Below are 71,897 nucleotides of genomic sequence, written 5' to 3' on the forward strand. Positions count from 1 at the left end.
TTCTTGAACTCCTCGGAATCAAAGTTGGAGCCGTTGTCTGTGACGATGCTGTGGGGCATACCAAATCGACAAGTTATTCCCTTGAAGAATTGAACCGCTATTTCAGCTTTTTGGTTTCGCACAGGTACTGCCTCGATCCACTTAGTGAATTTGTCGACTGCGACCAATAAGTACGTGTGTCCTCCGGGTGACGATCTTGGCAGCGGTCCAACTTGATCGAGTCCCCATTGAGCGAAAGGCCATGCCAAGGGTATTGTCATTAAGTCCGTTGCAGGAGCGTGTGGTTTTGATGAAAAACGTTGGCAGGGATCGCACTTCATGACTAGGTCCCTAGCATCCGACGCTGCCGTTGGCCAGTAAAATCTTGCCCTAAAGGCTTTGGCCACAAGGGCCCTGCTCCCTGCATGATGCCCGCAGGTTCCTTCGTGTATCTCACGCAACAGTGCTTTTCCATCGTCAATGGCGATGCACCTTTGGAAGATCCCCGAGATGCTACGTTTGTAAAGCTCACCATTTATCACGGTGAAAGCTTTTGAACGTCTGACGATTCGCCTAGTTTCTACAGAGTCCTCTGGTAGCTCTTGTTTTGTCAGATATGCTAGGAACGGTTTGGTCCATAGTGGCTCGAGGAGGAAGACTTGTTCGGCAGGAAGGGCTGGAGATTCTTCAGCCGAAGGAGTTTGCTGTGAGCTTGCCTCTAATTCATCAGCCGATGATTTTGGAGGTGCCGACATCTTTTCTTTTATTGATCGTTGAGCGATCACTTCGTAAAACACTCCGTCTGGGATGGGGGAGCATGTAGACCCGATGTTTGCTAAAGTGTCGGCTTCCTCATTACTGGCTCTGCCGATATGTTTGAGCTCGCATCCTTCGAATTTAGCCTCCATATTCTGATACAGCTGCCGATAAGCGATCATGTTGTCACTAACTGCGTCGCACAGGTTCATCGACTGCTGCACCACCAAGTTCGAGTCTCCATAAATTTCTAGGCGAGTAGCACCACACGCTTTTGCCATTTTCATTCCGTGCAACAGCGCTTCGTATTCTGCTTCGTTGTTTGTTGGCAGAGAGAAATTCATGCGTAGTATATACTTCATCTTATCTCCTTGCGGTGATATCAGCACCACTCCTACTCCTGCACCTGTACTCCGTTTCGACCCATCGAAGTACATTATCCACGACCCTGACATGTCGGGTGTTGCCGGTGTCTGTGACTGGATCCAATCTGCCACAAAATCTGGAAGGATTTGGGATTTTATCGCCGTTCGATTAACGTAAGTTATGTCGTGTGGCGCTAGTTTGATAGCCCATTGGGACACCCGACCTGTGGCCTCCGGATTGGTCATTATGCTCTTCAGGGGTGCTTCACTTACAACTTTAATCGGGTGCTCCGTGAAGTAGTGCCGCAACTTGCGAGCTGACCTCCATACTGCATATGCCAGTTTCTGGTGATGGGGATACCTCTGCCTTGCAGGCGTGAGCACTTCACTGATATAATAAACGGGCCTCTGCACACCATGGACTCTTCCTGCTTCCTCTCGTTCGACGACTAGAACGCTGCTGAAGACTTGTGCCGTTGCAGCTATGTACATGAGCAACGTCTCCTTCTCGCGTGGAGTCACAAGTACTGGGGAGGTTGATAAGATTTTCTTCAAGTTGTCGAAGGATTCCTGTGCCTCCTTTGTCCACTCGAACTTTTCCGATTTTTTCATCAAGTTGTAGAAGGGCAAGGCTTTCTCCCCCAGCTTTGCAATGAACCTGCTGAGCGCTGCTAGTCGTCCCGCCAGCTGCTGCACTTGGTGCAGATTCTTTGGCGGCTCCATATCGAGAATGGCTTTGATCTTTAAGGGATTGGCTTCGATTCCCCTGGCTGATATGAAGTACCCGAGTACTTGTCCTCCTGGCACTCCGAAGAAGCACTTTTTGGGATTCAACTTGATTTTGTATCTGTCCAGATTGTCGAAGGTTTCCCGCAAGTCATCGATGAGTGTGGCTGCGTGCTTCGTTTTCACCACAATGTCGTCGATGTAAACTTCGATGTTTCTTCCAATCTGCTCCGCAAGGCACGCTTGCATGCAGCGTTGGTAAGTAGCTCCTGCATTTTTCAACCCGAAGGTCATGACGTTGTAACAGAAAACGCCGTGTGGGGTGATGAACACGGTTAGCTCCTGGTCTTCTTTCTTCAGTTTAATCTGATTGTACCCGGAGTATGCATCGAGAAAAGAGAGACGGTCGCATCCGGCTGTGGAATCGACTATTTGGTCTATTCGAGGCAGCGGGAAATGATCCTTCGGGCAATGCTTGTTAAGGCTGGTGTAGTCGATGCACATGCGGAGGGCGGTTGTGTCCTTCTTTGGCACCATGACAGGATTGGCCACCCACTCAGATTCCTTAAGCTCTCGAATAAATCCTGCCTTGCGGAGCCGATTAACTTCTTCGCCAATTGCCCTTCTCTTTGGTTCAGGAAATCGTCACATTGATTGCTGTACTGGTTTGGCCGTTGGGTCAACATTCAGGGCGTACTCAGCAAGTTCCCTGGGGATACCTGGCATGTCGGATGGTTCCCATGCAAATATCTCCCAGCGCTCACGGAGGAACTCGATGAGCGCGCCTTCCTATGCGATAGTGAGATCAGCCGAGGTATTGACCGTCTTCTTCGGGTCAGTAGGGTGCACCTGCAGCTTCTTAGTTTCCTTCGTAGTGTCGAACTCATCGGATCTTACGTTTCGATTGTCGGCTGGTGGTTGTGTATGGTCTGTAACGGTATCGATCGTGTTGAGTTCTTCCTTGGCTCCAAACTTTGAGGCGATCTTCTGGAACTCCCTGTCGCAGTTGTCTGATCGAGCGAAGCTGCCATGAACGGTTATTGGGGTCCCGTTGTTGCCTGGCATCTTCAGTTTCAGGTATGCGTAATGAGGCACGGCCATGAATTTAGCGAACGCAGGCCTGCCGAGGATGGCGTGGTACTAAGATTCCCAGTCGACTACCTCGAACTCGATCTTTTCTTTCCTGAAATTACTGGGTGTGCCGAAGACTACGTCCAATGACGTTTTGCCTAGCGAGTAAGCGGGTCGAGTCAGTATAATTCCGTGGAACCCTGTGTCAGATTCTTTTAGCATGTCGACTGTCAAACCCATTGCTCTCATTGTGCTGGCGAATAGCAAGTTCAAGCCACTTCCTCCATCCATGAATACTTTCCCCATATTGTACCCTCCAATCTGCGCTTCAAGGACAAGGGCCGCGTGACCGGGCCTTGGGACAGCTTTCGGGTGATCCGCCCTGCAGAAGGTGATGCTTTGCTCTGACCAGTTGATGAAATCCGGCGTATCAACCATGGCGACTTCCGCATATTTTACTTCTCGAGAGAACTTCTTGATTTCTCTCTTCGAAAAGCTGGTTTTATGGATCATGTTGATTTGTCCACGTAGCGCTGGGAATACTTCGGCTGGTACATATTCATCTTTTTCCATTGGCTCATATGGTACCGGTACATATGGTTCTGGCGGATGGTCGTAGGACCTTGCTTTCTCCTCCATCATATGAACTCTTGATACAGCTTCGGCTCTAAAATCGTCACAGAACTATCGAATCTCTAGGAAGTGTCGGCAGTTCCTCAACGGATGACTGGACTTCTCCCGACCATCTTTTGGATCATAGTAGGAGTGGAGGTAACATGGCGCCTCAAGTTGCTCCGTGGCCGAGAGGTATGGAGAACGAGTGCGACCCCTGATTGTCGATGTGTCGTGGCATCCTTGCTCGAACTGCCGAGGATGAATTACTGTTCTGCCTTCCTCCTCACGATGTGAACTTCTTCGCCTCTTTCTTTGCCCAGCCGCGGTGTCGAGATTCCCTCGGTCGATCTTCTGCGTGCTTCTGGGCGAAATTTTTGGGGGTGTCGCTGAAGGGACACCCTTCGGGGGTACGGCCTTTGAGTCGGATGTGCCGGCCCTAGGGAGGCGGAGGAAGCCTCCGGAATCGATGACAAAGTGGACGCCACCGAAAACATCCTCCGCGTCGTGAGATGACGCCATAGAGTTTGGATGAAGTGTTTCGCGGCGCGGCACGAACTCGAAGGACCCACAGCGGACCGGATCTCTTGACTCCGCCGGCGTCAGTGATTCGAGTAAAAACGCCGCGGACGTGACTGGTGGTGCCGATGCCTTGCCTTGTGCCGACAGATTTCCCACAGACGGCGCCAATTGTTGAGGGTACTCCTCGCCAATGCCCTCTGATAGGGGCTTAGGGTTGATGGAATCCTGCAAGCTGACACGAGACATCGGTTCACAGACAAGCGGGGAGAGCGATTTACCCAGGTTCGGGGCCCTCGATGAGGTAAAACCCTTACGTCCTGCCTGTCTGTTCTTGATTATGATGACAATGGGTTACAATGGGGTGCCGAATAGTTCGGCTGAGATCTCGGCGAGATTGCTATCGCTAGGGTTACCTAGCTCTAAGCTTTTGCTGGCTATGATCGCTAAGATTATTCGTGTCCCCCGGCAGCCCCTCTCCTGGCCTTTATATAGGAGGCCAGGTCTCAAGGGTCCTCACCGAGTACGACTAGGTTTACAGTACTTTTAAATCTAATCTTTCCTTGTTGGCTGCTTCCTTGTCTTGCCCGCCAAGGTTTCCTCCGGTGCGCTGCCCAGGTGGCCCATCTAGCCTTCGGGTGTCTTCATGGGCCTCCAATTAGTCAATACAGGATAGGGCAACATTGGTTACTCGAAGGGTAGTGCCCACGTCACCGCTGGTAAGATAAGTGCTGACTGCCCTGGTCAAGGAACTTGCTGCGGGTGATCCGCTATTGTAAAGACAATGTCATGTCCCGACCAATTTAGGTACTCAATCGTTGGTGGAGGCATCTTCTCTGCCATGAACACTTGACGCGAGATTATTTTCTGAGCCCTGTTAGACGGCCTAGCATTCTGAATCATCGAGACCGCGTCGTTGGCATTGGTGTCGATATATGGAGGTGGATGTGGTGCTGCCGCTATTGTGAGTTGGTGCCGATTTTCATCCGTAATTGCGGGAGGAGGTGGCAGGTGGATCTCACTCCTAGGCCCCTGGGGATTTCTATTTGTTGCTTGAGCATTGGCTTGCCCTGCAAACCTCAACATTGCTTGAAAATTTCGACAGTCCTTCTGCAGATGTCCTGACTGCCTCTTCCCATTATTGTCGAGATAGAAATGCATCTGACATGGCCCGTTCATCGTATCCTCGGGAGATACATATGGTCTCTGGAACCTTGGTCCACTATTTTGCCTATTATTCCGGGAGTCATCCCTATTGTCGCCTCACTGCTCGCTACTCCTTTGATATTCATCTCTATTGTTTCCTCCGGTGCTTCCTTGAAAACCAGCCGATATTTGGCCAGGAGCATCATATCTCGAGAACTGCCGAGGAAATTGCTTGTACGCGTACAGCACACGTCCGTTGGGAACCCCAAGAGGAAGGTATGATGCGTGCAGCGGCAAGTTTTCCCTCAGTAAGAAACCAAGGTTATCGAACCAGTAGGAGTCAAGGAGCACGTGAAGGTTGATGGTGGCGGAGTGTAGTGCGGCGCAACACCAGGGATTCCGGCGCCAACGTGGAACCTGCACAACACAATCAAAGTACTTTGCCCCAACGTAACAGTGAGGTTGTCAATCTCACCGGCTTGCTGTAACAAAGGATTAGATGTATAGTGTGGAAGATGATGTTTGCGAAGAACAGTAAGAACAAGTATTGCAGTAGATTGTATTCGATGTAAAAGAATGGACCGGGGTCCACAGTTCACTAGTGGTGTCTCTCCAGTAAGATAAAGCATGTTGTGTGAACAAATTACAGTTGGGCAATTGACAAATAAAGATGGCATGACAATGCACATATATATCATGATGAGTAGTGTGAAATTCAATTGGGCATTACGACAAAGTACATAGACCGCTATCTAGCATGCATCTATGCCTAAAAAGTCCACCTTCAGGTTAGCATCCGCACCCCTTCCAGTATTAAGTTGCAAACAACAGACAATTGCATTAAGTATGGTGCGTAATGTAATCAAGACAAATATCCTTAGACAAAGCATTGATGTTTTATCCCTAGTGGCAACAGCACATCCACAACCTTAGAACTTTCTGTCACTGTCCCAGATTAAATGGAGGCATGAACCCACTATCGAGCATAAATACTCCCTCTTGGAGTTACAAGTATCAACTTGGCCAGAGCCTCTACTAGCAACGGAAAGCATGCAAGATCTTAAACAACACATATATGATAGATTGATAATCAACATAACATAGTATTCCATATTCATTGGATCCCAACAAACGCAACATGTAGCATTACAAATAGATGATCTTGATCATGTTAGGCAGCTCACAAGATCCAACAATGATAGCACATGAGGAGAAGACGACCATCTAGCTACTGCTATGGACCCATAGTCCAAGGGTGAACTACTCACACTTCAATCCGGAGGCGATCATGGCGATGAAGAGTCCTCCGGGAGATGATTCCCCTCTCCGGCAGGGTGCCGGAGGCGATCTCCTGAATCCCCCGAGATGGGATTGGCGGCGGCGGCGTCTCTGGAAGGTTTTCCGTATCGTGGCTCTCGGTACTGGGGTATTTGCGACGAAGGCTTTAAGTAGGCGGAAGGGCGGAGTCGGAGGGCTGACGAGGAGGCCACACGCTAGGGCGACGCGGGCCCCCTGGGTCCTTGGGTCCAGGCATCCTCCACAACAGGTACGTGTAATGTGGTACCGCCATAAATCTAGCATATGTTGGTCGTCCCAACAGAGCGTGGTACTGTGATGGGAAATCTACGACTTCAAACTCCAACTTTTCAATTCTGTAATTTTCTCGGGTCCCAAACTGAACGTTGAGATTAATCTTCCCCAGCGGATAGCTTGGCTTCTCTGGTGTGATACCGTGGAATCTCGTGTCTGTTGGCTTCAGGTTTGCTTGGGATATATTCATCTTCCTTAATGTATCTGCGTACATAAGGTTTAAGCTGCTGCCACCATCTATAAACATGCGAGATACGTCAAATCCTGCGATGACCGCTGGTAGTAAGAGTGCTGACTGCCCTGGTCGAGGAACTTGTTGTGGATGATCTGCTATGGTGAAGCCAATGTCTTGCCCTGACCAATTAAGATACTCGACTGTTGGTGGAGGCATTTTTTCTGCCATGAACACTTGTCGCGAGATTACTTTCTGAGCTCTATTGGATGGCCTTCCCTTCTGAATCATCAAGACCGCTCCGTTAGAGTTAGGATCCACGTAAGGCGGTGGTGGAGGTGCTGCCGCTATTCTGAGCTGATGTCAATTGTCGTCCGTAATCGCGGGAGGAGGTGGCAAGTGAATCTCACTCCTTGGTTCTCGAGGATTTCTCTGTGCTGCCTGAGCATTAGCATGCCCTGCATACCTTAGCATTGCTTGGAAATTGCGACAATCCTTCTGCAGATGTCCTGACTGTCTTTTTCCGTTGCTGTCGAGGAAAAAATGCATCTGACACGGCCCGTTCATCATCTCTTCGGGAGACACGAAAGGCCTCTAGAACCTTGGCCCGCTATTTTGCCTATTGTTTCGAGAGTCATCTCTATTGTCGCCTCGTTGCTTGTTGCTTCTCTGGTACTCATCTCTGTTGTTTCCTCCTGCGCTCGCTCGGAAACCAGCCGAAATTTGTCCTGGAGCATCATAGCTCGAGTATTGCCGAGGAAATCGTCGCCTTGGTTGATAATTTCTACCGTGTTCTTCCTCTGGCGACCTATGCCGTTTGTTATGAACAGCATCTTCTCCATCTGCCCATCTGTTTGCTATTTCCATTAACGCGGATACTGTCTTTGGATTGGTCCTCCCCAAATCCTCGACAAAATCTCCACGCCTGATCCCTGCGACAAACGCATCTATCGCTCTCTCGTCAGATATGTTTTCTGCCGAGTTTTTGATGATATTCCACCTTTGGATATATTTTCTCATTGGCTCATCTGGGTTTTGTCGGCACGCTCTCAGCTCCTCTAATGACGCAGGTTTTTTACATGTGGACCGAAAGTTCTTGACGAACACGTCCTCGAAGCTATCCCAGCTATCGATAGATCCTGGAGGAAGTTTCTTTATCAAAGATCGTGCGGCTCCACTTAGATGCACCTAGATGCTTTGCATAGCTGTGGCTCTGGTTCCTCCTGTAAGCTTCACCGTCTCGAGATAATCGACTAGCCAATCCTCTGGATCTTGAAGGCTGTCGAATTTCTTGAAGTTATCGGGTAACTTGAATCCTGAAGGGACTCGAGTTTTTCGAACTCTCCTTGTGAAGCATGGAAACCCACACATATCCTCGTCGTTTAGCTCTGGGGACTGCCGATGTTCCCTTCTGCTTTGTCGCGCTCTGTCGACCCTTGCTTGTGCTGCCGTGTCCCTTGCTCCACTTGGTCCTTCGGGAGCTGCTGCTGTTGCTGCCGTAGGTCGTGGTCTATTTTGCCTTGCTGTTCCTTCGGGAGGTGTTGATACAAACGCCGTCCCCATGGCTCCAACTCCTGCCATTGCCATGTTATACAATGCCTCCCTTGGATCTCCTGGGGGTGGTCTGGATGCAAGGATAAAAGCTTGTGTCGCCATATACCCAGCTTCTGGTGTCTTGGGAATGATGTTCCCTCTCGTGTCTATCGACATAAAAGACATGTCGAGGTTTTGAACCAAGTGCTCTCTTTCTCCTTCAGGTACGTTTTGCAACCTTGATCTTGCTCTGTTCCGAGCTTCACTGTGGCTATCACCCGAAGTTCTAGATTGTCGACTCAGCTCTGCCCTTCGCCTACTTGACGCAGAGGCTGCCTCCTTTCTTCTGTTTAGCTCAGCTGTCTGTTTTTCCAATTCCCTTGCAGCTCGTGCGAGCCTATATTGATATGCTTATAATTCTTCTGGCGTGGCTGTGGTGGCCATTGGTTCTGAGCCATCCATAGCCCTTGCGGCTCTATCCCATGCTGTTTGCGGGAGTTGGAATTTGTCTCGCGACTGTGACCCGATATATTTATTGCCTAGGCCTCGTCGCAAATCAGAGGGATCGACGTATGGATTTCCCAAATCATCGAAAGCCTCAGATGTTTCCTCCTGATCACGACTTGGCTCTCCGATGACATAAATCTGATGATACTTTGTATTCAGATCTATGTTGGGTTTGGTGACACCATCATGAAGATTGGCGAAGACCTTGCCCACTGTAGTAGATTTGTCGATGAAGTTGTAGCTATCGACACTGCTTGAGCCATCGCTTATGTAGGAGTCCGCAGATGACTCAAACGACATGTCGCTGAAGATCTTGGCAAGTTTTTCTCTTGCCCTGGTGCTGATGAAGCGTGACGACGAAGTTTCTTCCGCTCCTGATTCTGTTGACGATGTATAGCTTGAAAAATCGGAATCGATCGCCGACGATCCCGACGAAATCGGAATTTCGACACGATACAATCCCTCTTTCTCGATACGAAAGTGAAATCTTCCGAACGTCATCTCCATAGGCTCCTCCAGATACGCATATGCATCCAAACGGGAGGGCGGGTGAGGAACAAAATCGACAGGACCAGTTGCGATCTGTTTACCTCGATCCATTGTGTTGCTTGCGGTTGATGAAGTTGACGATCTTGAGCGTGCCATCGAAATCGTATCCTTGACGCCTCTAGTTCCCACAGACGGCGCCAATTGACAAGGTATTAACTTGTCAATGCCTACGGGTTGTAGACTAGGGTTTAGTTGGAAGTAGAGGGCAAGTAGATCTCGAAGGTTTCAGCCGAAAAGTACTCGACGATTATGAAAACTAGGGTTTGAGAGACAATGATTCGATGCTTTCTTTGTCCCTCGACTCCCCCTTATATAGGAGGCGGAGCCGAGGGATTCGTGTTATACAAGTTACAGAGTCCGGGAAGGTTTCTAACTCATCCCGCAAGATTACAAACAGTGCTTCCTATTACAACTCTACCTTTCCTTAACAACATCTTGGGCTTCCGAATCTTCTTATTCTTCGGGTAGTGGGCCTTCAGTAAACCCCGGGTACTATCTTCGGCAGGCCCATTGGGGATGCCTATGTCAGGCGGCGCCTCGTCGCCCCACTTCGTATCTCCTTCGGTCTTCTGGAAGCTTCGTGGAAAAATAAGCCCCTGGGCGTTGATTTCGTCCAATTCCGAGAATATTTCCTTTGTAGGATTTCTGAAACCAAAAACAGCAAAAAACAACAACTGGCTCTTCGGCATCTTGTCAATAGGTTAGTGCCAGAAAATGCATAAATATGACATAAAGTGTGTATAAAACATGTGAGTATCATCATAAAAGTAGCATGAAACATAAGAAATTATAGATACGTTTGGGACGTATCAAGCATCCCCAAGCTTAGTTCCTACTCGTCCTCGAGTAGGTAAACGATAACAAAGATAATTTCTGAAGTGACATGCCATCATAATCTTGATCAATACTATTGTAAGCATATATAATGAATGAAGTGATTCGAAGCAATGGTAAAGATAATGATTAAACAACTGAATCATATAGCAACGGCTTTTCATGAATAGTACTTTCAAGACAAGCATCAATAAGACTTGCATAGGAGTTAACTCTTAAAGCAATAGATTCACAGTAGAAAGTTTTGAAGCAACACAAAGGAAGATATAAGTTTCAGCGGTTGCTTTCAACTTCAACATGTTTATCTCATGGATAATTGTCAACACAAAGTAATATGATGAATGCAAATAAGCAAGTATGTAAGAATCAATGCACAGTTAACACAAGTGTTTGCTTCTAAGATGGAAGGAAGTAGGTAAACTGACTCAACATAAAAGTAGAAGAATGGCCCTTCGCAGAGGGAAGCAGGGATAAAATCATGTGCTAGAGCTTTTCAGGTTTTGAAATCATAAAGAGAGCATAAAAGTAAAATTTTGAGAGGTGTTTGTTGTTGTCAACGAATGGTAGTGGGTACTCCAACCCCCTTGCCAGACAGACTTTCAAAGAGCGGCTCCCATGAAATTTTTATTTTTGGGTGACACTCCTTCCAACCTTTGCTTTCACAAACCATGGCTAACCGAATCCTCGGGTGCCTTCCATCAATCTCATACCATGAAGGAGTGTCTTTTTTATTTTAGTTTTATTTAGATGACACTCCTCCCCACCATTTCTTTCTCAATCCATGGCTAACCGAATCCTCGGGTGCCTTCCAACAATCACACACCATGGAGGAGTGTCTTTTTGTAAAATTATGAAGGTTAATTAATTGGGGCTGGGAACCCATTGCCAGCTCTTTTTGCAAAATTATTGGATAAGCGGATGAAGCCACTAGTCCATTGGTGAAAGTTGCCCAACAAGATTGAAAGATAAACACCACATACTTCCTCATGAGCTATAAAACATTGACACAAATAAGAGATAATAAATTTTGAATTGTTTAAAGGTAGCACACGAAGTATTTACTTGGAATGGCAGAAAATACCATGTAGTATGTAGGTATGGTGGACACAAATGGCATAGTTTTTGGCTCAAGGAATTGGATGCACGAGAAGTATTCCCTCTCAGTACAAGGCTTAGGCTAGCAAGGTTGTTTGAAGCAAACACAAGTATGAACCGGTACAGCAAAACTTACATAAGAACATATTGCAAGCATTATAAGACTCTACACTGTCTTCCTTGTTGTTCAAACCCTCACCAGAAAATATCTAGACTTTAGATAGACCAATCATGCAAACCAAATTTCAACAAGCTCTACGGTATTTCTTCACTAATAGGTGCAAAGTACATGATGCAAGATCTTAAACATGATCTATATGAGCACAACAATTGCCAAGTATCAAATTATTCAAGACATTATACCCATTACCACATGTAGCATTTTCTGATTCCAACCATATAACAATTAACGAAGCAGTTTCAACCTTCGTCATGAACATTAAGAATAAAGCTAAGAACATATGTGTTCATATGCAACAGCGGAGCGTGTCTCTCTCCCACACAATGAATGCTACGATTCAATTTTATTCAAACAAAAACAAAAACAAGAACATAAAGACGCTCCAAGTAAAGCACATAAGATGTGATGGAATAAAAATATAGTTTCACTAGAGGTGACCTGATAATTTGTCGATGAAGAAGGGGATGCCTTGGGCATCCCCAAGCTTAGATGCTTGAGTCTTCTTGAAATATGCAGGGATGAACCACGGGGGCATCCCCAAGCTTAGAGCTTTCACTCTCCTTGATCATATTGTATCATCCTCCTCTCTTGATCCTTGAAAACTTCCTCCACACCAAACTCAAAACAAACTCATTAGAGGGTTAGTGCATAATCAAACATTCACATGTTCAGAGGTGACATAATCATTGTTAACACTTCTAGACATTGCACAAAGCTACTGAAGGTTAATGGAACAAAGAAATCCATCAAACATAGCAAAACAGGCAATGCGAAATAAAAGGCAGAATCTGTCAAAACAGAACAGTCCGTAAAGACGAATTTTTCTGGGGCACTTAACTTGCTCAGATGAAAATGCTCAAATTCAATGAAAGTTGCGTACATATCTGAGGATCACTCACGTAAATTGGCAGATTTTTCTGAGTTACCTACAGAGAATACTACTCAAATTCGTGACAGCAAGAAATCTGTTTCTGCGCAGTAATCCAAATCTAGTATGAACCTTACTATCAAAGATTTTACTTGGCACAACAATGCAATAAAATAAAGATAAGGAGAGGTTGCTACAGTATTAACAACTTCCAAGACTCAAATATAAAACAAAAGTGCAGAAGTAAAATCATGGGTTGTCTCCCATAAGCGCTTTTCTTTAACGCCTTTCAGCTAGGCGCAGAAAGTGTGAATCAAGTGTTATCAAGAGATGAAGCATCAGCATTCTTACCAGGGGCGTTGGGAGTTTCCTCAACAATGCATTGTATCTGGTCTATGTAAGTTTCTCCTCTTTGTATGCTTTTAGGCTTACTATTCTCATCAAACAAATTTTCAGAAAGCCAAGCATAGTTATTTTCTAGAGCTTCATGCATTCCTAGGAGCTTACTAGGTATCGGTACTTTAATCTCCCCACCATCATTAACATTATTAGTGTACCTTATTCTATCCATGTCCATCTTTTCAAGTGTTCTTTTAAAGTCAGTGAACAAACCAAGCCTCTTATGCTTAATAAAAACTTTTCTGGCTTCTTTAGCTATATCTTCAAATTCTCTAACAAGAACTTTTAGAACAAAATCTCTCTTTTCTCCCACCTCCATATCAGAAAGTGTAAGAAATGGGATTGAGATTAACAAATCTAGTTTCCAACATGTGTACTAAACAGGCAGAAGCACTTTCATAAGTAGGAGCAACTTTTAATAGTGGTATATCTGCAAAATCTTCATCCATACTAACATGGGTGAAAAATTCTTCTATATTATCTCTTCCAATGATAGACCCTTGCCCTACTGGTATATCTTTCAGAGTAAAATTAGGAGGAAACATGATGAAATAAAATAAAGTAAATGCAAGCAACTAAATTTTTAATGTTTTTGATATTGAGAACGCAAACAAGATAGTAAATAAGTAAAGCAAGTAACTTTTTTTTGTATTTTGATATAATGAACCAAACAAAGTAGTAAATAGAATAAAGTAGAGCAAGACAAAAACAAAGTAAAGAGATTGGAAGTGGAGACTCCCCTTGCAGCGTGTCTTGATCTCCCTGGCAACGGCGCCAGAAAAACGTTGCTTGTACGCGTACAGCACACGTCCGTTGGGAACCCCAAGAGGAAGGTATGATGCGCGCAGCGGCAAGTTTTTCCTCAGTAAGAAACCAAGGTTATCGAACCAGTAGGAGTTAAGGAGCACATGAAGGTTGATGGTGACGGAGTGTAGTGCGGCGCAACACCAGGGATTCCGGCGCCAACGTGGAACTTGCACAACACAATCAAAGTACTTTGCTCCAACGTAACAGTAAGGTTGTCAATCTCACCAGCTTGCTGTAACAAAGGATTAGAAGTATAGTATGGAAGATGATGTTTGCGAAGAACAGTAAGAACAAGTATTGCAGTAGATTGTATTCGATGTAAAAGAATGGACCGGGGTCCACAGTTCACTAGTGGTGTCTCTCCAATAAGATAAAGCATGTCGGGTGAACAAATTATAGTTGGGCAATTGACAAATAAAGATGGCATGACAATGCACATACATATCATGATGAGTAGTGTGAAATTCAATTGGGCATTACGACAAAGTACATAGACCGCTATCCAGCATGCATCTATGCCTAAAAAGTCCACCTTCAGGTTAGCATCCGCACCCCTTCCAGTATTAAGTTGCAAACAACAGACAATTGCATTAAGTATGGTGCGTAATGTAATCAACACAAATATCCTTAGACAAAACATTGATGTTTTATCCCTAGTGGCAACAGCACATCCACAACCTTAGAACTTTCTCACATCGTCCTGCATTAAATGGAGGCATGAACCCACTATCGAGCATAAATACTCCCTCTTGGAGTTACAAGTATCAACTTGTCCAGAGCCTCTACTAGCAACGGAGAGCATGCCAGATCTTAAACAACACATATATGATAGATTGATAATCAACATAACATAGTATTCCATATTCATCAGATCCCAACAAACGCAACATTAAGCATTACAAATAGATGATCTTGATCATGTTAGGCAGCTCACAAGATCCAACAATGATAGCACATGAGGAGAAGATGACCATCTAGCTACTGCTATGGACCCATAGTCCAGGGGTGAACTACTCACACATCAATCCGGAGGCGATCATGGCGATGAAGAGTCCTCCGGGAGATGATTCCCCTCTCCGGCAGGGTGCCGAAGGCGATCTCCTGAATCCCCCGAGATGGGATTGAAGGCGGCGGCGTCTCTGGAAGGTTTTCCGTATCGTGGCTCTCGGTACTGGGGTATTCGCGACGAAGGCTTTAAGTAGACGGAAGGGCGGAGTCGGAGGGCTGACGAGGGGGCCACACGCTAGGGCGGCGCGGGCCCCCCTGGGCCGCGCGGCCCTAGTGTGGCGGCGCCTCGTCGCCCCACTTCGTATCTCCTTCGGTCTTCTGGAAGCTTCGTGGAAAAATAAGCCCCTGGGCGTTGATTTCGTCCAATTCCGAGAATATTTCCTTTGTAGGATTTCTAAAACCAAAAACAGCAGAAAACAGCAACTGGCTCTTCGGCATCTTGTCAATAGGTTAGTACCAGAAAATGCATAAATATGACATAAAGTGTGTATAAAACATGTGAGTATCATCATAAAAGTAGCATGGAACATAAGAAATTATAGATACGTTTGGGGCGTATCAGAAATCGTCGTCTATTTTGAAAATTTCGACTGCGGTCCTCCTCCGGTGACCTATGTCGCTTATTGTGAACAACATCTTCTCCATCTGCCCACCTGTTTGCTATCTCCATTAATGCTGATACTGTCCTTGGGTTGGTTCTCCCCAAGTCTTCGACAAAATATCCTCGTCGAATTCCTGCCACGAACGCATCTATTGCTCTCTCGTCAGATATGTTCTCTGCCGAGTTTTTAATGATGTTCCACCTCTGGATGGACTTTCTCATTGATTCATCATGCTTTTGTCTACACGACCTCAACTCTTCTAGTGATACGGGTTTTTTGCAGGTGGATCGGAAATTCTTAACAAATACCTCCTCAAAACTGTCCCAGCTGTCGATGGAACCTGGAGGAAGCTTCTTTATCCAAGATCGTGCGGCTCCACTCAGGTGTACTTGAATGCTCTGCATGGCTGTTGCTCTGGTTCCGCCTATCAGCTTCACCGTCTCGAGATAATCAACTAGCCAATCCTCGGGATCTTGCAGGCCATCGAATTTTTTGAAATTATCGGGTAATTTAAACCCTGAAGGAACTCGAGTTTTCCGGACCCTCCTTGTAAAGCACGGTAACCCACACATATCCTCTTCATCTATTTCTGGGGAGTGCCGATGTTCCCTTCTATTTTGTCGTGCTCTGTCCACCCGTGCTTGTGTTGCTGTGTCTCTTGCCCCGCTTGTTCTCTCGGGACGTGGTGCTGCTGCAGTAGGTCGTGGACTATTTTGCCTTGCTGGTCCTTCGGGAGGCGAATTTATAAACGCCGTTCCCATGGCTCCAACTCCTGCCATGGCCATATTGTACAATGCTTCTCTTGGATCTCCGGGAGGTGGCTTGGATGCGAGGATGAAGGCTTGCGTCGTCATGTACCCAGCTTCTGGTGTCTTAGGAATAATGTTCCCCCTCGTGTCTATCGACATAAAGGACATGTTGAGGTTTTGAACCAGATTTTCCCTATCTGCCTCAGGTATATTTTGCAGCCGAGATCTCGCTCTATTTCGAGCTGCTCTGTGACTATCTCCTGAAGTGCCAGATTGTTGACTCAAATTTGCTCTTCGCCTGCTTGATGCAGAAGCTGCCTCCTGCCTTCTATCCAGCTCGATTTTCTGTTTCTCGAGCTCCCGCCTGGTACGTGCAAGCCTATATTGATACGCTTGTAACTCCTCAGGTGTCACTGTTATGGTCATTGGCTCTGTACCATCAATAGCTCTTGCGACTCGATCCCATACTACCTACGGAAATCGCACCATCTCTCATGTTCCCGGTCCGATATATTTTGTTCCTAAACCTCGCATGAGATCTGCAAGATCGACATACGGATTTCCCGCATCATCGAAGTTCTCTGATGTTTCCTCCTGTGGGCGACTTGGTTCTCCAATGGCATAGATCTGATGATATTTTGGATTCTAAACTTTGTCGGGTTTGGTGACACCATCATAGAGATTGGTGAAGACCTCTCCAACAATAGGGGATCTATCGATGAAGTTGAAGCTGTCGATGTTGCTTGGGTCATCGCTTATATTGGAGTCCGCAGATGACTCGAAAGACATGTCGCTGAAGATCTTGGCGAGTTTTTCACTTGCCATAGTGCTGATGAAGCGTGGCGACGAAATCTCCTCGTCGCCTGACTCGATTGACGATGTTGAACCCGAAAAATCGGGATCGACCGCTGATAATCCCGACGAGATCGGAATTTCGAGACGATACGATCCTTCCTTCTCGATGCGGAAGTGGAACTTTCCGAAAGTCATCTCCATGGGCTCCTCCAGATACGCATATGCATCCAAACGGGAGGGTGGGTGAGGCACAAAATCGACTAGACCAGTTTCGATCTGTTTACCTCTGTCCATCGCGTTGCTTGCAGTTGACGAAGTCGACGATCTTGAACGTGCCATCGAGATCAGCTCCTTGACACCTCCAAATCCCACAGACGGCGCCAATTGACAAGGGATTAACTTGTCAATGCCTACAGATTGTAGACTAGGGTTTTAGTCGGAAGTGGAGGGCAAGTAGATCTCGAAGGTTTCAGCCGAAAAGTGCTCGACGATTACGAAAACTAGGGTTGTGTGAAACAATGAGTCGATGCTCTCTTTGTCCCTCGACTCCCCCTTATATAGGAGGCGAAGCCGAGGGATTCATAATACACAAGTTACAGAGTCCGGGAGGGTTTCTAACCCGTCCCGTAAAATTACAAGTCTATATTTCCTAATACAACTCTAACTTTCCTTAATATAACTTGGGCTTCTAAACTTCATATTCTTCGACTCGTGGGCCTTCGGTAAACCCCGGGTACCATCTTTGGCAGGCCCATTGGGGATGCCTATGTCACCCGACCCCCTGCAAACCCTAGTCTCCCCGGCCGACGCCTCCGGCGGTGCTGCAGGGCATGGCGGCGGCGGTGGGCCTCCCTCCTAGCGTGGCGGGACGGCGACTCGGGGCTCCCCTTGATGTTGCGGCGGTGGACTCCCTGCCTCCCGTGTGATGGCGGGGCGCCGGCGGTCGGAGGATGGAGGGGCAAAGGTGGCCAGATGGTCTGTGCTGCGGCCTCCTCTGCCTCCCGTCGGTGGCACACCGGTGGTGGTTGGTGGTGGAACGATATGCGCCATCCCCTGCGCTTCTCGCCGGTGCGGGGTGGTGACCTTGGGATTCTCCCGCGGTACGAGGACGCCCGGGGCAGCTGACAAGGGATTAACTTATCAATGCCTACAGATTGTAGACTAGGGTTTTAGTCAGAAGTAGAGGGCAAGTAGATCTCGAAGGTTTCAGCCAAAAAGTGCTCTACGATGTGAAAACTAGGGTTGCGTGAAACAATAAATCGATGCTATCTTTGTCCCTCGACTCCCCCTTATATAGGAGGTGGAGTCGAGGGATTCATAATACACAAGTTACAGAGTCCGGGAGGGTTTCCAACCAGGGGCGAAGCCAGGCCCTTTTTTGGGGTCAGCTGACCCCGATGGATTGCCACAAAATAAGTGTTAAAACATTGTTCTAGAGCCTAATTAACACAAGCAACGCACTGGCTGACCCCAATGGATTTTCTGCTGGCTTCACCCCTGTTTCCAACCCATCCCGCAAGGTTTACAAGTAGTATTTCCTAATACAACTCTAGCTTTCCTTAATAATAACTTGGGCTTCCGAATCTTCTTATTCTTCGAGTCATGGGCCTTCAGTAAACCCCGGGTACCATCTTCGGCAGGCCCATTGGGGATGCCTATGTCAGTAGCCCCCGAGATTTTACTTGAATCGAAGAATCAGGGAAAATCTCCAATTTTAATCATTCAATAACTCTGTCGAATTTATCACATATCTTTGAATATGCAATTATATATTGTGCAGGCATAATGGTAGTTGGGGCTAGTTCATCTGACGGATCAGGTACTAGTTAACTGCTCTAGTGGCAATCCGCAAAAACCTACTTCAAGATCACGTCCCTGGACATGATCTCGGGATACTGGTGTAAACTTCGACAGGTGCCGCTTAAGGTCTTACCATCTGTCGAGTCCCCGTCATATTTTATCGGGTACCTAACGCGTCCGTTAGGATTTTTCTTCGTATCCGTTGATACGGAAAAAAGTAGCAAACCGACGTCAGAGACGGTGCCACGCCGCTCAGAACGGATCTGGGGTCTTTCCTTCGCAAAATTTTGCGGCATTCAGAGATTATTCACAACTTTGGCGCTCTAAGAATATATTGTCGAGTGCTTTTTCGGCTGCTGGAATAGCACATTTTATTGAGTCAACGGATGACTTATATTGCCTTCCCGATGGGAGTATATGCAGAGTTATTTATATAACTCGAAATATGCTCACTTTTTCTTCTTCTCTATTTTTTATAATTTCATCGGGCACGCGAACAACGTTCCCGATGGGAGTAGCCCCCGAGGCTACAGAAAAGGACTTGTGCTTGGTTGTAGGCTCCACGCCTTATGTTGTTATATTTTCCTTCTTTCTCGAAGTTTTCATATCTATCGGGTGCGCGACCAGCGCTCCCGATGGGAGTAGCCCCCGAGGCTATGAGCAAATGCTTGTATTTGATCATAGGCTCTCGCCATTTCTATTTTGTCATACTCAAGTTTTGCATTTTTCCAAAGTAGCCCCCGAGCATTTGATCAAAAACTTGTATTTGACCAAAGGCTCTCGAAATAATCAATAATCTTCTGCAGCCGCCATTTTTACGAATCTTCACAGCCAAGGTTTTCTCTTGCTAAGGTGACATCATCGCTGACGATAGCCACGAACACTGTATCGGGAAGACGCGAGTACTGCTCTCTCTGTCTTGCGGGCCCAAATTCCCTATCAGGTTGACACGTCGTGGAAGTGGGGGACACACGTCCTCCACTTTTCCTGACGCACGCACTGTAGCGCCTGTTCCTTTCCTTCATAGTGAAATTACGTTGTTACCCCTTATCCACGTGTACATCATCCATCTCACAATTTCTCCATCCAACGGTGCGTCGATTCACCGCACCCCTACTTAAGGTCATCGTCTTCCTCCGTTCGCACTTTCGCTCGCGCCGCACCTCTGCTTTCCTCTGCAAAAATCCTCCATTGCGCCCATCACTTCTGTAGCTCAACCACGCTCGCACCTTGCTCCCACGCCATTGTTAATGCCACCGCGCGCGCGGCTCACTAGGCACAGCACCCCCCGAGTCGAAGATGGCGACAGCGGATCTGGGGAGCGCTGAGTGGGAAAGATCCAAGATCTCCGTCCAAGACATCAACTTGCTGAAGAAGCTTGGGATCAGCAAGAAGAAGGATTCGCTGCTCTTCCCCAGCGAGGAGAGCTATCCCTCTCCTCCAATCCAGTACCGGGTCAGTTTTGTTGACCACCTCATCCGCGGTCTTTCTTCTCCCATTCACGATTTTCTGCGTGGGTTGCTTTTTGTGTACGGATTGCAACTTCACCATCTTACTCCCAACTCCATCCTCCACATCTCGATCTTTATCACTCTTTGCGAATCTTTCCTTGGAGTCCAGCCTAACTGGGCTCTATGGAAGCGCATTTTCCTCCTTCGCCGTAATAGCTCTCCCAACGTTGCCTATAACATAGGCGGCGTTGTTTTCTGCGTCCGCCCTGATGTCGAATACTTCGATGTCAAATTCCCTGACTCAGTTCAAGGGTGGCGCAAAAAATGGTTGTATATCCACGAGGAAAGTCACGACTCGGCGGAGCACAACATTCTCCCTTTCGATGGCAACGAAAAGATCTGTCGCCGCCGGTCTTGGGATGCAGAGGCTAGCGACGAAGAAAAAGCGGCGACAGAGGCGCTGATGACACACATCCATGAGCTTCAAAATACCCGCAGACAAGAATTGTCGGGTATCCAAATCACGGCATATTTCCTTAGGATTAGGGTGCAGCCTCTGCAAGCTCGCAAAAACCCCCTTTGGATGTATGCTAGCGACAAGGATGTGGATCGCCTGTCGATAGATTTACCGGTCAAGGACTTAGAAAAACTTGTCCGAAAAATCTCGCCGCTTAGCAAGAAAGACACCGTCCCGTCATCTTGCCGTGTGACACCATACAACGCCACCAACGCGCTCCCGCAGGTAATATTTTTATCGTCTGCTTATTTGCTCATTTCTCTTCTTCTCTTTCTTTTTTACTGCTATTTCTTCGACTGCTGTTAGTGATACAAATTCTTGCCGATGCTTTTTCTATCTTTTGTCCAGAACCACAAAACTGCGTCGCCTCTTCCTCCCCTTCCTGAAGGTGGAGAGGTCGAAGATCGCGCAGTCATTACTGAAGACACCCAGGTTCCTCCTCATCCTGAGAGCGAAGTCGCGGTTTCGCACAAACCCGCAGCTTCATCTGAAAAGGAATATGAATCCGAGGCTACCGCATCGACACACTCCCTCCCCTCTACTGTTTCTCCAAGGAATAAGAGAAAAAGGGACGAAGTTGACGATTCTGGCACCTCCAAAGCCGGCGCATCTCCTGCCGAAGAAGTTGATCCTTCTGAAAAAAGGACAACTTTCAACCCTTACGAGGATGCCCTTGTCAGCTCGTGAGTTCTTACTGCTCTTTCTTGTTTGCTCTCGATATTTTTGTCTGTGTTGCTTCTTATACTGTCGCCTTTTATTGTAGTGGTGACGAGGATGAAGATCCACCTATTGACGTGACTGCTCGAACGAGTACGTCGCGTAATTTAGTTGTCTCTGAAGCTCAGCTTGACGGAGATGAAACCTCGCCTCCTCAGCAAGATAACGAGCATCCAACTCCAGCTGCAAGCCCCCGTGCCCCTTCGCCAAAGAGGGCTAGGGTCGAGCCGACCAAGGAACCTACCTTGCTACTTGGTAGCTCCACAACTCCTTCAATGGATGATGTAAGTTGTTCACTTCTTCTTTTATGTTCCCGAATATTTCAATGTTGTCGACTCTTCTCTGTTTTTTGCTTCTCTTTTCCTTTTTGTTGTCGAACTTTTTACTTCCTATATTGATGTTTCTTTCTCTATCTTTCTTTGCAGCCTTTGATGAAGGAGTTTATCCGTCTCGGTACCCAATTCATCGGGCACCGTGACCATGCTAAAAAGCTCGAAGGTACTATTTTTACTGCTGCTTCTTATACTGTATAGACTCCTTCATTATTTTGTCATGACATTTTACTGTTGTTTATTTTGCCAGAGACTCTTGCTTAAGCTAAGAAACGCGTTGACGCTCTTGCTATCAAGTTAGAGCAAAGCGAAAGAGCTCGCAAGAAAGCTGAAGCAGATGCTACCGCTGTCGAAGATCTTCGAAAAAAAGTTCAAGACGCGGAAACTTCTCTAAACGAAAACATTGCTCAGCAAACTGCTCGTGAAGATGAAATCCTTCTTCGCTTGGAGTCGCAGAGTCGACGTTTTGTCAGTGAGTACTTCAAACCATTGTTGTTTCTGCGGGTGGTCATATTTTTCCTGGCGCATTTTTTGACGAGCTTCTTTTTGCTTGTTTTTAGGGAAAACGCATCAGGATTTTGACTTAGAAAGTCCTGAAGGTGACCGGCTTCTTGACGCGCTCTCCCTCCTTGAGATTCATGGAGACGAGGCACGCGAAGGCCTTGCTGACGCTAAAGCAGGTCTGTTGAAGCTTTTCCCCTACTTCTTTGCTAAGAAAGAAGAGCCCAAGACTTTTACTGCTCTCGCCAAGTGCTTCAATTCGAAGGAAGATCTTGGGCTCAATCTGCAACAAGAAGGCCTGAAGATTGGTGTCGAAGGCACCATTGCTTTGGTTGCTGACAGCCAACAAGACGTCGACTGGGCTAAAGTTGGCGATATAAAGGAGATGGAGACAAAGAAATGGCAGTCTTTGATTAAGGCTTCCAAGCCAAACTCAAAGCCAATACTTGCCTTCCTTGGATGCAAGCCAACTCCCGCTCCCAGTTCGTCGAAGTCGGAGGTCAAGTAGACCACTTTTATCTCAATTTTGTTTTCTCTTCTCTTTTGATGCTGTCGCCAAAGTAGCTTTGGCGACAACTATCCCACTAGTTCAATAGGGAACCCTCCTTCTGTAATAGCCATGTAAATACTTCAAAAATCAATGGAAATCTATTTTGCTTGATGATTGATGTCGAAACTTTTATTTCCAGTTGATATTTGATAACTACACTTCAACTCCTCGTCCTTCCGATGCTTTTCCAGCTTCCTTCTACTCGAAGAAAACGCCTGTTGATGATGAATTTATTGAAGATTCCTCGAGTAAGGGTTCGACACAAGACTTGGAAGAACTCCGTCAACAACTTCAGTATATGAAGAAACAGTCACTTATAATAATGGATCAGTCGCGAAAATCATCAGAGAAGGAGAAAGTTGCGCTACAGCAGGCTCAGGAGGCTATAGCTGCCAAAGAAAACGTCGTAGCTGAAGCTGCACAGGCTACCTCCCGAGAGAATTTTATGCTCGAGTTGATGACTGAATCAAGTTTGGAACTGGCAGGTATACTTCTTAATCCTAAACTTCCTCCGTTTTTTCCTTGTTTTCTCCTTTGTAATTCTTTTGCTGTCACCAAATAGGTCCCTTTCTAGACGCTGCTACCGAAGATCAACGGGTGGATACAAGGTCAAATTTCCTTGTTAACCTGGCACTTGATCATGGCTCTCTTTTTTGGGCTACCCCGGAACGTACCCGACAAATTGTCAGATTCCAAGACCGCTCATGCCAAGTTCGTGAATTCCTTGAGCTTTGTACCAAAACTTTATCCATGATTTACAATTCTATGTTCCATCGAAATGTTCAACCAAAGACCCTTCCTGAGTTGATGGAGAAATTTAAGGACTCACACAAAATCCATGGTTTTGTGAGAGCTCAACTGGTAGCTGGCGCAAGGTTTGCCCTTATTATGCTTCAAATCTGCCACTCCAAACTTAATATGACCAAAGTGGTGGAAACTGTCCATAACAAGCTGAGGCAACGACGAAGAGGTGGTGTCGATAGAATCGATGCAGTGGTTACCCCAGTAGCTGAGGAAATGATATCCGACCTTCTTCGGATGGATGCCGACTTTTTTGCAGATGGCCATTACGCTGATTTTATGGGTGCCTCTGTCGAAGAAGATAGAGTAAACATTGACGACCTTTTAGGACATGACTAAGTTTATTTTTGCAGTAAAGAGCTTATGTTGTCGAAAGAAATGTATAACTTTCTTGTATGCATGTTGTAAGACAGTTATATATATATTTTTTCTTTTCCCTAGCCCCCGAGTGTTTCGGTGGCTAATTTCTTTATTGTGTTTGCGAGGTTAAACCAAGGCAAATTTTATTGAGTATACTATATTTACGGGTATGAGCCCCCGAGCCTATCGATGAAAAAAGATGTATATCACCAATATCTTTTACTATATTGCAGCACCGCGAGCCCGCCTCATTAAAAACCTTTCAGCCCCACTCGGTGCCAATTGACAAGGGATTAACTTATCAATGCCTACAGATTGTAGACTAGGGTTTTAGTCGGAAGTAGAGGGCAAGTAGATCTCGAAGGTTTCAGCCGAAAAGTGCTCGACGATGTGAAAACTAGGGTTGCGTGAAATAATGAATCGATGCTATCTTTGTCCCTCGACTCCCCCTTATATAGGAGGTGGAGTCGAGGGATTCATAATACACAAGTTACAGAGTCCGGGAGGGTTTCCAACCCATCCCGCAAGGTTTACAAGTAGTATTTCCTAATACAACTCTAGCTTTCCTTAATAATAACTTGGGCTTCCGAATCTTCTTATTCTTCGAGTCATGGGCCTTCAGTAAACCCCAGGTACCATCTTCGGCAGGCCCATTGGGGATGCCTATGTCAGCAGCAGTCTCGGGTTTGATGGTGGAGGCGGCCTTCTTCTTCGTCGGAGGAGGTCGGCTGGTTGTTGGGGAGGTGGATCACGAGATCCCTCTACCCCGGTGATGAAGATCTAGTCGACGAAGAGCGAAGGGGCCTCCGGTGAACACCGAGCCTTGACTTCGTTATTGGCGGATGATGGCGGCGGATATTGGCGTCGCTCCCTTGCGAATGCATCATCTTTGCTGGCCTCTCCGCTCGTTCTCGCCGAGTAGGAGACTTTCGGCTGTCGGTGAAAACCGTGCCATGATTGGCGGGCGATGGCGGCGTTAAGCGTCGCTTCCTTCTTGAAGGCATCGTCGTCGCAGTCCGCGGGTACTCAATCGTGCTGCTCCGGGGGAAACCCTAGATCTAGCTAGGATCAGACGATGATGGCGCACCCTGCGTCGTGCTACCTCTTGGGGCATCGTTTTTGGAGTAGCGGCTAGATGGAAGTGGTTTTTGGTGGAGTGGTGTTCATCTACCACGTTGTCGTCGATGTTTCTCAGCAGCGTGGAGCTGCGGGGTATTGAAGACGGGCGAGGACTGTTGGACGCATGCAGGATGGTGGAGCTGTTTGGTGTTATGGTGACATCTACGACGGGCCTGGCATGGTCAATGCATTGATCCCGCTTGGAGATGGGTTCGAGATAGATGACGGTGCGAACTCTGTGATGTGTGCAATGGCGCACCCTCAGGGTTTTGCTTTTTGGATGATGTGTGTTGGTGTACCGTCAGCGAGTATGGCCTTGTTCATGGTCCCCCCTTCACCGTAGGTATAGCAAGTTCTCGCTAGGAAGATAGCTTCGAGTTGATCTTTGTATTCCCCTTGTAAGACATTGCGAATAATTTAATAAAAAAGAAAATTATGTGCATCCTTTGGATGGAGAGGCTGAGATTATGCTCCTTGATCGAAAAAGTGTATATTAGCTCCCCTTATGGTGTCTAGGCGCACCACCTTGTTGAGCTCTAAGACGATGTTGTGGTGTGGCACACGTAGATGAGGCAGAGCATAGGCACATTCCTATGGTGAGCATGGCCAAGATTCGCAGAAGGCGAAGGGGAATAGAAGAGGTGGACCAGGCATTTTGCTCTACCTATGGGTGACACATGTGTCAAGAAGCCGCAGGAGTCCGTCAGTGCTTGCCCTGGCACATATATACCGTGTGCCACTTTCATTGTGGTGAGGATGCATGTTCGGAGGTAGATGATAGATATGGGTTCGCAAAAAAAAAAAAAAGAAGGTAGATGATAGATATGACATGTGAACCATATGCATCTTAGTTGGTTAGAGTAGCAAATTATTCAGTTTTTTTTTCCTTGGTAGTGTAAAATTGGTTAGGATTTAAAGCAGACGGAGATCATATAGTTCATGATAATAACCACAAGGATTTTGAGTTCTATTCATTTCGCCCCACCTATACATTTAAAATAGACATTTTCATTTCTGGTTACTCTGCGTAAGTGTTGGTACATGTATCTTGTGTGTCCTCCCAAAATAAAAATAAAAATACTCTTACGTGGTCATGACTTCGACAGTTTACACAGATATTATGAAGAACTTGTGCGTGAAATATTACTCCTTCCGTTCCAAACTAATTGCCTTCAGTTTATCTAGATTCACATATATCTAGATAAATTTAAACCGAATAATTTGAAATATAGGGAGTACGAATCTTAACTCTCAAATTTAATCACAACAAAATAATAATAATCTATACCTTTTTTGAGGTAATAATAATCTATATATATATATATCTAATAATCTCCCCTACTATAAAAGAGCGAGAGCGTCCCATTCAACCAATCTCAACCCTTCAATCGACCTATCCAATAGCTGAGATCTATTACATCTTTGATGATGGGAGCAGACCAGCAGACCACGTCTGCTCTAGCGCTCCACAGAAAAAAAAAAAGACATCGTATCGATACACGAACACATCTATCGATCAAATCACGTAACCGTTCCTCAGACCCTGCAGCACGTCTCGCCCGGCAGCAATTCTCGCCGTCCACCACACCTTCCTCTCGCCGTTCTCGCCGTCCCATCAGTCACGACTTCCTCTCGCCGTTCCTCAGACCCTGCAGCACGTCTCGCCCAGCAGCAGTTCTCGCCGTCCACCACACCTTCCTCTCGCCGTTCTCGCGGTCCCATCAGTCACGACTTCCTCTCGCCGTTGCCGCCCAGCAGCAATTCTCGCCGTCCAGAGCGCTTTCCTCTCGCCGTTCTCGCGTTCCACCACGCAGTCCTGTCGCGTCGTCAACCTGCCGCCATATCGCCCTCACGCCGACGCCATGTGACAGGCTCCAGCAGGACGCACGCAGCTGGACTTCTTCCCAGCGGTTCCACCACGCTTTACCTGATCACTTTCTGGTAAACTGTGACCTGCAGCATTACTCATAAGCAAATTATTGAATCAGGGCTCTTACGTTGGCTGAACGCCATTATCTGCATATCAGCGAAATCAATGACTACAGTTTCATACACCTTCATACAATATTTGGTTTGAGTCAGATAATTGTGTGCATCTGTGGTCGAGTACATGTATATGCTGTGATTTCTGCATTGCTACCACATGAAGTAATAGAAGCCGCAAGAGGTTGAAATCAGCAAACTAAGCATGTACTGTAAATCATATGGTCATAGCTCTATTGAATTTTTTGGCAAACAACTGGACAATTGACCGGTGATTCTGACTGTATAGCTTCAGGTAATTGAGCCTAGCATTTTCTCAAGATTTCAGACTATATTATTATCCCTACACTATCAAATGACTCTCTTTAAAATCAAAACCTAGGCTACAAGTGATAAAACGTGACCTGGATATAAGTGAAATTCGTGATTTTCTATGCCTTGCTTGTTGATCTCATGAAGATATATGTTATTGACTCTAACACTGGGGCATGAGTTCAGGGAAATGTATACAACAGTAAACTGAATGATAAAGCTTTACTATTAACAATTTTTTACTTTTGTTAATTAGAGATATCTCAATATAATGAATATTGCTTGAAACATTTGATCTCTGCATAAACATCTTACTTAAGTCAACATTTACGAATTTCTGAATAAGGAATCCGTTTGGGTATGTATAAATGTGTTTGCGTGCAAATTTTAGCAAAAATACGTATCTACTTGGGGTATTTGTTGATTTTCTGACGACAGCAGTTTTGACAGTTTACTTTGTTTTCGTCACATTTTTTGATACCTCTTAATTTTACAAGGAACCTTATTTCGGTACATATATGGCATCTTCCACACGGACTCCATTCCAAGACATAACGAACAGCCAAAGTCAAGGTAGCTGACAGCACGCTCAATGTTCTGTAACATCGTAAGTTTCTGTCATACTAAAGAGTCATGTGTATGCAGATTCTAAAGAGCTGAAAAGGCAGAGGGAGAGGGAGCGGTATGCAAAAAATAGAGATGACATTTTAAAACGCCGACGTGAACTACGGGAGCTTAAAAAACAGCCAACCGCCCATGTGAATGATGAAAACATACCATGCGAGACACAGGACAACAGAATATGTGGAATCACCCAGATACATAACATTGCTTCTAAACAAGGTCATGTGTTCTATGCTTCCAACATATATGTGCCATGTTATATGAAATACTGATTTTGTAGCTGCAAATACTTACAGGTATGGCGCCCCATGTTCAGGACTATGCATCTCAGGTGGGCGGTGACGATGAGTCCGATTGGTTGCATAGAAATGAAGCATGCCAGCTGCAATCAAAACCAGGAGGAGAAATACATGTTAACGCCCAGTCCAATATTGAAGTGTCAGGTTCACTAAGCAAATTATCTGGTAATATAATGATGTGCATCATGTTTTATTTTAATTCATCAAATTTAAATGCTCTACAATCTCAGTTGACAAAGTTGTTTGCTGTTCAGGTATTAATATTGTAGGATGCAATCTCATCATTATTATGTGACATACTAAAGTGTGATATCTATGCAGATTATAAAGAGCTCAAAAGGCAGAGGGAGAGGGAGCGGTATGCAAATAATAAATATGAGATTTTAAAGCGCCGACGTGAATTACAGGAACTTAAAAAACAGCCAATCGCCGCTCAGAATGAGGAAAACCTACCATGCTGTACACAGGCCACCAGAATATCTGGAGTCACCCAGATACGTAACATTGCTACCGAAGAAGGTCATGTGTTCTATACTGCCAACATATACGTGCCATGTTATTTGAAAAAGGCTGATTTTGTGGCTACAAATACTTATAGGTATGCCGCCACATGTGCAGCACTATGCATCTCAAGTGGTCGGTGACAATGAGTCCGATTGGTTGCACAGAAATGAAGCATGGCGTATGCAAGAAAAATCAGGACGAAATAGACCTATTCTTGTCGCCCAGTCCAGTATTGCAGGGGCAGGTTCACTGAGCCAATTATCAGGTAATATATTCTTGGGCCTCTTGTTTAATTTATTTAAGCAAGTATATATGCTCTACATCACACTTGTGTGAGTGTGATGATGTGACAGTGTGTTTATGGAAATTCTCTGACAATGATGTTTTATTACTGGTCCTGTGACAGACCTAACAAACAATCGCGTATGCCCAAGCCAAGGCCGCCCAAAACGCACTAACATGTCATGGTATGCTCGAATGTCTGAAGAAAATAAAGCTCAGTATCTACAGAGACAGCGTATAGCCCACCAACAAAAGATAGATGCGGCAAGGAGTGGACTCGACGGGTCTCAACCACCAGCTACTTATATACCGAGTTCACCGCATACCCCAATGAGCAACGTGACTCAAACGCCATGCTGCGAGTCAGCTATGGGGCATGTGTCCACATCTGCAAATTTTCATGGGCAAGAGAGTTTTGTAGCAAAAAGTGCAGATCCTGATAAGAGACGGCATCAACGCAGGGAAAAATACTCGCTCATGACGGATGAACAGAGGGAAGAATATTTGCGCAATAACCGCAAGTATAAGCACTGCAGAAGGGAAAGCGGGACACTGTTTGACCACAACGATACTATACATGTCAGATCTAGCCCACGAACCAATGCTGCCATGCACGCACAATCATCTGAGCAAGGTATTGTTGCTGTACTAATGTTCATGTCCATACCAGTTAGTTCTCTCCATGTATTATTGTACAACGGAATTAATATTCAGAACATTTTCTGCATATCATTCATTTATTGTGTTTGTAAACTGCTATTTATCAATTGTTATGCTATTTAATACAGATCCAGGTGAGACAAACATTACCGATGAATCTGATCCTCCGGGGATTTTTGAACCAGTTGAACAAGATGCTAGGTTCGAAGGTAAAATAGCATAACGATTGTGCACATTTTTATAAGGCCTCATTTATACATTAAGCCAATTTAACTTGTTTTGCACACAGAAAACACGGAAACCATGCAAGAGGAAGAAACAGTGCTTGATCATGATGATGAGTGCAGGATTTTTACTGGTCTAGGTAACTCATAACAATAATTATTTTTTTATAACTATTAAATTCTGGTCAGAATAAGTGCCGCATCAACTAAATTACTATTTGTTCTGCTTGTGCAGGTGATGTATTTGATTCGTACCGATTGACAACTGATGTGCCTCAGAGTGAACAGAATGATGATCCTTATGACTTCGTGTACCACAATCTGCCAAAGAAGCATAATGTTTTGAAAACAAGATTGCATCGCATCCATTGTGGAGCAATGAAGCTACAATATGAGGGCCCCGCTTTCTCGTTGCGTAAAAGGAAAAGTCAAGATAGCTACCCCTGAAGTTCCTCAAGAGTTGCGCCGTTTGTTTACAAGTCAGGTTGATGCTGATGCAAAATATTTCAGAAAGCATATTCGATATTTCAACACCCACTTCTCCTTCACAAGCCTTGGAGTGACCCTCGACAAGACCGTCAGCAGTGCGGCGAGAACCGGTGTGTATACATTTCGTGCACAAGGGGCACTATATTATAAAATGGATGATCTGGTGCCAGGTGATAAAGGACCTAGACATCTCCAGCTCTACTTCTATGATACAGATGAAACCTTGGAACATAGAGTGAAGCGGTCTCCAGATCTTGATATCAATATCATACGGGCCATTCTGGAGATACTAAAGGACAACCCCTATGTGAAGACCTTTAAAAGCTGTGGATCTGTTCCGAACCTGGAAGAATATAGAATTTCCCTTAACACGGACATAAGACTGGACCAGAGAAGGTACAATGTCCCCACAGCTTCACAGGTGGCCGCGATGTGGGTTGAAGGTAGTGACCCGCAAAACACTTTTGATAGGCAGGTTGTCGTGCATGGCAAAGGGGACCGTCCTATATTTATTAGAGCTTACTATGGTTGCTATGATCCTTTGGCGTATCCATTATTCTTCCCGAGAGGGGAGACGGGGTGGAACCGTCGGATACCATACGAGATACCACGTAAAGTCACTCAGCAAGGGGACAAAGATGATGACACAGAGCGTGAACCCTTGCAAGGTCTAGACCAAAGTTCCAATGTACATCTGGAAGAAAACACGGATGAGGTAGCAGGTAATTATCCCCGTGCTGACAAAACAAGTTTCACAGTTTAATGATTGTTTATAACGATCGACGATTAATCATTTTCTCATCCATGTTCCAGATGATGAAGAGGACCAGGATGATGGTGAAAACGGAGGTAAAAGAAAATTTGTTAGCGCCAGGGAGTACTATTGCTTCAAGCTACAAGTTAGGAAAGGACTTTTCAATATTATATTGTTCGGTGCACGCGAGCTCCAGCAATGGGCTGTCGACATGTACATAAAGTGTGAGACTATGAGACTTGATTTTTTCTCCAATCCTAAGAATCAGAAGCGCATTCGTGCTGATTTATACCAGGTATCATACCATCTCCATGTTATATCACACACGCACCGCCTCCCCTACGCATGTCAATTAACAGGACAATGATGTTTTCATTGTTTTATTAATGAAGGGTGTTGTTGACGTCATGTATGCTGGCGAGACATGTGGTAAGCATGTTGGTAGGAGAATTGTGCTACCGCGGACTTTTCCAGGAGGTGATAAGAGACATGCAGCGAAGATTCCTCAATGCGATGGCGTTAGTCCAGCGGTTTGGGAAGCCTGATTACTTTATCACAATCACTTGCAACCCACATTGGGAGGAGATTACATCCAAACTTGAACCCGGGCAGACACCACAAGACCGTCCAGACCTTGTGGCGAGAGTATACAGGGCCAAATTGCGAAGTATCAAGGATCTCTTAATCAAAAAAAGATACTTTGGTGAGGTTGCTGCATATGTCCATGTTACTGAGTTTCAAAAGAGGGGGTTGCCGCATGAGCACATGCTTCTGATCATGCGCTCGGATAGCAAGCTAACAAACCCAGACGGATATGACAAGGTGATATCAGCAGAACTTCCTAACAAGGACTTCTACCCTGTATTGCATGCTCTGGTGGTCAAACATATGCTCCATGGACCATGTGGTGCTCTCAGGAAAAATTGTGCTTGCATGATAGATGGTGAATGTCGATTTCACTATCCTCTAGCCATCGATGCTACACAGCAAGGAAAGGACTCATATCCTATCTATAGGAGGAGGCACGATGGTTGTCAAGTGAAGGTCAGGGGAGCAGAGTTGGATAATAGATGGGTTGTCCCATACAACCCTGGTCTGCTTATGCGGTATAATTGTCACATCAATGTTGAAGCTTGCTCAAGCATCAAGGCAGTGAAATATTTATTCAAGTACATCTATAAAGGACATGATCGTGCATCATTCTCAGTGGATCCAGCAGGAGATAATGAGGGTGAAGTGATCAATGAGATTAAACAATACAGGGATGCCAGGTTCGTGGGGCCACAAGAGTCTTGCTACAGGCTTTACGCTTTTCCAATGTACGGTATCTATCCCTCTGTTCTGCAACTTCAGCTTCACTTGGAAGATATGCAGCCTATCACATTCAAAGAGGGCGATGATCTAGACGACGTCGTCAATCGGCCCTCTTCAACCAGTACCATGCTCACTGAATATTTCAAGATGAACGAAGTGGATCCTTATGCAAAGAACTTCTTGTACAAAGAGTTCCCAGAATTCTACAAGTGGATAAAGGGTAAGAAGAAGTGGCAGAGACGAACACTAAGGGGGCGAGGGCAGATTGGAAGAATTGTGTATGCCAATCCTGGTGAAGGTGAAAGGTACTTCCTTAGAGTGCTCATGAATCATGTGAGAGGTGCAACGTCATTTCAGGATTTGAAAAGTGTAAACGGCAGACTGTGCTTGAATTTCAGAGAATCGTGTGAGCAAAGAGGTCTCATAGAGACCGACAAGTCACTTGATGACTGCTTGACCGAGGCGGCTACATTCCAAATGCCGTATGCTCTAAGAAGGCTTTTTGCAACAATTCTGGTGTTCTGCGAGGTGACCCAAATCCGATCATTGTGGGACAAGCACCTTGAGTCGATGTCTGAGGACTACCGTCGTGACCAGTCCAATCAGGCCGCAGTAGAGCAGATGGTCCTTCGAGACATTAGGGATCTGGTGCATTCCATGGGAAAAGATATTAGCATTTATGGCCTGCCAGATTTGGATCCGGTGGATGATGACTGTTCCAATGGAGATTGCAGAGAGATACAAGAGGAGCTGTCTGTCACTTTTGATAAAGAAGACATAAACATGTTTACAACTCTTAACAAAGAGCAACAGGTTGGTTTTGATGACATCCTCTCTCATGTTGTCAACAAAAGAAGCCAGATTTTCTTTGTTGATGGTCCAGGTGGCACGGGAAAGACATATCTATACAAAGCACTCCTTGCAAAGGTCCGTTCCATGGGTCAAATAGCTATTGCTACAGCTACATCTGGCATAGCAGCATCAATCATGCCTCGGGCGCACCGCCCATTCCAGGTTTAAAATTCCCATTAAGCTCATGGACAAGCAAAGACATGCAATTTCACCAAGCAAGCAGTGGTACAAAGAAAGCTGCTCCGTAGGGCATCTTTAATAACTGGGACGAAGTCGCCATGACGAAGCGCCAAATCGTTGAGGTTCTTGATAGGACCCTACAGGACATCATGGGATCTCGCTTTGCCCTTTGGGGGAAAGTCGTGGTGTTTGGAGGAGATTTTAGGCAGTGTACTTCCCGTTGTAACACGTGGGACAAGAGCTCAAATAACTGATGCTACATTACAGAGGTCTTATTTGTGGGAGAAGATTAGGAAGATACGCCTTACGCGTAATATGAGGGCACAGACATATCAGTGGTTCTCCAATTACCTACTGAGAATAGGCAATGGAACAGAAGAGACGATCGGCGGTGACTACGTGCATCTTCCAGATGACATTGTTATTCCTTACACTGCTACCGAAGAACCAGTGAACAATCTTATTGAACATGTATTCCCATCGCTTCATGAGAACGCCACATCCGGACCCTACATGAGTGCGCGTGCTATTCTTTCAACCAAGAATGAGCATGTCGACGATCCGAACAGAAGTTGATTGGCCGATTTCCCGGTCAGAAAAGGTATTTTATAGCTTTGACTCTGTCGAAGATGATCCAGGAAATAGTTACCCACTAGACTATCTTAACCACCTCACTCCCAATGGCCTGCCCCCGCATGAATTGAAACTCAAAGTCAACTGTCCCGTCATTCTTCTCCGGAATCTCGATCCGCACAATGGGTTGTGCAACGGAACAAGATTGATGATTAGAGCATTCCATGATAATGCAATCGATGCCGAGATTGTAGGTGGACAACATGCTGGATACAGAGTCTTCATACCAAGGATCCCTATGTCGCCTCTGAGGACCTTTCACTTCCTTTCAAGTTCAAGAGGAAACAGCTTCCCCATCCGGTTGAGTTTTGCAATGACCATCAACAAAGCCTGTGGGCAAACCATTCCAAATGTTGGTATTTACCTCCCCAGCCCGTATTCTCGCATGGCCAGCTATATGTCGCACTTTCAAGGGGTGTGTCGAGGCAGACTACTCGGATCTTGGCGAAGCCAAATACGTATTTAGACCCCAAAGGAAAAAGCACAAAGAACATTGTCTACTGTGGATGTGTTGGAGGGGTGAAACAGGACCGTTCTTTTTTGCCGGGTTTTTCGTATATTTGTTCTTGGGGCTGAACTCCTATGTCACATGTCCATCCCACAAAAAATTGTATATGCTACTGCTTTATTGCTTTTCACTATTCTCGGTGTGTTGGGTTGTTATTACCGCTTGACACTAATTAAAATGTTATAAAGTAGTGAGAAACTGAGTGTTAGTCTTATGGATAGAGTTTCCAATTTATTTTTGTATTATCTTGTTTTTGCACCAGAGGTATATATTATTAAACATAAGGATACCATTATCTTCCTCGGACCGGATTAATCGGATTTTATTTGTGGGAGAAGATTAAGAAGATACGCCTTGCGCGTAATATGAGGGCACAGACAGATCAGTTTTACATGCATACCATGTTGATCCAACAAAAATATATTGTATTAGGATTTTTCCACACGTTAATCCAACAAAAATAAATGGTAAAGTTAATTAACATACCTAAAAATAAATGTCACATTTAGCCACACGTTATAAGCGGTCAGACAGACTCAACATATAATTCTTACCGTGTGACTTGGCCAAGTCAGAGTTAGTTACAAGCTGCATGTATGGTTCTGGTAGCCGAGTAATGTGTGAGTGGACTGGGTTAGTGAATGCGTGGGTTAGCTGTTGCTCATGCATGCCTCTGTGGGTCTATTTAAGGGAGCCGTGAGAACATTCTTTCTGACAAGACAAACAGAAGGAGAAAAGCCGAGGCTGCTGAGAGGAAAAAGAAGAGGATCTGATTAGAAGCTCTAGGTATGACATATATTTCCAATGGTACTTTGTGATTTTGTTGATAGATCAAATCGAGGTAGCAAGTATCTTTTTATAAGTAACAAGGAATTTAATTCTGAATATTGTCTTTTCTGGCCATTACACAAATTCCTAGATCTGTATAGCAATTGTCCTCATGCTACCATTACATTGTGCTGCGTTTTTCCTTTTTTAGCACACCAGAATCATGAAAAATAATAGTATATGCGGCCAGCTTTTGAAGTCTATTTGGTTCCTTATTTCCTCCTAAATTGAATAGGTACAATTGTTTTAATTAATAATTATACACACTTTTCTAAATGAGCAGATATGGATGAGTATGACGTCTTCAGTTTACCAAATGGATCAATCACCGGTATTCTTGTGTACACAAAATCTGCATACATGACTACATTATATCGACTAGGTGCTAGCTTCATGTTTTATGTACTAACAAATATTATCATGTAGATATCGCGGGAGTTATCATGTATGTTGGCCCAATTGACCACGACACATATTTCCCTCTAGGCATGAGGGAATTAGCAGTGGTGGACTCCAATGATCGTACTGTGTTCCTCCGGTTTTTAGATGAACTAGCTGACAGCCATAGAGAAGAACTATTTTTTGGGGAAAGGCATTATTCATTCCTAATGGCAACCTTTATGGAGGTTGACCAAGCGTCGAGTAAGTCTGAACTATAATAAGTGCTATATACCAAATCCATTTCTCGCTTGTACTTACTCGATGTTTTCATAAATAGGAAGCCTTTTAAGTACAGCAGCAACAACAATCACATTTCATCGGTGCTTAGCATGTCATCAGTTTGACATGCTTGAAGGTGACTGTAGTTTTTCTATTACTATTTCACCAGTCTCGATAACTATATGTCCTAATTAGTCATGTTGTAGGTGTGCGCAAACGAATTCATAATGATTCAGCTTACGGTGAAGCGGTAAAAAATGTTGTACTTCTTAGGAGGGATGCTCAAAATCCAGCCAACGAGTACAACACAGTTCATCTACCTGCTGAAGCTTCTTCGATCAAATACATGTACAACTATCTGAAGCGCAGTACACCCGGCACATCGCCAGATAAAGTTGACAAGTACAATGAAGTTGATTAGGCATGTATGTCCAGAATCAATAATTCTTTAGAAAGGGATGGTGTTTTAAGCGAGTTATTTCTATCCTTTGTTGTAATAATAAATATAACATGTTGTTATATTCACAAGATGCTCCATTCCGTATCTACTATTTTCACATCTTGCAAACCATCCACAACATCTCCACTAAATAAATGGATGCAAAAACTTTGTACCTGTAGTGCTTCTCTTGTAGGAGAAGGGCAATAAGCCTTTAGAATGCTTGATTATTCCAACACGAAAAGGATGCTGTTTTAAAGACTATTTGTTTCCTTTATTCAGAAGTTGGTACTGTGCTATCAGGTTGGTTTGGAGCCAACTGTTTTGTACCAACACGTAGTGATTTTGTTTTGTAATGTAATAATTGGACTGTCCGTAATAAAAGGGTATGAAGTATCAAGAAACAAACAAAGTAGGTAGACAAAGTGTGCATACCAATGCAGGCCGAATGCTGACAGGTCCGTTTAGTCCATGATATCAAAACTCCTCAAATTTAAAATCATGTAACATCGAAACACCACTTTCCCTTAATATGATGCAATAGTAGATATGATAATGCTTTCGAAAAGTAGATATGGTAACTTAAAAAACATGAAACGTTATACCTGACAATCCAAGGTAGACAAACCAGTCGTTACATGAAACTTCATATTCATTTCCTTCTCCAATGGGTGCAATTCGTGATGCCAAAACAAATCTCTAACCTAATAAGAAATCAAAGACATAAATAAATTCATATTTACCGTCAAAAACCTTGGAAAAAATTAAATATATATGTGGAACCGAGAGATCAATAAACTAAAAAAGTAGAATGCCCAATTTAATCATTTAATATATTATAACGGCATTTGTGTACATGGGGTATAAGAAAAGGCAAATAAGAAAGGCAATGTCTACAACTACGTGGGGTATAAAAAAAAGGCAAAAATAAAAACGAGGGGCCAGAGATAAATCAGCCGGATAGAGCAATAAAAATAGTGTACGCTAGAGATATGGATAGTTTGTTATACAAGTACGATTCCCTAGGAGGAAAAAAAACCCAGTTGCCTCACGATCTGGCTGTAGCTATTGCCGCATCCCCACTCTCCTCCACCTCCACCTCGATCGATAAGGGACTCCAGACTCCCACCAACGTGGGCAACTACAACTCTACAGCAACCGCCAGAAGCCGTCACCACGATACTCTTCCCTACCACAATCGCCGCATCCACAGTCTCCTCCACCTCGCCGGCCTCCTCCACCTCAAGACTGTCCACTCGCCCTACGAATCTGGCCGTGTTGCATCAGTCTCAATGTCTGGGGCGACATCCCCGATGTCCTCTGCGGATCAATCTCCACCCAGATTCGGTGCTATTGTCCATGCTATCAATGCGGTAATGATATATATCTATGTAACTTCATAGTTTGCAAGGCTTCGTAATTAAAGACTTTGCAAGGTTTCGTAATTAAGAGTGATTATATGCTTGGTTTTCAGGAAAACATCGACATGGGATCAATGGATGAGGACACAGATAATATGAAGACTGAAGAAGTGATAACCAAATACAATGATACAAACCCCGAGTCGACAAAGGCAATACAAGAAAAAGCATTATATGTCTGGAAGATTTTTCACTGTTCGGTTGTTTAGTAGTCCTGGTTCTCCACTAATGTAAGAGTTTTGTGTGCATGTACAGGAAACCATCAACGATGGAGCAAAGGAGCAAGCATTACCAACTTCGAAACCTGAGAATCTTGAACTAGAAGAAGAAGAAATATTTAGAGAGGGCCAAACAGATATGCAAATTGAAGAGGGGCTGACCAAATCTGAGACCAATGAGCTAGAAAATAAAACCGGCAAAGAGGCTACTTACTCCGAATTGACAAATGTGAGTTTCTTGGTCCTAAAAACTCCCCAATAATTCCAAATCTCCACAGTAATTATCCGACACCCTTTTCCTGGTTTCAGTTTTGTTTATGTTGTTCCCAGGAATTATCTGTCAACAAAGCAAGTCAACAACTGCTGTCAGCTCAGGATAAGCACTTAGCAACAACATCCGGCACGGAAGGGCCAGGAACTATAGAGAATGAGTTTGCATTGCCCATGCAGATAGAGAAACATATGCGACGGCATAACAAGCCTAAGAAGACACAAGACTATGTGGTTTCTCCACAAGGCACATAACAAAACCTTCTCTGCCCTGCTTTTGCTATATTTATTATCTTCATTACTAATACATGTTATTACTTCCATTGTGACAGATTATGCCTAAGTCCTACCTCGATAAGGATGGTGGGATTGCCACCCTCAACCAACGACAAACCACACCCAAAATATGTGGACTGGATGATTGAATTTTAATCATAGCGGAAACTTTGATCTACTTATTTGGGGCTACCTGATGTAATTGAAAGGTAACAACTCGAAGAAACTTTTGGTATCCCTCCACCAAAATCCTTTGCCTGACATGAAACAAATTCTACCATCAGGCTAGACAGTTAAGAGATAAGACGTACCTAAGAATTTTGGTCTTGGAGGAGAATGACACGGTCAGCGCCTCGGTGCACACGGGTGACAGGTCGAGCGTCTATGGTGAATCGCTCACGGCACACTTGGAGGCTCGCCACACGCCCAACCCACCGCAGCAGGGCATCCTCGGCGCTGGCTCCGATCAACATCTTGTCCCGCAGGAGGATGAGGATGGGAAGGAGGTAGGAGCTGCAGAGCCCTCCAAGTCGAGACCTGTTTCGGGGAAGCGCGGCCGTCACTCACTCAATTATCAGGTAATATAAAATCGTGCATCATGTTTTATTTATTCAAAGAAATATCTATGCTATGCAATCTCATCTACAATGTTGTTCGGTGTTCAGGACTTGATGATATTGTGGGATGCAATAATGTTTCACTGGAACAAATGGGGACATCATCTTCATGACCTGGTATGTAATATGTATGGTCCTGTGAGACAAACCTAACAAACAATCGTGGTTATCCGAGTCGTTACCGTGAACAGCGGACTGGCCACCAGCAAGATGTGATCCGTTAATTTGGTTAGACAGTTTCCAAAAAAACCTTACATACAGACCTAAAGAAAATCTCCACTAAAAGAAATCCATGTTTCCAACTCAGGTTCAGACCATGCATTGTTAAAAATAATTTTGCAATTTGGATCACATGTAATAACTGGTTGGCCTATTCTTCAAGTTTATATCCTAACCATGTTAATGCCAGTGTTAAGAAGAAAGAAAGCAGTGCTCTAAAAAATCAATAGCATTCATGTTTTATCAAGCTTTTAAGCTCACAGCGGCTAGGATAGATGAAAATGCGGAAATCAATAGCAATTCCCCAATAATTTTCGAAACTATAACCAGCAGTAGACCATCACTATATTTTCCAACGGGGTGCTACTTGTATTTTCCAATGCATCCGGATTCACTTATTCCATTGGTATCAGACTAAGCTACTGTAAGACAAACAAAGGGATATTATGAGCTGAATCGAGACGAGGGGGCGAGGAATACCAATCGCGAGCGAGGTTGAGAGGGGGCGTCGACCGAGCATACCCCACTTGGGACGTTCGGGGAGGCTCGAGGCACGGCCACCCAGCCGGAGCAGGGCATCCCTCGCCAGCATCACTTGTCGGGCTCGGGCAGCAGCCGGGAGGGAAAAAACCGGTGCTGCGAATCCTTCCAACGCGCTCGCGGCCTGAGGATACCTACGCCCATGCTTCGCTCAGTGTCACTTGGCCTACCGAGAGCATGCAGAGAGCAAGCGGTGGCCAGGCAGGGGAGGGGCAGTGGTCAGCGGCGAGGAGGCAGGACAGGGGGCGAACTCGCGGCAGCGGCGGAGGGTTACCTGGGGAGAGCACGGTCCTCGCAGAGGCGGAGGGGAACTAGGGGAGAGCGGAGTCCTCGGCGCTAGCAGCGGGGAGGCAGTGGAGGGTGTCACGCTCACGCCGGCGGGGATGCCATGGAAGGGCGGCCATGGTATGAGTAAAGAGAGTTAGAGGAGCTTCAGAGTAGGGACTGACTGCGTGAGGTCCGATCCAGTGATTTTTTTTTTTATAGAAATGCTATACGTACAGCAGTACAATTGCTTTTGTACAAGACCACACATGTATAGCAAAGTTAGGCCACATGTCAGACTGTGGACCATGCATGTCAAAGTTGGGCCTCAAAGATCATAACGGAAAGTACTTGGACAATTAATTTTAAAACTATAAACATTTTATTAATAATTCTTTTAATTATTTTGAGAAATATCTTCTCAAATTTCGCAATCACATAGGGTCAACATGTGGCTTGGGATGTTAAACTTAATGGTTCCTAAGCAGTGTATCTAGCTTCGTATGATTCTAATTGTTCTATATATATTTAAATATACTGTCATACTACTTGCAATATTCAATGTTCATGTGACACATTTTGGGACAAAGTTAGTTATCATTTTAGCCTACCTTTGAGACGAATGACGACAGTGTGGGAAACCGAGACTTGCAAGATGAGGAAGGCAACATAATCTCACAGATTGTAAGATTTTAAGAGATAGTACCTCTAAGAAAGCCAAACATTTAACTCACCATTAAAATTGAGCTCCTATTGCAACCATTGGTTTGTTGACTGCTGGTTGATCCAACAAAGGCTGATACATTTTGCACATGTAGGATGGTATCATTGTGTCGATCTGCCTAAGCATTTTTTGGTACATATTTTGAAGTTTGCAGACAATGAAGATGTCTACCTTTTTTCAAATACTCCCTCCTTGCTAAAATGTAGTGTGTATAAGAATCTGTAAAAGTCAAACGACATAAAGTTTGACCAAGTATGTAGAATAAAATATTAAAATCTAGAATGCCAACTCAATGCCATTAGATTCCTCACGGTGTAAATTTTCATATGGTATATATTTGGTATGGTAGATATAGGTAATTTTCTCACAAAACTTGGTCAAAGTTAATATCTTTTGACTTTTCGACAGTCTTATATGCACTACATTGTGGCAAAGAGGGAGTTATAAGCACTGAATAATTTTGTTTAATAGTTGGTATTAAGTGTTGCTTCAAATTGGGATTAAATTGTGACGTTTTAGTAACTAATTGTAATATATTTTGTGTTCGCGCATTTCAGCTAATGTCGTGTGTGAATTACATGCTGCACGCTTATGGTGGGACATAAAAGCTATCTTGCTAGCTCGATGAACAAAAGTTATATGATCCTCATATCGATTAAAAATAAATAGTTTGTGTTATACTTTAGAGACGTGCGTTGCACGTGCACACTTACTAGTAAAGGAGCTAAGCTTTCTGCCAAAATTTCCGTTCAACAATTTTTTGGACCGTTTTACCCTCCCACCAAAGTACATAATACATCAGATTTACAATTATACCGGTTCGTGTCTTTTCTTTGTCACCTTCCTTGTTACTCCGTATTTACGTTCGCCTGTGGTTGGAAACGGTGCTCCGAACAGTCCCCAACCGTGCTGGGCCAGGTAGCTGGGTTGCAGGCCTGGTCCATATAAATAATGGACCGTAAGCGTCCCGTCCAAAGGCAGCCACGTCTAGATACTTTTGTTTCTGATTGTCCCACCTCGCTCTATCAGATCGAGTCTCGCCGATTTATATATGTGAATATTCCAGGAATTAACAAGCCCTTGGAAAAGAACCACCAGCAGCACATCTTTGGTCTAAGATCTAATGACGATCTTGAGTCAATAGAAATTAAGAGGAGGTAGAGGGGAAGTTCAGAGAAAGGAGAAGAAGAGTAAAAGCTCAAATATGGTCAGAATCAGTGGGCACCGGTCGAGGTCGAGCACGGGAGATGTCGTACAATGCATGGGCGTGACTCGGCGATGCAGCTGGAGCCGGATTTTAGGAGAGTGGCGACAGGGATTTGAGCTGCGAGCGAGCCGGCGGATGTTGTTCAAGAAGTTGGAAGGGAAGGACGGCCGAGGTTCTCCCTTCCAGCAGGGAGGGGAGGGGATCTCGCGAAAGAAGTTCTTCACGATCTTGTGATGCAGCACTCACAGGCGGCGATGGGAGCTCTTTCGGCTTACTTTTTTTCAGAAACGGCCGCAAATCCTAGAACAGCGACGCAATCTCGAAACATAGTTGATGCGGTGTTGCCTGCTGCAAGTGTGGAGTTATCTGTTTAGACTTCTCTCTAGATCGATAGGTTGTGGAGCAACTCGATGAATAGTTTGCTCCGAATTTGTAGGTGATGCCGTGCGTAAGTGCATTGCTGCTCTCTGCTTCTGCCGCTTTGCCATCTCTTGAAATTGTTTCTACGGTTTGGCTGAGAGAAAGAGAGTATGTCGACAAAGGTACACCAAATCTTATCTAATTCAGGGACGAGGTATACTATCATAGGGATTATCATCACTGTTGACTGGGCAAACGATGGACAACTTTGATCTTAGTAACGATAACTAGGTTGTAGTTAGTTTGGAATGTTGTAAAAAAAATGCCAACAAAATTTGTGTCGGTGGAGCTGGGAAGTACTAGGATATGCAAAGAGCGGAAGATAAAAAATATCCGAATTTATTTTTACAGTTATGTGATTACCTACCGCAACGCGCGGGCATTTTTGCTAGTGAAACACCAAAATCGGAACTAGCTTTTTGTAGACCAAAAGACGGAATATTATGTATTTTAGGCTAGGTTTGTAAAAAATGACCAATTCCAAGATTTGAGATAGTGAACAGTGCAAAATTCAAAAGTCTCCAGATTTCTCGGTATTTGTCGTGTTTGTGTAGGCCGGAATATAAACTAGTTTGCATTGTTATTCTTCAGGACACTAGAATATGTCATTGTCATATCTAGGATTTTCTTTGGATTTTTCAAAACTTAAAAATGTCAATTTAAAAAGAGGTGCACTAGCGAGTCCGTGCATTAAAGTGACTTTTCGTGCTACTTGGACCCTCTCCTGCCCTACTTTTTTGTTGAAAACATATATTATAAACATAGAAGCTCACAAATATGTATATACATTCATTCCTATGAATGCACACATCCTATTGTGCCCCGTACCACACCCCTCTCTCACCCATTAGCGATTCTTTGGGGTAGCCATTGGTTAGCACCGTGCTACCGGCATCCGTTGCCCCCTATCTATCGTCAACCCTTCCCGTTGCTTAAGCCATGCATAAATAATAACCACATGAAGCCGGTGGCATTTACCATCGCAATCATATATGCGATTTACAAATGATTGTACAAGTTTTCCATGACACACAACCATTACAACCTTCTGACATATGTAGTCCGCAGTTGTTTTGCAGTAACAAGAAACTACCGAACAAGGCACCGTCCACATGATAAACTAGATGATATCCCGCACGTTGTGGCGGGTATTAGATGCATATGTTATAAAGCAATATAAATAAACTATAGGCAACGGACAATCTTAAAAATATAATTGTATTTTTAAGAGACTGCTCTGAGAATTAGAAAGTGTATTTCATATAGTATATACTTTTGAACATTATAAATAATTTATTTATTAGATGATTCAAAAAATGAGAACAACCTGTATAATTAGTTCAGTAAAGTAATACATACAAATTTCAGTTCTGGTCGGTTCTAATATAATTTCAATCACCAAGCATTTATTCGTATATTCTACAATCTCTTCTAGAAAGGCAATAACGATACAACACTCCAAGAATGCATATGACATTTGGTGGCATAGTAAATTATTTGGATTTAATAAGATAATAAGGCATTAGGCGGATTAAATGTAGCCACTCCATGCATATAACAGAACGTTCTTCCTGGAAGCTAGCAGAGCACAGGGAGATGTAAAAGACACGTAAGGAAGTAAGAAAAAAAAATCTTGAAGCGGGGAGGCAGTAGGAAAAAACATCACTTACCAAAATCGACACTGTTGCTGCTGTGAACTTTCTTGCGTCTTCTAAAAATGAGTCTGGGGCTCTGGGTGCACAACCCCCATTATCAAATAAGAAAATTGGCATGGCTTTTGCTCCGGTGTCCCACCCTTTCCAACCTTTGTTTTTTGTGGATGGCTAGGATCTCCTGATACCTCTTCGTAGCTCAATTAATAAAAATTCCACATAATCCCTAGATGTTTTATGTATTAAACACAACACCCCTTTAAGTTAAAAGTGGCACAGTTAATCCCCTCAACTTCCTAAAACCATGGCAAAAAAAAACTTCCTAAAACCATGTAATTCACCCCTAACTCTGATAAAAAAAAATTGAAGAGCGGTTTTTCTCGAGGAAATTGTTCTATGGTGACGCCATGGAGCTCCTCTGCCGCACGGTTCGCACATCAGGTCCACGACCGCGAACAAGGCGTGCACTTACTGGACGGTGCACAGAACGCCATGGATCCGGAGCTGGATGGACTTTCCGTCGAGTCGCGTGTACAACACCTAGGTAAACCTCTAGCAATACACGAACGTACAAATCTACACCAAGCTAGCAGGCATCTTAATGGTCGACCATATCAGCGTATATTATTAGATGCTAGCTAGCAAGTCCACAGATAAGCTAGTAGCAACAAACGCACGCATACGAATCTGGGCTACAGGCTCATATCCAGCCTTGCAATCTCTATACCGAGTTTCTGAACCTAACCTGTGTCCGTTTGAAGTTGAGGGGTGTTGTTTCCAAAACTCTAAACATCTGGGAGCTATCTAAACTTATTTGGCTAACTTACCTCTTCAACCAGGGGGGGGACACCGGAGCACTTCTCAATTGGCATTGTTACATGTAAGATGGTCAATAAGAACTTGGTGATGCAGTAGCAGGCTATTTACAACAGAACTGAGGACTGTTGTAAGGGGGGCAGCACATAAGCTAATGGCAGGAAACTTTGGTAAACCTTCAATTCAAGAAAACAAACACTCCAAGGATCAAACTGCTTGATAGAAAAACTTCAGGTAGATTTACTAAGCGGCATTTTGTGGAATAGCTGCAGGGCAGAAGGAGAATCGTTAATCAACAAATTGCTGACAATGAAACTGAATGAATATTCATTGGGCATGAATGAGTCACAACATAGAAAGAAGGGAAAAAATAAATATCTTATCACACAACAGACAGAGAAAGAAAAAAGAAACACACGTCTAAAGCCACTTGCTCAACTCTGGCTTTGCAGCTGCACCTTCGACAGGGTTGGGAAAGCTGGAAGCGATACCCTTTTGGAGCCTTGCATGTGTGTTATCTCTGATACGAAGACGCAGCTAGACTAACGATGATAAGCTATATTGCCTCTCCAGCATCATCCTCATTCGTGTACCAGACCAGAGCTGGCAAACCATGAAAGGACGCGGGGAAGACGGCGATGTCTATATATTTTCGTTTGGCTGATGGGAGCGGACGCGCAGCTGCCATGGAGAGAGATGACGGAATGGAGTAGCTTTTCACTGCTTTAAGCCGAGATCAGACGTTATAATGCACGACACCATCGGCTTTCGCTTGCCTAGAGAAGATGAATAGGCACAATAAAATCAATCAATGCGTCGATCTGTTGTGTCAGTGGTTCGTGAGTGGTACCCTAAGAGACGAAGAGATCGGCAATAACAGAGGAGACGAATGCACCCAGAAGAAGACGATGGTAGCATGAAACAAAATATGAGTAGAAAATAATCCTAATGACCTGGTGGCACTTACTGCTCCCAGAATGTCTCCATTGATTTCCTGTTAGAGAACATGGAGGAGAGGAATGGGCATAACAGCGGCGGTACGGTGGCTATTTCGATAGAGAAGAAAACATTAATGGACCATCCCTTCTATTTTTGAGAGAGTAATGGGCTGGTGAGATTTGGTTTAGCAGCACACAAAAAAAATCATGTTCAGAATGAAACGGACTTGATGGAAGCACATAAACGGAACACACTTTTTTTTGCAAGTTCTGAGGTGGCAATTTAGTGAAACATGTGATGTGGCAGATTATGATTGATCAAAGATACTTGATGAGGTGGATGGCTTGCATGTTGAGAGAAATGTCTTTAGTGGGTTGCTTCTATTTAGATATTATTATAGATACAACTCTCCCATGCACCGGAGATCTCGTGCACGGGCTCACCTTCTCGCTCCTGCTTTTTACAATATTTGTGTGGATTAGATTCTCTTTCTCTCCACACTATTACATCTAGTTTTAAAACATAAAACCATCGTAATTTTTGAACCAAAAGTCCAATTTATGAACCGTTAGAATATTTGAGTCCCTAGTGAAGGGAGCTTCAAAATGAGACCAGTATGGAATGATTTTTCACATTTTGTCAAAATAGAATTTTGAAACTTTGTGAAACATGTTGGTACTTGCTGAAACTTGGTGAAATCTTTCTATGAAAGTATTTTGTTTCAATGTATTTCAAACTTTGTTTAATAGAGTTAGGAAATATTTTTCAATTATCTTAGAGTTTAATTTGGGGACCCAATTTTTTGTATCTAGTTTTATTGAATTTTACAGTGCATCATATTTTTTTAATGTGTTTCAGAATTCAACAATTTTATCGAAACAAAACCTGTTTAGGCTTCTTTAAAAGAGAACATGGAAAAAATATATTCAAATATAATGCTAATCTAACAATATTTCAATAAATATGACTATTTCATATCCAATACTAGATATTAAATCAATGTACTAAACAATAGGGAGTACTAGTGTGGGGTAGCCTACATGCAAAGATTCTCCCTAGTGCTAATCTCAAAGAAAATGGTGGGGGTGGATACGTGCACGAAACCTCCAGTGTATGCTACATATGTTGCTCTGACCCCCACATCTATATTCATAAATCTTTAGAGTTTCAAGGTAACGTCGAACACAATATAAGAGCATGACATATTATAGCATAACCATATAAGGAGGAGTATCATGTACAAAACCATTTTAATTTGGATCTATGTTTGGCATAGTTTTAGTTATACCTTGTCAAAATAGTTACATGGTAAGAATCCTATAGTTCTAGTCGATCTCGTATACCTACTCTAACATACCCCTTCCCCAAACCCATCAGAGATTAAATATAAGCATGCCATCATGTCTCTCGTTAAGATGATCATTATTTCGAAGGTAAGATATGTATTTATCGATAGTGAGATAATTGCGATGACTTCAGTGTTTTCAAGCTATAAAACTCCATTTTGCCGCTTGAGTGTGTGCGAGGGTGTGGATGCATGGGGTGGTGTGGCATTTGTTTGCTATTTTTTGGAACTCTCTGCCTCAATGAAGACGTACTTACATCCGGTGGTGGTGTTCGTGTATATGCATCTACTTGTTTAACTAGGTAGTCCTTCAAAATATAAGAGAGATCAAAAGTAGGTGCATATACTTGGTTAAAGCTAGGAAGCATATGCAGGTGAGATCAAAAGTGCATTTCCACCAAAATAGTGCACAGACTGTTTTCAATTCTTTGTACCACCCTCAGCTATTCACAAAACTGTTTCACATGGATCCGGGTCCACAAAATCTCTGTTGCTACATTATTGCACGTCCTTTTTGAGACAAAAAAATGCTGGACCATGGTTCAGCTCCACAAAGCACAATGTCCTACTTTTGTTTGGTGGCGGCTCCATGTATGGAGATTTGAGGCATTGATTAGCATGTTAGATGTCATTACCGCAGTGACCAGCAGATTGGGCCTATAATACACTCATGTTGGATGTCATCAGCTGGTGTGATGCATCAGTCATACCAAATGTCTATGAATAATTTAGTGTAGCTCTGTTATGTAGGAAATGTGTCCATGGAAAGTGTGGCTATGTATGTCTTTCTTTCTAGATCGTGAGCGGAAGCATATGTATCTGCATTAAGATTTAGGAAAACATATAGATACACATACACATACAAGGACATATGAGGAGGATATCAGGGCAACTATCACGACACAAACATAGAAAAAACTTCGGCAAAAGAAGAAAGAACTTTCGGAAAAGAAGAACAAACCAATGTGTGTAGGTTAGGGTGTGGATAAAACACGGTGTTGCCATATCTTTCTCAACGGCGTCCCCAAGGCAATAGTAGCATGTGTTATGCACTTGAACTACAAAAACCACAAAGAAGTTTCGTCTAACAAGTCCAAGAAGACAAAAGTAATGAAAATGATCATGATTTATGTGATTCTGATGATTTTACTTGAATAACATAGGTTTTTAAACAAGAACTATGTAGAAATAATAAATCAGCTCTGTAATAAAAGCATGTTGCCACCCTCTCCCCACCTAGCCACAATCCTTCCAGAAGCGGGCGATAGCTCTGACTAAATCTAGTACAACCTATGTTGTATACGGGGAAGCCACTAGATTATTCATTCTCATATAGATTCAACCGATATTTATGAGTTATCTATAACAACTCTGACCAAAGCCAACCCTCTAAGAAGGTGTTTGTTTGGGCTTTTTTTGGCTTTCCAGTAAAAAAAAGCCAGCAAATCGAAACAAACGGGTGGCTTTGCCAAAGCCAAAGCGGCGGATACCGAAAAGCACATATTAAGGTGCTTCCCGCAGCTTCCACTTAACAACCGAATCGTTTTTTTAGACTTGCCCATTTCGTTTCGCACTATTTACGCAGATTGCCACGGCTGAGGCGAATCGTTACCTTCCACATCCTGTTTTTTTTCCATCGAGCGGCGTCCTCGCGTGCGGCCGGCTGCGCGCCGCCTACCACCATCCGCCGGCGTTGCAGCTTACCCAGCTCAGGCTTGCCTCGACTAACCTCGCGCTGGCCCCGATTCCTCTCTGGATCCCATCCGCTACTTCCATGTTATCCGGAGACGGCCAGCGCACAAGCACGAGAGAGCAGCACGCTGTGGGAGAAAATTAATCAATGGCTGAAACGAACTAGCAAAGCTAGCTAGCTACTGCAGCCTCTAAATTAATCCATGAATGTTGTTTTCTTAGTTATTTTACTTGCTCGGATGAAACGAACTAGCAAAGCTAGCTAGCTACAGCAGCCTCTGAACACGAATCGAAAATCTGCCGTCTTTGCCTCTAAACACGTAACCGTAGACCATTTGATTCACGTACAAATAAGGAACAGTATAAACATTTTATCAGCAGAAAAACATATTATCAAAATTCTGGGGTATTATTGACAATTCATCCATTGACAGCTAGAAAGCAAACCAAGTTGCCAAACAGTGAAACTTGAAACAGCAGCTTTCCTCACGCAGCAGCTTTTCCTGCACAGCAGTTTTCCCCACACAGCCAGTCAGCCACAGCCCAAGCAAACAGGCCCTAAGTAGGACATAGATCTCGTCTGGACGTGCCATTCGAAAGAGATAACTCGTTAAGTGTCAAATTGTATCGCTCTTGTGCTACAAGAAATCAATTGATCACAATCCAAAACCACCAAATTTGTGCCAAGTACTTCGTCCATTTCATACTAATTATCGCTGCTTACATAGCTATGTTTGAATCTGCAACAACTAAAATAAAATAGAGGAAGTAGGTGACATAGCAGTTTATCTAACAAGTCCAACATTCCCAGGGCATGGGCAGCCTGGCCTGGACGGCCCGACCCAACCCGAAAATCCCGAGCCAGGCCAACATTGTATGTCAGGCCAGGCTTGGGCCAACATTTTTAGCCCGACAATTGGGTCAGGTGGGCTTTGGGCTAACATAAAAATGATTTAAGCTTTAGATGGGCCAGGCTGCTCGGGCTGGGCCACGGCTTTTCAGGCTTCGGGCTGAGCTCAGCCCCAATTTTTAGGCCCAATGGTCGAGCCAGGCCAGGCTTGGGCCTAGATTTTCTACCTTGGGCTTGTTTTGGCCCGGCCCGAGTTTTTGCCCAGGTACCCTGTGTGCACTTTTTTGTTTCTTTGGAGGCTACCCGTCTGCACGATTCGCACGCCGCGGCTGCTCGCCCGCCGTTCTTCCCCACGACGGCAGCTTCTAGGAACTCCCACCAGCCGCCGCGCACGCGCACACCTCGCCGCCGGCGTCCCCCAGCTCCCCGTCCTATTCCAGCCTCCTACAGTCCTACCCCGCGATACCTGCGCTGGTCGTCAGAGAAGCAGGTTTAGATCGCACTGTGCTGCTCTGTGGTTGCTTAGCCCAGGAGTCGCGGCGGCGAACGGATTTAGCCTCCATTGATCTCGGATTCGACCTGTAGTTTCGATAAGTTTAATCGTGTTGGGTTGTTCAAGTAGTTGGATCTTCCCATTGGGTCCGGCCGGTTACCTTAATCTGTACCGTGAACACAACAATGGGGACAACTGCAAAGGTACAATAGTAGATGTACAATCTCTCTGATTCTAAAAGTGAGCTTTAAGGCCCAAGCACAAGGAGAACCAATATGTGGGTGTGTCGATGTCGGTCCCTCAGGGACCTAGGGGAACTTTTTGAACTGCATACTTCAGTTTAGTTGGTTCGAGCTGCTGGCTTCCTTCCGTGTCAGATTAGAGCTGTAAGCTGCTGCCTCAAATTGAATATTTCTACGACACGAGTTTGCAGGCTGCTACCTTCAGTTGACTACTTTGGTGAGCTCAAGTAGCTGTTTCGATCTGCGTGCCTTCCTGTTTATTTTGTGTCCTAGAAAGTACACCTTACTTGTTCTCCTTCCTTGGAATTAACATCGGATAGAAGCAATGTTAGCTGAACTGAGTTTTCTTCCATGATCCATAATTCCATACTGATACTCCCAGTTTATTCATGTTTACTAAATAAAGTTTCAGCTATTAATTATTCTATAACACATTTAATCTATAATTTTCACCTTTCAGTCTTGTAAAGAACACACCATATGCTATGCGAACTACTTTCTTTTTGTCTACCAGAATGAAGTTGATGTCCTTTAGCTTTTATTTGAATCTAGTATATCTTTTGCAAGTGATTATTTATTTGATTCTAATATTTCAGCTGGTAAGATCGTAATGCACCATTTTCTGTCTCAGGTTCCTTTAAATATGGCTCTAAAGCACATCCTTGGGAGAAACAGATATTTTCTGCGAATCCCCTAGAACTATCCACTCTTTTGAGAAATATAGGGGATTTCCCCCTTGTTTCATTGAAACCCTAGAACTATCAATCTCAACAGAGTCTGCCCTCCCAAAACATTTGATCTGCACATATCAGATTTGAAAATAATTCCATCACATCTCCATATGTATATTCTAAAATAAGATTAGTTCTACTCTAAAACTGTCACTCCAGTTAAATCCAGTGTGGCATTTCTTCATGATTTCACCAAGTTGCCCAATTCATTTTCGCCTAGATCTAAAACTGTCAACTTTCACAAAAGAACTCCTTTCCATACCCTATGCATTTCTCTTTCCACAGTTCATGATTTTGAACTTCCTTAATCAAATCTCCACAAGAAACAAATGGTCACCATCTTGAATTGCTGTTATATCATCAATTTCAGCAAAATCTCGATTGAGCAGTTTCGTAGGAGAATAACTGGCAAACTTCTGACCTACAGAAAAATTGCAGGATCAGTACATTGGCACTAAATCAAGGATTGCACCGCGTGATATAGACCGTACACTAGTAGGGCCTGTTTGGTTCCCAGCCACACTTTGCCAAGCCTAACTTTGGCAAGTGTGGCTGCCACAAAAGTGTGGCTAGGATTTTGGGAGCCACAAAGTGTGGCAAAAGTTGGCAAAAAATTCACTCTATGACAAGTGGGCCATATGAATAGTGAAGTGTGGCAGCTCTAAAGTGTGGCAATAACCAAACACATGTCAAATTGCCAAACTTTGGCTTGGCAAAGTGTGGCTGTGAACCAAACATGCCCGCCATACTGATACCTGGGATTAGACATGTGGGGCCTTCACGTAATTAAGCTAGTATACAACTTCTGTTGATATTGAATGGAACAAGAAATGAACTGAAAAGCTCGAAAATTAAGCCAGGGCACAGCTCAATTCAGGAAATATTCCAATATAATGCCAACTATTGAGCGACGGATACCAGATGGTTGTGGTTTTAGCTATTCGGGGTTTACACACACCATGTATGCCATTGGTTATCGACCTGGTATTGGAATCAAACTCTTATGGTAGCTAGGCCTGGCCCTGGGCTTTAGAGATATGGGAAACACCTAGCGTACTGTTAAAAAAAACTTGTTGTAGGACTAGATCAACAAAGGTAAGCTTTAGTCGTACAGTTATAAGTAAAGCTTGGACAAGTTAACCTTAAAATATTTATTTAGCATGCAAGCATATTTAGGCCGTATGCATCCATCGATGCAAAGGCTGGGGCATAGCCCCCATTTCAAAAAACACTGATCTTAGACAGGTTATCAGATGGCAGGGGTGTTACCAACCGATAATGTGTAAGAAAGTTATGTTCTAGTTGTGATCTCGCATTATATTATTTCCTTCAGTTCTCATATCAAATCAAAGTCAGAATACTATAGTGAAGTCTATGAGAAACCTAAGCATCCTCATCTGTACTGACAAGCTGAATCCCTGTCTACCTAGCTGATAAGCTATAATTCAGAAGAAGCAAATCCCTCTTGTACCAGAGTTCAATTGTTAACATCTGAATTATATACTGTAATATACTTACGAGCTATGTTGAATAGTTGATCCAGAGATCCTGGCAGATTTATGACTTTTGCACAGGGCACCGCCGAACTTTTGTTTTGCTGTGGGTGCATATGAATTGTCACTCTTTTTCTTTCTGAAACCACGGAACCATCTTCTGTGCATGAATGAGTGATCTCCTGGAGTTCTCTAGCAACTGGATATGTCTTTCTGAACCTATCATGAATTCCTTGATATTCTGTCATGAAGTTGTCGGTCAATATATGTTGATGTGCATCTACCTTTCTTATGTCTACAATCTGACTTGTAGAAACACGATTTTCCATACCCGCACCTTTATCAGGTAAATCATTGTTTCTATTGAAGAAACCCTGTTCAATAGTCTTGTACATTGCTCCATGTCTGTCTGATTCATTGAGTTCTTTACAACATTCATCACTGCAACATGATGTTAATGTTTCTCTTTCTTTTGATTCATCCTTTACGTTGACTTGATTGGATATAGAACATCGGTTGTGCTCTCCAAAATTTTGATCCCCTTGACATATCTCCATCATCTTAGTAGTGAACCTTTGATCTGAGTTCATTTTCTGCCGAATGTACAACTTTTTTTAGTTTCCGTTCTGTATAAACAACTAATTATCAAAACATGATGCCATAATGATAAAAATTGTGAACTCACCTGGTCAAGATTGTTCATTATAATTTCTTTGTCGTGTTTGTTTTCCTGCAAAATGTTTTTGAACTCTGTTGTGTGCAGCCTCAGTAGTTGTGAAACTCTGGATGTGCGGAAAGTAAATGGCTGGGGAGTGTTGCAAAGAGCTCCTATTTCACCAAATATGTCACCACCTGATAGTAATTTCTCAACCTGGATTTTTTAATGATACACATCAGATGGTGATTCACTATTCTCCTTAAAATATTATGATCATTTTTCACTCATACCTTTTCTCCTCCGTTAGTCATTACCCGCACTTCCTGCCAAATAAAAAAGGAAAATTTTCAATAGTATGCATAGTTGGAAGAAACTCTGGAATCGTGACAATCGTCAAATTTATAGCTGGGCTAACCACTGCTCCAGAAACTAATATGTAAGCATCTGTAGGTGTTTCGTTCTGGAGTATGACAGTTTCTTTTGGTGGGTAGTACTCTGCTTCCAGCGTGGTAACCTACATCCAGACGATAATGGGTTAACTTCCAACTGTTGATGATATTCATTGCACACTATTTTGCAGTTGCTCTAGAATGAGTATATAATTTCATGTTCATACCAATTGGAGCCTGCAAGTAAAGGAAACGCCATCGAAAAGATATACTTTTTCTAGGACAGGGAGGAATAAGTGGCACGCTATGCTTGAACGGACTGCCTTGGGGAGACTATCCAATGTTTCCTTCTGTTTCAGCCCCTCTGTGTTATACCTTAAGCAGATATGAGCTAGCATTTCATCCCTAATTTGATCAGGTAACTGATTCCGTGCAGCAAACTGGGAGGCAGCATGGATGATATCTCTCTGCAGAGTTGAAGACAGGAAGGTTAGGAGGTATAAAACCCTATACGATACTCTTGGAACAAAAAATTCTTGCTTCTATCCATGTCAACGTACACATACAGGTGTATTTAGATACATAATATAATTGGCTAGAGTTTTCATGTGCATCTGAACATGCATGTCTTTGGGCCATTGGACATCCAAATCCAGGACATGCTAGTGACAGATGTATAAGCAAGGTATCATTAGAACCTATTATCACCTGCAATTTTTTAAGTGCATATGTGCTATGGTTCAGTCAAGTTCTCATTTAACTCCCCTTTAGGCAGATGATCCCACATAAACAAATAAGCTCTTACTTCCATTTTCTATTCCAGTCCTTTTGTAGAGCCAAGCAGGAATATTAATAATGCCGACAAAAAGAAATCATGAAGGTATTTGGAAGAGAACGTACAAAGTTCCTGGTCCGGCAACTTCCCTGGACAACCAGGTTTGTCATGTTACCTATGAGGTATGCTGTCAATCCGAGGTTAAATAGCATGAAACATATGCAAAATGACATTTCTCTTGGATTCTCTGCATGGAGATCGCCATAACCAGTTGTTGTGAGTGTTGTAATGGACCAGTAAATTGCTGTCACATATCGAACCCATAGACTCTCTGATCTGTAGTTTGGTATTGCTGCTCCTATCCAGGTTTTTGATGGATCAGGGTATCTATCAGCTATTAAGTAAATGAAACATCCTGAACAATGTACTGCAAAAAGAGTAACCTGCAATTTTCACTTAAACATACATAAGTATGTTTCATTCATCAGGGCATTAATACACAGGAGAGCATGCAAACTTACAGAAATGAGTTTGGTGCATCTTATCCAGTAGTAGTTCAGCCGGATATCCTTTTCAAGCCTAGATGGGGCGATTAAACTTATATAATTTCCATCTCTCTTATTTTCAAGTTTCAAGTATACAAAGATATGTACCTGGCAAATAATGCACTGAGGCGCCGAAGACGCCATAATCGAAGCATGTTGAGTATCTTATAAGCAAGGCCATTTCCATGCTTGTTAAGGAGTAGACCAAACGGTTGATATGGAATCGTTGAACATACGTCAAAAATGAACCAGGAAGAGAGATATCTGCATACAAGCTATAGTCAGTGCTGTTCAAATTGTTAACTTTGCACCTGAGCTTTACCATTCAGAGTGTAACAGTTGAGAATAGTCGAAGAGCAAGTGCCAACCTGGCTGCAATCCTTTTTGGATTATCCACTAGAAGATAAGACTTGCGATCGAGATATGCTAGAAAAAAGGTAAGAACAATATCAATTGCAAAGAAGCCATTGACAATGTTTTCGACGAGGAAAAGTTTCCACGAGAGATGTCTCAGAAATGCTAGTTCAAATGGGTAGATCCATGCTGAATAAACAACAAGCACAAGCAAGAATGTTTCCCAGGTCCTGCAGGCCCAGAAGATTGGAAATTATGCTAAGTATTTGTATACACATACATATATGATGCAATAGAAAAGCAAAGAATGCGATTTACCTGTAACGCGCATCATAAGGAGAAATGATGAATTTTCTCAACTTGATAGATCGGTTTGCTCTTGCTCCCAGAGATGGGAGTAGGTCATTTTGAAAGATGTTGCTAACGTTATCCATTGGAGTTCCTACTTAGAAGCAGGATGTACCTAACTGAAGATCCTAGTTCCTACAGGCTGTTTGGATTAAGAGGATTATAGGTCGTACTATTCTGTGTTGAAGTATGGGCTGTGAGCCTTTGAAAGCAGAATAAATAAGAGTTTGGTACTTTGGTTTGGCTCCAACAAAGAAGAGGAAGGATCAAAAGTGAGATACTTGATGCGGACTTCAAAAGATAATGATGTTTTATCTGTTTCTTTTTTATTCCTAAATGAAAGTTGACAAACAAGTGGTCTGGGACTACTGTTTGTTGTTTTGGTTGGTTAGCTATGAATGGGTTGTAAATGTTTTGATCTACCCACTACAATTGTGGTCAGGGTTTAGGAGACTTGATTGACAGATTTTTGCAAAGTTGGATGTAATTAATTAAAAGCATGAAAACTTGAAGTTTAGAAGATGAAATATCATTTTATTTTATTTTATTCACTCATTTATGTTGTTTCAGTCTTCTACATATAAACTGTGGAGATAAATATCATGCTTTGCTGTCTACAACTCCAAATAATAAAGGCATGCTATATGAGGTAGTACTCTTGCCATGAAGTTAATTGGAAACCTTTTACTGGCATCTGACGGTGCCTACTGAATATAAGATTCTACTTGGAGATAAGAGATCAAACATGCTAGCTAGGCATGGCTGAATAATTATTATGACTGTCCTCGAATGGTTCTGGGTTAACTGAAAAACTGAACTCTTGTCCCCTTTGCTAAGAATAATTTACACCATGTATATGATAAACTAGTAGACTTGTTCATGAGATAGCAGAGATTCAATTACAGTGCATCTCTTTTGCTTGCGAGCTTAGGTAACCAATTGCTTTCATCTCGTGTTTTGTGAGGCTGCGAAAGTAGCAAGATGACTTGAGCTTAAATGCTGCTGTGAGTCTTGGTATCATTTTCCATGCTCAACATTTTGGCAGTTATGTTGTACTTTCTTCTGGTCACTATATAGGAATGCTCGGGACCATTTTTGTGAATAGTAAAGGCCCGTCACCACTATCATGATTTTCTATTTCTTAAGCAATCTAATCATGTACACACATAAAATGTTTCATCTATTTGACCGCAGATGGAGAACCTCGTGTTATTTGGCTCATTCATATTTCATATATCCACAGATCCACTCTTCTTAAAATTGTTATTTTTGGTTAAATAACCCTTGTACATGGTATGCCTTATCTCCATGATTGTAGAATTTCCACATGCCTTTTTTCCATAGCATGGCTAGTACTAGATAACTTTGTTACGTGAAAAAAGGAGGTATCATTTTAACGTCTTGATAATTTCCTTTGCAGGGTTGCGGAGAGTGAAGTTTTCCATCAGGAGTATGCCAAACACTCTGGGTATATGGAAATGGATGTGACATCTGCTGGGGGATAATGGCTTGCTTTCTGGAGCCTGTGAGCAAATGTGTTGAGCTCAAGCCTAACAATCCATTGACTTCAATCACGGGTTTCCTGGGAGCTATGCCCAATATACTTGGTAGAACTGAATGGAAACCTTGGCTGACATCTGTGCCCAATACTTTTTCAACTTCATCACGTGTAGCTATTTGATGATCACCTTTCGTTCGTATGTCACCCTCAGATTTGCTAACTTGTGAACCTGGGTTCTGGAGGCCAGCATCTGGAAATAATTGACTTGTGCTCACTTTCTCACACGGAAATGCCTATTCATGGAGAAGGGAGATGATTCTGGGCTCTCCCACTGGGCACATTTGTGCAGAATCGTGGCTTGCGCCGTATGTGTGTCAAATTTGGAAACCACGAGGACCCATTGGATGGAGTTTCAGCATGTAGATGTTGGGTGCTATTATGGTTTTAATTGGAAACAGAAACCAGTTTCCAAGACTGCTGCGTTTATCTCTTCATTCTCTTGAAGAAAAAAGGCTGAATTGGGCAAAGGCAGGTCCTTTTTCCCGAAAAAAAGAGACGGGCAGTTTTGGCTGAGATTTTGTTTCCATTGACAGTTTGGTCGAGTTAATCCTGATATGTTTACTGTGCCGCTCATTGTCTTCTTTCACACTCAAAACACACGAGTGGGGACTGGTTGGTTAAACCATCGAATATTTTGTAGTACCCCACAAATTCAATTGCGATGACGACCATGCGTATTGTGCTCACCATGCCTTTTTTTTTTTTTTTTTGAACTAGCCATGTCATATTTCAAGGAAACAGTCATATGACCATATCATTTCTGTATCGTTTGGATTAAGCCTATGGATCCTATTGGTGGCGTTGGGGTTTTTTTAGGGAAATATGGGGTAGCGTTGGGCGTTTATTTAAGAACAGATAATTAACATAGATGGGCTTAAAGCCCAATCGTTTTGGCCCGTTAACTGCCACTCTTCTCTGGGTGAATGTTAAAGAACAAAATATTAAGATGGGCATGCTCAAAAAAAATTAAGATGGGCCTCAAGACTAACCTTTTTGGCCCATTTCTGGACAGTCAAGAGGAAAGTTTCCTACTGGACATGTGATTTGGGCATTTACTAGTACTCCGTACTGATGTTTACCTCCACACTGAAGCAATAATACACCAGTGATATGGCATTAGTCCATGAACCTTTGACGATTGAGACCATTGCGCATGCCAACCGTCGTCACTAGCACATTGTCACACGTGAAGAGAGGAATCCAAATAAGGGGATAGTGGGGGGGGAGGGGGGGGGGGGGGGGCTAGAACAGTGTCGCAACTGATCAAGCTCCAGAGAAGTGAGCCTAGTTCAATTGATTAAGGAAGTGGATGTACAACCCAGTCATCTAGAGAAATCCTCCAAGACACGAATTTGGGTTTTATTATTTAAAAAAAATCACTGTAGGGATTTCTCCTACCGTATTTCTTTCAAAAAAACTGATCAAGCCTCAAAGATACTATTAACGTCATCCAGGAATCACCTAAGGTTCTGAATAGAGATGGAAATAGGAGAATAACGGTGTGATGCAATTCAGAGACAGAAAGGGTTCTTTCCACACGAAAAAAAACTGATGTGGCACGAGGAGTAGTTTAGGTGCCTCATTTTCAAGTGGTTGCCACGTATAGGAGGCCAACGTAAGTGGGGATGATTTGGACCAAAATGATCACTTGAGTCAAGTTTACAAATTTGCTTGGTCCATTCGCAACTATTAATAGGTTTATTCGCATTAAATATAATAAATTTGCTAAATATTAAGAATTTAATATGATAATAAAGTTTATGAATACGTTTTACGTATATTAACATTTCCAAGTTTTTTTGAAAATACACCTCTTCACGATCACATAGAAGAGTGTCAAAGAAGGCAAAGTTGCTGCCAACAAGAGGTGGCGACTGATCAAGCTCCAGAGAAGTGAGCCTAGCTCAATTGATTAAGGAAATGGATGTACAACCTAGCCATCTAGAGAAATCCTCCCAAGACACGAATTTGGGTTTTTATTATTTAAAAACAAAATCACTGTAGGGATTTCTCCTACCGTATTCTTTAAAAAAACTGATCAAGTCTTGATAACGCGTGAAGCACACGTCCGTTGGGAACCCCAAGACGAAGGTTTGATGCGTACAGCAGCAAGTTTTCCCTCAGTAAGAAACCAAGGTTATCGAACCAGTAGGAGTCAAAGGCCACGTGAAGGTTGTTGGTGACGGAGTGTAGTGCGACGCAACACCAGGGATTCCGGCGCCAACGTGGAACCTGCACAACACAATCAAAATACTTTGCCCCAACTTAACAGTGAGGTTGTCAATCTCACCGGCTTGCTGTAAGCAAAGGATTAAATATATGGTGTGGAAAATGATGTTTGTTTGCGAAGAACAGCAGAGAACAATGATTGCAGTAGATTGTATTCAGATGTAAAAGAATGGACCGGGGTCCACAGTTCACTAGTGGTGTCTCTCCAATAAGAAATAGCACGTTGGGTGAACAAATTACAATTGGGCAATTGACAAATAGAGAGTGCATAACAATGCACATACATATCATGATGACTAATATGAGATTTACTTAGGGCATTACGACAAAGTACATAGACCGCTATCCAGCATGCATCTATGCCTAAAAAGTCCACCTTCGGGTTAGCATCCGCACCCCTTCCAGTATTAAGTTGCAAACAACAGACAATTGCATTAAGTATGGTGCGTAATGTAATCAACACAAATATCCTTAAACAAAGCATTGATGTTTTATCCCTAGTGGCAACAACACATCCACAACCTTAGAACTTTCTGTCACTGTCCCAGATTCAATGGAGGCATGAACTCACTATCGAGCATAAATACTCCCTCTTGAAGTCACAAGTATCAACTTGGTCAGAGCCTCTACTAGCAACGGAGAGCATGCAAGATCATAAACAACACATATATGATAGATCAATAATCAACTTGACATAGTATTCCATATTCATCGGATCCCAACAAACACAACATGTATCATTACAAATAGATGATCTTGATCATGATAGGCAGCTCACAAGATCTAACATGATAGCATAATGAGGAGAAGACAACCATCTAGCTACTGCTATGGACCCATAGTCCAAGGATGAACTACTCACACATCAGTCCGGAGGCGATCATGGTGATGTAGAGTCCTCCGGGAGATGATTCCCCTCTCCGGCAGGGTGCCGGAGGCGATCTCCTGAATCCCCCGAGATGGGATTGGCGGCAGCGTCTCTGGAACTTTTCTCGTATCGTGGCTCTCGGTAATAGGGTTTTCGCAAAGGAGAGTATAAGTAGGCGGAAGGGCAGAGTCGGAGGGCTGACGAGGGGCCCACACCATAGGCCGGCGCGGGCCCCATCCAGGCCGCGCCGCCCTATGGTTTGGCCACCTCGTGGCCCCACTTCATATCCTCTTCGTTCTTCTGGAAGCTCCGTGGAAAAATAAGACCCTGGGCGTTGATTTCGTCCAATTCCGAGAATATTTCCTGTGTAGGATTTCTGAAACCAAAAACAGCACAAAACAGGAACTTGCGCTTCGGCATCTCGTTGATAGGTTAGTGCCGGAAAATGCGTATAAATGATGTAAAGTGTGTATAAAACATGTGAGTATTGTCATAAAACTAGCATGGAACATAAGAAATTATAGATACGTTTGAGACGTATCAAGCATCCCCAAGCTTAGTTCCTACTCGCTCTCGAGTAGGTAAACGATAACCAGGATAATTTCTGAAGTGACATGCTATCATAATCTTGATCAATACTATTGTAAAGCATATGAGATGAATGAAGTGATTCGAAGCAATAGTAAAAACAATGACTAAACAACTGAATCATATAGCAAAGACTTTTCATGAATAGTACTTTCAAGACAAGCATCAATAAGACTTGCATAGGAGTTAACTCATAAAGCAATAAATTCTTAGTAGAAAGTTTCGAAGCAACACAAAGGAAGATATAAGTTTCAGCAGTTGCTTTCAACTTCAACATGTATATCTCATGGATAATTGTCAACACAAAGTAATATGATGAATGCAAATAAGCAAGTATGTAGGAATCAATGCACATAGTTGACACAAGTGTTTGCTTCTAAGATAGAAAGAAGTAGGTAAACTGACTCAACATAAAGGTAAAAGAATGGCCCTTCGCAGAGGGAAGGATGGATTACTATTTTTGTGCTAGAGCTTTTCATTTTGAAAACATAGAAACAATTTTGTCAACGGTAGTAATAATTCATATGTGTTATGCATAAGACATCCTATAAGTTGCAAGCCTCATGCATAGAATACCAATAGTGCTCGCACCTTGTCCTAATTAGCTTGGATTTACATGGATTATCATTGCATAACATATGTTTCAACCAAGTGTCACAAAGGGGTACCTCTATGCCGCCTGTACAAAGGTCCAAGGAGATAGATCGTATTTGATTTCTCGTTTTTGATAGATCTCAACTTAGGACATCCATACCGGGACAACATAGAAAACAGATAATGGACTCCTCTTTAATGCATAAGCATTCAACAACAGATAATATTCTCATAAGAGATTGAGGATTAATGTCCAAACTGAAACTTCCACCATGATACATGGCTTTAGTTAGCGGCCCAATGTTCTTCTCTAACAATATGCATACTCAAACCATTTGATCATGATAAATCACCCTTACTTTAGACAAGACGAACATGCATAGCAACTCACCTGATATTCAACAAAGGTGTAATAGTTGATGGCGTCCCCAGAAACATGGTTACCGCTCAACAAGCAACTTATAAGAAATAAGATACATAAGCTACATATTCTTTACCACAATAGTTTTTAAGGCTATTTTCCCATGAGCTTTATATTGCAAAGACAAAGAATGAAATTTTAAAGGTAGCACTCAAGTAATTTACTTTGGAATGGCAGAGAAATACCATGTAGTAGGTAGGTATGGTAGACACAAATGGCATAGTTTTTGGCTCAAGGATTTGGATGCACGAGAAGTATTCCCTCTCAATACAAGGCTTTGGCTAGCTAGGTTGTTTGAAGCAAACACAAGTATGAACCGGTACAGCAAAACTTACATAAGAACATATTGCAAGCATTATAAGACTCTACACTGTCTTCCTTGTTGTTCAAACACCTCACCAGAAAATATCTAGACTTTAGAGAGATCAATCATGCAAACCAAATTTCAACAAGCTCTATGGTAGTTCTTCATTAATAGGTGCAAAGTACATGATGCAAGAGCTTAAACATGATCTATTTGAGAAAAAAAATTGCCAAGTATCAAATTATTCAAGACCATATACCAATTACCACATGAAGCATTTTCTGTTTCCAACCATATAACAATGAACGAAGAAGTTTCAACCTTCGCCATGAACATTAAAAGTAAAGCTAAGAACACCTGTGTTCATATGCAACAGCGGAGCGTGTCTCTCTCCCAAACAAAGAATGCTAGGATCCGATTTTATTCAAACAAAAACAAAAATAAAAACATACAGACGCTCCAAGTAAAGCACATAAGATGTGACGGAATAAAAATATAGTTTCACTAGAGGTGACCTGATAAGTTGTCGATGAAGAAGGGGATGCCCAAGGCATCCCCAAGCTCAGATGCTTGAGTCTTCTTGAAATATGCAGGGATGAACCACGGGGGCATCCCCAAGTTTAGACTTTTCACTCTTCTTGATCATATTGTATCATCCTCCTCTCTTGATCCTTGAAAACTTCCTCCACACCAAACTCAAAACAAACTCATTTGAGGGTTAGTGCATAATCAAAAATTCACATATTCAGAGGTGACATAATCATTCTTAACACTTCTGGATATTGCACAAAGCTACTGAAAGTTAATGGAACAAAGAAATCCATCCAACATAGCAAAAGAGGCAATGCGAAATAAAAGGCAGAATATGTCAAAACAGAACAGTCCTTAAAGACGAATTTTTTAGGGGCACTTAACTTGCTCAGATGAAAAAGCTCAAATTGAATGAAAGTTGCGTACCTATCTGAGGATAACTCACGTAAATTGGCAGATTTTTATGAGTTACCTACAGAGGGGGCTACTCAATTTCGTGACAGCAAAAAATCTGTTTCTGCGCAGTAATCCAATTCTAGTATCAACCTTACTATCAAAGACTTTACTTGGCACAACAATGCAATAAAATAAAGATAAGGAGAGGTTGCTACAGTAGCAACAACTTCCAAGACTCAAATATAAAACAAAAGTGCAGAAGTAAAATAATGGGTTGTCTCTCATAAGTGCTTTTCTTTAACGCCTTTCAGCTAGGCGCAGAAAGTGTGAATCAAGTATTATCAAGAGATGAAGCATCAACATCATAATTTGTTATAATAATAGAATCAAAAGGTAACTTCATTATCTTTCTAGGGAAGTGTTCTATACCTTTCTTGAGAGGAAATTGATATTTAATATTCCCTTCCTTCATATCAATAATAGCACCAACAGTTCGAAGAAAAGGTCTTCCCAAAATAATGGGACAAGATGCATTGCATTCAATATCCAAGACAACAAAATCAACGGGGACAAGGTTATTATTAACCGTAAACGAACATTATCAATCCTCCCCAAAGGTTTGTTCATAGAATTATCAGCAAGATTAACATCCAAATAACAATTTTTCAATGGTGGCAAGTCAAGCATATTATAGATTTTCTTAGGCATAACAGAAATACTTGCACCAAGATCACATAAAGCATTACAATAAAAATCATTGACCTTCATCTTAATGATGGGCTCCCAACCATCTTCCAACTTCCTTGGAATAGAAGTTTCAAGTTTTAATTTATCTTCTCTAGCTTTAATGGGAGCATTTGTAATATGTTTTGTGAAGGCCAAATTTATAGCACTAGCATTGGGACTTCTAGCAAGTTTTTGTAAGAACCTTATAACTTCAGAGATATGACAATCATCAAAATCTAAACCATTATGATCTACAGCAATGGGATCATTGTCCCCAATATTTTTAAAAATTTCAGTAGTTTTATCACAAGCAGTTTCAGCAGTTTCAGGCAGTTTTGCACGCTTTGCATTAGGAGTACAAACATTGCTAACACCAATTATTTTACCATTGATAGTAGGAGGTTTAGCAACATGTGAAGCATCAACATTACTAGTGGTGGTAATAGTCCAAACTTTAGCTACATTATTCTCTTTAGCAAAATTTTCCTCTTTTTCCCACCTAGCATGCAATTCAGCCATCAATCTAATATTTTCATTAATTCGAACTTGGATAGCGTTTGCTGTAGCAAATGAATTAATATCTTTAGTTTCATTAGGCATAGCTTTCAATTTTAAAAGATCAACATCAGCAGCAAGACTATCAACTTTAGAAGCAAGAACATCAATTTTACCAAGCTTTTCTTCAACAGATTTGTTAAAAGTAGATTGTGTACTAATAAATTCTTTAAGCATGGCTTCAAGACCAGAGGGTACACTCCTATTATTGTTGTAAGAATTACCATAACCATTACTATTATTAGAAGGATATGGCCTATAGTTGTTACCAGAATTATTCCTATAAGCATTGTTGTTGAAATTATTATTTTTAATGAAATTCACATCAACATGCTCTTATTGAGCAACCAATGAAGCTAAAGGAACATTATTAGGATCAACATTAGATCTACCATTCACAAGCATAGACATAATAGCATCAATTTTATCACTCAAGGAGGAAGTTTCTTCAACAGAATTTACCTTCTTACCTTGTGGAGTCCTTTCAGTGTGCCATTCAGAGTAGTTGATCATCATATTATCAAGAAGCTTTGTTGCGGGGCCTAAGGTGATGGACATAAAAGTACCTCCAGCAGCTGAATCCAATAGGTTCCGTGAAGAAAAATTCAGTCCTGCATAAAAGGTTTGGATGATCATCCAAGTACTCAGTCCATGAGTAGGGCAATTCTTTACCAAAGATTTCATTCTTTCCCATGCTTGGGCAACATGCTCATTATCCAATTGCTTACAGTTCATTATGCTACTTCTCAAAGATATAATTTTAGCGGGAGGATAATATCTACCAATGAAAGCATCCTTACATTTAGTCCATGAATCAATACTATTTTTAGGAAAAGATAGCAACCAATCTTTAGCTCTTCCTCTTAAGGAGAAAGGAAACAATTTCAATTTTATAATGTCACCATCTACATCCTTATACTTTTGCATTTCACATAGTTCAACAAGTTATTAAGATGGGCAGCGGCATAATCAGAACTAACACTAGAAAATTGCTCTCTCATAACAAGATTTAGTAAAGCAGCTTTAATTTCATAAAATTCTGCTGTAGTAGCAGGTGGAGCAATAGGTGTGCATATGAAATCATTATTATTTGTGCTAGTGAAATCACACAACTTAGTATTCTCAGGAGTACTCATTTTAGCAGTAGTAAATAAAGCAAACTAAATAAAGTAAATGCAAGTAACTAATTTTTTTTGTGTTTTAATATAGAGAACGCAAACAAGACAGTAAATAAAGTAATGCAAGTAACTAATTTTTTGTGTGTTTTTGATATAGAAAGAAAACAAAGCAGTAAATAAAGTAAATTAAAGCAAGACAATAACAAAGTAAAGAGATTGGATGTGGGAGACTCCCCTTGCAGCGTGTCTTGATCTCCCCGGCAACGGCGCCAGAAAAAGAGCTTGATAACGCGTGAAGCACACGTCCGTTGGGAACCCCAAGAGGAAGGTGTGATGCGTACAGCAAGAAAGTTTTCCTCGAAGAAACCAAGGTTATCGAACCAGTAGGAGTCAAAGGCCACGTGAAGGTTGTTGATGACGGAGTGTAGTGCGGCGCAACACCAGGGATTCCGGCGCCAACGTGGAACCTGCACAACACAATCAAAATACTTTGCCCCAACTTAACAGTGAGGTTGTCAATCTCACCGGCTTGCTGTAAGCAAAGGATTAAATGTATGGTGTGGAAAATGATGTTTGTTTGCGAAGAACAGCAGAGAACAATGATTGCAGTAGATTGTATTCAGATGTAAAAGAATGGATCGGGTGACAAGGGATTAACTTGTCAATGCCTACGGGTTGTAGACTAGGGTTTTAGCTAGAAGTAGAGGGCAAGTAGATCTCGAAGGTTTCAGCCGAAAAGTACTTGACGATATGAAAACTAGGGTTTGTGAGACAATGAATCGATGCTTTCTTTGTCCCTCGGCTCCCCCTTATATAGGAGGTGGAGCCGAGGGATTCGTGATACACAAGTTACAGAGTCCGGGAAGGTTTCTAACTCATCTCGCAATATTACAAGTGTTCTCTCCTAATACAACTCTAGCTTTCCTTAACTAGCAACTTGGGCTTCCGATTCTTCTTATCCTTTGGGTCGTGGGCCTTCAATAAACCCCGGGTACCATCTTCGGTAGGCCCATTGGGGATGCCTATGTCAGTAGCCCCCGAGATTTTGCTTGAATCGCAGAGTCAGGGAAAATCTCCACCTTTATATTTATTCGATAACTCTGAACTTTACCACATCTCTTTGCATACGAATTTATATATTGTACAGGGATAATGGTATTTGGGGCTAGTTCATCTGACGGATCAGGTACTAGTTAACTGCTCTAGTGGCAATCCGCAAAAACCTGCTTCAAGATCACGTCCCTGGACATGATCTCGGGATACTGGTGTAGACTTCGACAGGTGCCGCTTAAGGTCTTACCATTCTGTCGAGTCCCAGTCATATTTATCGGGTACCTAACGCGCCCGCTAGGATTTTTCTTCGTATCTGTTGATACGGAAAAAAGTAGCAAACCGACGTTAGAGACGGTGCCACGCCACACAGAACGGATTGGGGTCTTACCTTCGCAAAGTTTTGCGGCATTCAGAAATTGTTTGCAACTTTGGCGTTCTGAGAATATATTGTCGAGTGCTTTTTTCGGCTGTTGGAATAGCACACTTTATTGAGTCAACGGATGACTTATATTGGTCTCCCGATGGGAGTATATGTAGAGTTATTTATATAACTCGAAATATGCTCACTTTTTCTTCTTCTTCTGTCTTTCTTTCTTTTCTTCTACCTCTTTTTTTTATAATTTCATCGGGCACGCGAACAACGTTCCCGATGGGATTAGCCCCCGAGACTACAGCCAAGGACTTGTACTTGGGTGTAGGCTCCACGCCTTATGCTGCTATAATTTTCCTCTCTCGCGAAGTTTTCAAATCTCTCGGGTGCGCGTACAGCGCTCCCGATGGGAGTAGCCCCCGAGGCTATGAGCAAATACTTGTATTCGATCATAGGCTCTCGCCATTTCTATTTTGTCTTTCTCGAGTTTTTCATTTTTTCAAAGTAGCCCCCGAGCATTTGATCAAAAACTTGTATTTGATCAAAGGCTCTCGAAATAACCCACAATCTTCTGTTGTCGCCGTTCTTATGAAACTGCTTTAGCCGAATTTTTCTCTTGCCAAGGTGACATCACTTCTGACGATAGCCACGACCGCTGTACCGGGAAAACGCGAGAACTGCTCTCTCTCTCTCTGCCTTGCGGGCCCAAGTTACCCATCAAGTTGACACGTCGTGCAAGTGGGGGACACACGTCCTCCGCTTTTTCTGGCGCACGTACTGTAGCTCCTGATCTTTCTCGTCTGGATGAAATTACTTTTTACCCCTTGTCCACGTGTACACCATTTGTCCCACAATCTCCTCATCCAACGGTGCGTCGATTCACCGCACCTCTATATAAAGGCATCGTCTTCCTCCTCTAGTCCTTTCGCTCGCGCCGCACCTCTGCTTCTCCTCTGCAAAATCCTCCATTACTCCCATTGCTTCAAGCGCTCAACCACACTCACACCTTTCACCGCCACACTCATTGATGCCACCTCGCATCCGTTTGACTAGGCACAGCACTCCGGAGTCGAAGATGGCGACAGCGGATCTGGGGAGCGCTGAGTGGGAAAGATCTAAGATCTCTGCCCAAGACATCAACTTGCTGAAGAAGATGGGGTTCACCAAGAAGGAGAACTCGCTCCGCTTCCCCAAGGAGGGAGCTATCCAACGCCTCCAATCGAGTATCGGGTCAGTTTCGTTGACCACCTCATCTGAGGTCTTTCTCCCCCAATCCACGAGTTTCTTCGGGGTCTTCTGTTTGTCTATGGGCTTCAACTGCATCAGTTGACGCCCAATTCCATCCTCCATGTGTCGATTTTTATCACATTGTGTGAGTGCTTCCTCGGAGTCCAACCTAATTGGGCTCCGTGGAAGCGTATCTTCTGCCTCCGCCGTAATGGCTCCCACAACGTCGCCTACAACATTGGCGGCGTTGTTATCTGTGTTCGTCCTGACGTCGAATATTTCGACGTCAAATTCCCCGACTCCGTCCAAGGTTGGCGGAAGAGATGGCTGTACATCCATGAAGAAAGCTCCAATTCAGTGGAGAACAACATCGCCCCTTTTGACGGAGAAGCCAAAATCCTTCGCCGCCGTTCCTGGGATGCTGAAGCTACCGAAGCTGAGAAGTTGGCGACAGAAGCGCTGATGACTCGTATCCACGAGCTACAGAACACCCGCGGCAAGGAACTGTCGGGTATTGAGATCACAGCGTATTTCCTTAGGATTAGAGTGCAGCCTCTCCAGGCGCGCAAGAATCCCCTCTGGATGTATGCTGGTGAAAAGGACGTCGACGGGCTCTCCAAAGACCTTCCTCTGAAGGATTTTGAAAAGCTTATCCGAAGAATCTCATCGCTCAGCAAGAAGGATACTATTCCATCCTCTTCCCGCATTACGCCATATAGTGGCGCCAATCCCCTTCCCGAGGTAATTTTTCCTCTTAATTGCTATATTGTCTCCTCGTGTTTTCTTATTTGTCGACTACTATCTTGCTAGCTTTTTTGCATAACTTTTTTTTTATCGACACTCTTTCTTTGTCTCAGAACCACCCCGTTCTTGCTTCTCTTCCTCCTCTTCCCGAGGGTGGAGAAGTTGAAGATCGTACCGTTATCGATGATGACAACCAAGCTACCTCGCGCCCTGAAAGTGAAGTCGCGGGTTCTCACAAATCTGCGGCTTCTTCTGAAAAAGAGGCTGAGTCTGAGGCCACTGCCTCGACACACTCCCTTCCTCCCGCTATTTCTCCAAGGAACAAGAGGAAAAGGGATGAAGTCGAAGATTCTGGCACCTCCAAGGCCGAAGAAGCTGGTCCTTCAGATAGCAAGGCAGCTTTCAATCCATACGATGATGCCCTCGTCAGTGATGACGCGTAAAGCACACGCCCGTTGGGAACTCCAAGAGGAAGGTGTGATGCGTACAGTGGAAAGCTTTTCCCTCAGTAAGAAACCAAGGTTATCGAACCAGTAGGAGTCAAGAAGCACGTTGAAGGTTGATGGCGGCGAAGTGTAGTGCAGCGCAACACCAGGGATTCCGGCGCCAACGTGGAACCTGCACAACACAACCAAAGTACTTTGCCCCAACTTAACAGTGAGGTTGTCAATCTCACCGGCTTGCTGTAACAAAGGATTAGATGTATAGTGTGGATGATGATGTTTGCAGAAAACATTAGAACGAGTATTGCAGTAGATTGTAATCGATGTAAAAGAATGGACCGGGGTCCACAGTTCACTAGTGGTGTCTCTCCCATAAGATAAATAGCATGTTGGGTGAACAAATTACAGTTGGGCAATTGACAAATAAAGATGGCATGACAATGCACATACATGTTATGATGAGTAGTGTGAGATTTAATTGGGCATTACGACAAAGTACATAGACCGCTATCCAGCATGCATCTATGCCTAAAAAGTCCACCTTCAGGTTATCATCCGAACCCCCTCCAGTATTAAGTTGCAAACAACAGACAATTGCATTAAGTATGGTGCGTAATGTAATCAACAAATACATCCTTAGACATAGCATTGATGTTTTATCCCTAGTGACAACAGCACATCCACAACCTTAGAACTTTCTGTCACTGTCCCAGATTTAATGGAGGCATGAACCCACTATCGAGCATAAATACTCCCTCTTGGAGTTACAAGTAATGACTTGGCCAGAGCCTCTACTAATAACGGAGAGCATGCAAGATCATAAACAACACATAGATGATAGATTGATAATCAACATAACATAGCATTCATTATTCATCAGATCCCAACAAACGCAACATGTAGCATTACAGATAGATGATCTTGATCATGTTAAGCAGCTCACAAGATCCAACAATGATAGCACAATGAGGAGAAGACGACCATCTAGCTACTGCTATGGACCCATAGTCCAGGGGTGAACTACTCACACATCACTCCGGAGGCGACCATGGCGGTGAAGAGTCCTCCGGGAGATGAATCCCCTCTCCGGCAGGGTGCCAGAGGCGATCTCCTGAATCCCCCGAGATGGGATTGGCGGCGGCGGCGTCTCTGGAAGGTTTTCCGTATCGTGGCTCTCGGTACTGGAACTATTATCGACGAAGGCTTAAGTAGGCGGAAGGGTAGGTCAGGGGGCGCCACGAGGGGCCCACACTCTAGGGCCGCGCGGCCAGGAGGTGGGCCGCGTCGCCCCACTTCGTATCTCCTCCGGACTTCTGGAAGCTTCGTGGAAAAATAAGATCCCGGGCGTTGATTTCGTCCAATTCCGAGAATATTTCCTTACTAGGATTTCTGAAACCAAAAACAGCATAAAACAGCAACTGGCTCTTCGGCATCTCGTTAATAGGTTAGTGCCGGAAAATGCATAAATATGACATAAAGTATGTATAAAACATGTGTGTATCATCATAAAAGTAGCATGGAACATAAGAAATTATCGATACGTTGGAGACGTATCAGTCAGCTCGTAAGTTCTCCATTGCTTCTTATTGTTTTGCTCTCGATGTTTTTGTCTATCTTGCTTCTTATACTATCGCCATTTTACTGCAGTGGTGACGAGGAAGAAGCGCAACCTATTGACGTGACTGCTCGAACGAGTACGTCGCGTACTTTAGTTGTTTTTGAAGCGCAAGCTGATGGAGATGAATCTTCGCCTCCTCAGCAAAACACCGATCAACCAACTCCTCCTGCAAGCTGATACGTCTCCAACGTATCTATAATTTCCGATGTTCCATGCTTGTTTTATGACAATACCAACATGTTTTGTTCACACTTTATATCATTTTCATGCATTTTCCGGAACTAACCTATTAACAAGATGCCACAGTGCCAGGGGCTGTTTGCTGCTGGTTTTGGTTCCAGAAAGGCTGTTCGGGCAATATTCTCGGAATTGGACGAAATCAACGCCAAACCTCCTATTTTTCCCGGAAGCGTCCAGAACACCGAAGAAGAGTCGGAGAGGGGCCAGGGGGCCACCACACCACATGGCGGCGCGGGCCAGGCCTAGGCCGCGCCGGC

General features: G+C 43.4%; 2 protein-coding genes and 1 long non-coding RNA gene across 11 annotated transcripts; 1 reads left to right on the forward strand and 2 right to left on the reverse strand.

Moving 5' to 3' along the window:
- Positions 1 to 26,240: 26,240 nt before the first annotated feature.
- On the reverse strand, positions 26,241 to 40,592 carry LOC127321284 (uncharacterized). Of its 5 annotated transcripts, XR_007863964.2 has the most exons (8): positions 40,392 to 40,592; positions 40,058 to 40,283; positions 39,053 to 39,278; positions 38,410 to 38,532; positions 38,270 to 38,295; positions 36,992 to 37,260; positions 28,225 to 28,312; positions 26,241 to 26,964 (listed from the first exon to the last, which is right to left on the reverse strand). It is a non-coding gene; the product is annotated as an uncharacterized lncRNA (long non-coding RNA). The 5 variants fall into 5 exon arrangements; XR_011755070.1 differs by lacking the exon at positions 38,270 to 38,295 and having other exon boundaries at positions 40,058 to 40,241; XR_011755069.1 differs by lacking the exon at positions 38,270 to 38,295 and having other exon boundaries at positions 40,058 to 40,251.
- Positions 35,296 to 36,657, forward strand: LOC127336685 (uncharacterized). 3 transcript variants are annotated; one of them, XM_071828017.1, is made up of 5 exons: positions 35,297 to 35,415; positions 35,741 to 35,788; positions 35,884 to 36,099; positions 36,176 to 36,253; positions 36,324 to 36,657. In XM_071828017.1, exons 2-5 carry the CDS (start codon positions 35,743 to 35,745, stop codon positions 36,536 to 36,538), a joined length of 555 nt encoding a protein of 184 aa, XP_071684118.1. In that variant the 5' UTR covers positions 35,297 to 35,415; positions 35,741 to 35,742; the 3' UTR covers positions 36,539 to 36,657. The 3 variants fall into 3 exon arrangements, 2 of the variants coding, with proteins under 2 accessions (XP_071684118.1, XP_051219487.2); XM_051363527.2 differs by lacking the exon at positions 35,297 to 35,415 and having other exon boundaries at positions 35,542 to 35,788; XR_011755066.1 differs by lacking the exon at positions 35,741 to 35,788 and having other exon boundaries at positions 35,296 to 35,415; positions 36,176 to 36,657.
- Positions 40,593 to 51,424: 10,832 nt separating the features above from the next.
- LOC127321290 (potassium channel KAT2) lies at positions 51,425 to 56,250 on the reverse strand. 3 transcript variants are annotated; one of them, XM_051350328.1, is made up of 12 exons: positions 56,025 to 56,250; positions 55,721 to 55,936; positions 55,461 to 55,616; positions 55,329 to 55,386; positions 54,933 to 55,250; positions 54,260 to 54,499; positions 54,059 to 54,157; positions 53,934 to 53,966; positions 53,671 to 53,856; positions 53,323 to 53,578; positions 53,011 to 53,226; positions 51,425 to 51,913 (listed from the first exon to the last, which is right to left on the reverse strand). In XM_051350328.1, the coding sequence occupies exons 1-12, from the start codon at positions 56,138 to 56,140 to the stop codon at positions 51,801 to 51,803; spliced, it is 2,007 nt and encodes a 668-aa protein (XP_051206288.1). In that variant the 5' UTR covers positions 56,141 to 56,250; the 3' UTR covers positions 51,425 to 51,800. The 3 variants fall into 3 exon arrangements, with proteins under 3 accessions (XP_051206288.1, XP_051206283.1, XP_051206276.1); XM_051350323.1 differs by having other exon boundaries at positions 51,425 to 51,908; positions 53,011 to 53,578; XM_051350316.1 differs by having other exon boundaries at positions 53,011 to 53,578.
- Between the last annotated feature and the right edge of the window lie 15,647 nt (positions 56,251 to 71,897).

Source organism: Lolium perenne, chromosome 3, assembly GCF_019359855.2.
Source record: "Lolium perenne isolate Kyuss_39 chromosome 3, Kyuss_2.0, whole genome shotgun sequence".
In the NCBI taxonomy this organism is placed as follows: Eukaryota; Viridiplantae; Streptophyta; class Magnoliopsida; order Poales; family Poaceae; genus Lolium; species Lolium perenne.

What these genes read in the sequence shown, in the direction of transcription:
- LOC127336685 (XM_071828017.1), top strand. Translation starts at nt 35,743, where the DNA reads ATGGATGAGTATGACGTCTTCAGTTTACCAAATGGATCAATCACCG. An exon ending in ACCAAATGGATCAATCACCG is followed by an intron (nt 35,789 to 35,883) that starts GTATTCTTGTGT and finishes ATTATCATGTAG; the next exon opens with ATATCGCGGGAGTTATCATG. An exon ending in TCAGTTTGACATGCTTGAAG is followed by an intron (nt 36,254 to 36,323) that starts GTGACTGTAGTT and finishes GTCATGTTGTAG; the next exon opens with GTGTGCGCAAACGAATTCAT.
- LOC127321290 (XM_051350316.1), bottom strand. Translation starts at nt 56,140, where the DNA reads ATGGATAACGTTAGCAACATCTTTCAAAATGACCTACTCCCATCTCTG. An exon ending in CTCAGTGCATTATTTGCCAG is followed by an intron (nt 55,387 to 55,460) that starts GTACATATCTTT and finishes CGCCCCATCTAG; the next exon opens with GCTTGAAAAGGATATCCGGC. An exon ending in GTTGCCGGACCAGGAACTTT is followed by an intron (nt 54,500 to 54,932) that starts GTACGTTCTCTT and finishes TCAACTCTGCAG; the next exon opens with AGAGATATCATCCATGCTGC.